Source organism: Pieris rapae, chromosome 3 (genome assembly GCF_905147795.1).
Source record: "Pieris rapae chromosome 3, ilPieRapa1.1, whole genome shotgun sequence".
Taxonomy (NCBI): domain Eukaryota; kingdom Metazoa; phylum Arthropoda; class Insecta; order Lepidoptera; family Pieridae; genus Pieris; species Pieris rapae.
In genome coordinates, this window is record NC_059511.1 from 5,274,912 (window position 1) to 5,344,179 (window position 69,268).

Here is a 69,268-nt window from a genome sequence, read left to right on the forward strand (position 1 = left end):
TGATTGTTGTAGAAATAGTATGTAGGTAAATGCTTTGTTCATAGCGATTGGAAATCATAGCAAATGTAATTATGATTGAACTCTGGTATAAAAATCCTCTATCATCTCTTTCTGTCAAATTGCGATTTCACTATGATTAAAGAGAGTACGCTAATAGCTTGATTTTTTAATATAAATAAGGGGTTTATCTATAACTGCTTCTTTAGTATTTTTTTATCTCAATATAAATAGTTATATTTATATAAGTAGTACTGGGCCTAAATTATCCCTTAAAAATAACCGAATAAATTAAAATACAAATCTAAACTACTCTTTACTTCTAAATTTATTCATATTAAAATTTAAATTCATTCGAATGACGTCACAGTGGTTGTTATCTAATTAGTGGTAAAACGAAATAGTAATATGCTCCCTTCCTTTTCTATGGCGGGAAAGAGTCAGTCGGAAATTAAATAAACTGCCGCAGCAGAGAGCAGCCGCGTTAGCCGCTATATTATATTGTTTTCGACTTTCAGCGCATGTGGACTGTGGAGTGTGAACTTTCTTTGAACGTGAAACGTCAGCGCAGTGCGCATGCGATAATTGTGTCAGTCGGCCGAGTGAAGTGTTTCACTCTTATACATTATAACCTAAAATTATAAACTAAAAATTGTTTTTCATTCATAAAATATGGCTCACTATGGCTATTTAGAAAAATTAGGACTTGCATTTGCAGTGGCATTATTATTTTATATCGTTAAATGTTTTGTAAATGTGGTGTATACTTATATTATTGGACCCGTAGTAAATAAGGTGGATTTTAAATCTAAAGGAAAATGGGCATGTAAGTACACTATTTTTTATACTTAGAACAAGCGTGTAAATTTGTACAATAGTTCAAGTGCAAATAGGTAATCATTTTATCAACCAAAGGTGATTGACCCTTAGCTGACCTACAATGTACACAATGCGTAATGCGACAAGAATATAAATTAAATATACATACATAAGCGTTGAATTTTTCAACAATTTAATTAATTTAAACAGCCTATGAGTATCTAGGTATATAGCTATACCTAGATACTTATAGGCTGCATTCATAAGTATTTTCATTATTATTTAAGTGAAAATATAAATTTTGTCTCGTATTTACACCATATATGTATTATTACGTATTCTTTCTTAAGTACTTTCACTTATAAATATTACGTTTACTATAGGTTGTTTACCTGCTTTTCTCTGGTAAAAGTGGACGGACCTACTTAGCCACATTCATTCACTTTCACTGCCCACAACTCGGAGAAAATGAATTATTATATAAATCATATTATGTTTCATTTAATTACCTACTTATAATGTCCTAGTTTAATTACTAGAGTAAGATAACAACAGGTGGTTGGGGTTATATTATTCTTGAACATACTAAAGTACTTTGGGAATTTTTATCACTATATATTATAGATGTAGGTATATATATTCATTAAACCCTTAATAACATTTCATACATAGATTATGCATTAGTACCTATAATATTTTGCTACCTATGACATATAATGTTTTGTGTAAGTGTATATATTACAAACCTAAAAAGAAATTTGTCCTTTTGATAATTTTATTTATTATAGAACATTTTATAATTGAATTTGGTAAGAATTGATTGTGATATTTTGGGGTAACTTGTAAGATTCCATATTATATTTTACATGTTAAAAACATTTAATTAGGGGCTAGTAATTTCAAAATAGTGGTAGTTGGCTACAAATGGTGAAATGTATATCTAATTAGAAACCTCATTATATTAACTATGTAAGAACAATTAAAATTAAATAAAGACAATGTATTTTTAAATTTCATATTAGTTTGATTGTAAAAAACAATGATTAAATCTCAAATGTATTTATTTCAAGATTAATTCTCAAATGACTATTATATATTTCTATTGAAATGCAGATTAATTATATAAGGAATTAGATCAATGCAGGAAAAACAAAGGTCCTTTGTATATGTACAAACTAGGTAGTTGGTATTAAAAGATTAGACCTAATATGTTATTAAGGTCTTGCTTTTGCTTCATGAATATGAATTAAAGGTCACCCTTCACTTGTATATTACATATATTTTTTTGTAATTAATTGTAATGAGTACATTTTAAATTACGCCTCTTAAACAAATAGTCGCATAGTAACTGCAGTTTTAATACCAAGTGTAATTAATGGTAAATGTTTGATATCAACAAACAAAAGGGAAGGTACCATCTACAACACAATTATGGTTTCGTTAGGAGTTAGGAAGCGTTAATAAAACTCCGGGTTTAAGGCACTACGCGGAACTAATCTATAGAAGCAGTGTATATTCTTGTAATTCTAAATTGAATTTATACTGTGATAACACATGTTTTTAAATTCTTAAACGGACTATAAATTTAAACAGTGATAATATAATTTCAAACTCTAAATATGGTGTTGAGTGTTATCACGAATTTGCGATAAGCCACGTTTATTGCATGTAAAGATTTCACTTGTACAGTTTATTTAACATATTGTATAATACTACACTGACCGAGTGAACAAAAATATTAATATAATATATTGCCTTTGCAACGGTACCGACGTCGATAAATTTTTCCATCCTCTTTGGGGAGATTCCATTTTTATGGTTGACAATGCACGCCCGCGTTGTTCCGGCAAGGTGGCAGCGTACATGCAAGAAGTTGGCATCCGTCGTTTAGATTGGCCAGCTCCCGACCTCCAATCCATATCCGGAATGTTCTAAAAAGATGAGTAAGATAGCACACTGCTCGAAAAACTATCAGTGGGCTCGAAAGAGTAATTCCAGAAAAGTGGGAACATATTTCTCAAATCGCTAAATTAGGCCTGTGATTTTGGCAAGAGCAGGCTACACTTCTTATTAGGGACATTATAAGTTTATTTTATTAAAAAAAGTCATCTTGCCCTTATGCCGACCACTTCTTTGTCTGTTCGTTCGTTGTTTGTACACAGCATAAATAGGTTTTTAAAAACTCATTAAAAAATTACAAATCGCCAGAATTCACTTTACGCGTATTAATTTTTCACGATTATATCATACACACATTCACCTGTACAGTCTGTTTCAAACAATTTAATTCTTTAATAATAAATATATCCTTCCGAGTACTATAATTTAAGTTAAATTAAATTTATGTTTAATACTAATACACGACCTACGATGGAGAAGGTGGTTGGCTGGTTTGATGGCCTCCAAATTCTTCCACTTCTCTCACTTCGCTACTATTTTTCCCCGCTATCTCTTTCATTTCATCATCCCAGGATTCTGGTGCGTGTCGTCTCCTTTTCCTGCCCAGTGGGTAATTTCAACAAGCTTTTGAATTAATACCTCTTTAAATTAGGTAGGTATCTTAATTTTTATCGGAAAGGGAGGGATAAAATATAATCGTTTCCACGGCATAGATCTAAAATAAACTGGGGTCACAATCTGATGATGTAATTTTGGATAGATTTTGACGTGATGCGATTTTGGTTTATTTGCAACTCGTCGGAGTCAAACTGTTGATAAAGACGATGATCGCTCATGAACTGCTGAGAATTGCTGCCTTTTCAGTCACAATAGCATTTTGAAGTCGGTTACCGATTTTTTGTGAAATTAAACACGCAAATATTCTTAAATTATATGTTTGGTTGTAGCTTGGTTAGTTGGTACGTAGTATGACTAGACAGGTTTTAAAAACTGGTCTTAGTTATTTGAATTAATCACTTAAATATTAATTATTTAACAAATAAATTTAATATTATTATCCTCGAAGATTAAACATAATATAAAATTGGCGTTTTGTATGGGAGAACAAAAATCTGTTTTTTAAACATACATTTATTTCATTAATCAAAGTACCATTGATATTTATCAGTTTTGTCATCTTATAAGTAGTTCATTGATCCCTTTACTGTAAAAAAATAATTCGGACAGGAATCAAGAAAATCTTTGAAGGCGGCTTCGGCTGCCCCCATCAGAATTGAATTTTTACGTTAGAAGTTAAAAGTTTCGAAAGAAATGGCAATCTGTTGGAACAAGCTGTCCACGGAGCTTGTTCTGCGAAATATCCAGAACGGAAACGTTGGAACCAAAAACGCATAGTGTTTTCATTTGTAATACTGCCGGTATACACATCAATTATCCTTTGAGCCGTTTCTGAAGCACTGGTACTCGAGCACGAACTAGTACTCGGAAATAATAACATAAAAAAATTTGAATTTAGAATTCCTAAACAAAGAGGAGATATTTGGGTCAAAGTGGCCAGTACGAAAAAACAGCAAATTCATATACTAAGGACCTAATATATTTCCTGATATGAACTTTTCTGGTTAAATCAATATACGATCGCAAAGTCTCATACGATCATCATACGTCTATTACAGTAATGAGCACTAATTCGTAATATATATTTCATATATTACGACAGAAAAGACTTTTTTATACTTAATCTCAGTAATTTTGTATGCTTGAATATCCTTGCTTATTGTAGAAAAAATGTCTAGTCTTATTCGACATGTAGTGTATGCATAGTGCGGAATATGAACAATAAACTAATTTATTACTGAATCTGTACTAAAATTAGAAATAATAGCATACCAATTATTTAATTCTCCACAAAAACTCAATCAGTGTTACGATCCTTTTAAATAATGTGCTCTTTTTTACAAATTTTGACACCTGAAACGCATTTATGAAGTTATTCCGGCTGCTTAGGGTGTTTACATATCGACCTGGGGCCACTGCCACTGGGGCTTTCCGGTCAGTCTGTGTTTAGACTGGACTGACTGTAGACTTTAAGTTGGAAGAACTGTTCACCATCCTTCCTCTAATCATCTTGTTGCAATATGTCCCAAGCTCATTCTCATCAAGCTAAAAAAATATGAATACCTTTGCAAGTATAAATTAGTCAAGGTTGCCCGACAAAAATATTCGTAATTTTAAATCCCTCAACTAATTGCTGTTTTAAATATTATTTCCTGCTGGCCTTTATGTTAAATTTATCTGCATTTATACTGTTTCCGTGAGCAAAATATTAATGGCAAAGCTTAATATTTTATTTATTGCCGCTTTCGAAAAACCTGTGGTGGTTAAATAACATGTCTTCGTATATGTATACGTATACATGTATAATTTCTAAAATTGTGTTAAATGTATTTCAGTACATAGTACAATCAACGCGAAACTGATTTTACTAAATTTAAATTGATAATTGATGATTTTAACTAATGGTTATTAAACTGTTTTCTTTAGGAAAGTTTGAACGGGGCAAGAAATTCCACATCTTTGTTGATTTCATAAGGAATGACGATATATACTTTAATGTGGGTTTATATACTAATTGTATTCAAATAATATGAAATTATAAAATTTAATTTCAATAATTTACTTACTTAAAAAATAAAAACAATAACTAACCTTAAAATAAAATATATTACTAAAATCCCTTTAGGCAAGGTAAACTACGTAAATTAACTACATTTTGTTTATCGAATAAAATACGAATTGAATTTATTCAACAATTATGAAACAGATTAAATCAGTGTTTTATTCCTTTATATTTATTAAGAATAAATTTACTTGTTTAGTAAAATCACTATGTTTTGAATGTGATGAATATCATTAACCTTAGTTTGATTCTACGTTTAAAATACTGAAAGGCTTTAGAGTTCTAGAAATCAATTATTTAACGGGTATTTTCAAATTAAACCACTTTTATGTCCAAGGATTTAGTCTAAACGGTTCCCTGAACAGTGGGTAGACAGTTTTAAACTTTATTAATGGTAATTTATCTAATACAATTTCGCTTCTGGAGAGCCCTATTAAAATTCCACTAAATTACAAAGCCCCGTAACACGGCTCGCTGGAGAAATTTAGAACATTTAATTACTTATTACATTTTAATATTTAAGATTTTTTTTCTTAAATTGAGTTTTTTAAATCCCGGTTTAAGAGTTTTTGAGCTTGACGGAGTTAAGCGGGTTTCGGAGTGTTTTAAACTGGGTGAATTGGTATCGATTAAAAGTTTCCTTCGAAGTACCTATTGGTTAACATTTTTTATTTGGTGCTAAACAATTCGTGAAGAGGCATCATAAAACGTGGATTATGAGCAGTGTTTGCAACTTAACTTGTTAATTGTGTTTCTTTAGTTTTAATTAAGAAATAAAGAATATTTAAGTCAAATAAGATTATTTTGTAAGAAGAAATATGTTTAACTAAGAAATACGCAGTACATACGTATTTACCCACTTGAAAACCGAGTTAAAATCTCTTAAGTCACTCGATCGTAACTTATGGCTTAAGAAATATATTATTATAAAAGTATACAATATTTTACTTATATAAATATAATATTTCCTATTTACATTTCATCTCATAAACGGAATGCAATGATATCCCGAGGTAAGAGCAATATTATGTAATGTTCCGTGAATGCAGAGCCCACGTGAATGTGTGCGGGGAATAATTCTATTTCCTCTAACGGCAAAGCAGATATAAGTGGTATTTTTGTATTATAGCTACCAATAAGTATTCGTAGTAATAGTTCGTGAATAAAGCTTTGCGATTGATGTATGTAAAAATCTATTGACAAATCTGGTAGAAAGTAAAGGTATGTAAAGTGTTATATTGCGTTTCTCTAGCAGTTATACGAGTGGTACTGTGAACGCTGGTAGTGGTAGTAAGAATATTTTGCAATACTTAGATGGGAAGTCAACTATAGGTGGACATCCTATATGTCATATTTGTATATGTAGTACACATCCAATCTACAGACGTTGTATATGTAGTTGTAAATTTAAACCATTATGAATTTAAAAAATAATAATTTAATCGCTTAAATCTAAATCTTATATATAAAATATTTATTCGGATACAAAAATGAAATTCACTCGTAATATTTTAGGAATTGTATTGAAGTATTGAAAGGTAAACTAATACATTGTCAACAAAAACAGGAATGACTCGAATGACACGTGGTCGAAACAAGCTAATCTCGTCACATTAAACATGATGACCGGATTTTTTTTGCATAATACGTATCTTTTTGCACCTTATTGCTATAAAAATACAACTCATTTTTGTTATTGGACCGATGTATACCCATGACTTTCACCGTTAAGAGAAACCAGCTTTTAGAGCTATCGATAAATGCATATTTTTGTAAATGTTTCATTGTTTATTGATATCAAGGCCTCTTTAACTATAGCGAACGTCTCAATAATGAGCTTTTATATGCGATTCCAAGGTTGCGACATAAGCGATACGGATATGGGGAGAACTACATACAAATACGTCAGAATCGGTATCGCTGACGGTATTGAAAGTTACAGAGTCAGGGCTCAGTAATGTTTACCTTACAAAAAACCGGTTGACGTTAATAAAAAATAAATATCACCAGCTCCATACATAATTTATTTGATTTTGTTTTGGTTGATGAGTTTAAATTAAATTTTCAATATGTTTAAAATATGGTATTGAGTAGTGTTAGATCCAATATAATTTTGACGTACGGGACTCAAATTTAGGGCAAAGCTTATTTCTAAATCTGAGAACAACATATTTGTATCGAACTTTTGATAGAAAGACGAATCCATCAAAACGATTGCTCCAACTTCGTATTATGTATATTTAATTTGGTCATAGCGTTAATATACATACTAAATCAATTATTACATGAAAAATAAATTAAATTCAAACCAGTAATTAGAGGGCATTCTACCACTTTCGCCTTATGATATTTCAAAAGATATTTCTTTTTTTTCATGAAGCTTACTTACTTAGTATGTTGTGGTTGATATTTAGTGTAAAATACTGTGTACAGATGTTTGGGTTTCAGATTTTCAAATGTTGTTTAGTGTGTAATAACTATATGTATCAAATCAATCTGTTTTCTGTTTCTGTACCTAAATGTAAAAATAAAATAAATACTCCACTGCATTCGTAGTTCCAATCCACGTGTCTTATCAATTATGAATTATGCAAACAACCTGATTTAAACGTTTTGTTTATGTTAGTTTATTTCGCTTCTGTAAATTAGTCAGCATTTATAGTTGTGTAAATGCATGCTCTGCATTTCTTTAATAAGCTGTGCTATGCATATGAAATTGATGTACGTAATATTTGGTATTTTAATGCGTCTAGCATCTACTTATAATGTCGCGTGTTATACTGGCCAATAAAAATAGTAAATGCCTTTATTTCCAAAATGTAAGTATGATATTAGTTTTATTTTTCTATGTGCGCAATATACGTGATAAAACGATTAGAATCATATTATATACTCTGAAATCCAGCCCGTAGAAGGGCAAAAATTTCGGACTTCAGCCTGATTGAAATAGGTATTTCGCACTCGCCTATAATTAAATAAAGGACTCATTTTTTGTTCTCTTTGAATTTAGTGCAGATATAATAATAAAATTCTTAAAACTAACATTATACATATAATATTACATTATTGAAATGATAATGATTCATCTGTTCCTTTTTTATTGTTCTATTCAATTATACATATTGTAGTTTTGAACTTCTTGCGCTCACGGATTTTTGGAAGTTGCCTGGAAGACATTGCTCGTAAGCGATTGTTGTTGACCTCCTTTTAATTTTTTTCTTGCAGCGAAGTGTTAATAAATAAACGACAGACAACATAGTTGAATAAATAAATCAGTGGCACTACAACCTCTTTAGGTCTTGGCCTCAGATTTCTGAATCTGTTTCATGATCATTTTAAATCTAATAGGCAAGTAGGTGATCAGCCTCCAGTGCCTACAACGTCGTCGACTTTTTGGATCTAAGACATGTCGGTTTCCTCACGATGTTTTCCTTCACCGTTCGAGAAAATGTTAAATGCGCACATAGAAAGGACCATTGGTGCACAGCCGGGGATCGAACCTGCGACCTCAGGTATGAGAGTCACACGCTGGAGCCACTAGGCCAACACTGCTCACATAGTTGATTAACGACGCAAAATTCAAGTCAAAACCGAAGTTTTCATATTAATATGTTAAGACGTTGTTGCTATTTCTCGTAAGATCGCTAATTGAAGTAAATATTTGAGTGGTTTAACTTTCTTTTGCATTAAGTATTGTACTTAGCAAAGATTAAGTATTAGGGCTTGTTAGGGCTAAACTTTGACGTGGTATTTAACAGAATCTTGAACTCGTCTGACATTACTAATCTCTATATAACATAAACCTTTTTAAAATTATTAACAAATTCACATTTTCACAAAAGGAATCAAAATTGAAGTTTTTGTATGAAAACACTCTCGACTTGTTTTTATATAAACGCGGACGCGTCTGTTGTAATGGTATAATATAATATTAATATTGTATTTCTTTGTTTTAGTGGTAACTGGAAGCACTGATGGCATTGGAAAGGAATACGCTAAAGAGGTAATTTATGCAAAATGCTAATTTGAAATTAAAACGTTAATCATCGCATTTTACAACGATTTTTTTCACTAATTACTATTAAAAAATATTACTTCCTTCTATCGCTTAGTTTGTCAATGTAGGAACAAGATAGGATTTAATTCCTAATACTTAATAATAATAATAATACCTAATTTAATACACTAATAAATAATATGTTATTTAATTTTGGTCGTTTGTGTGTCGAATCCCTGTTAAACCATAGAATAAATAATTAAAAATAAAAGGTTGACAACATGCTCCATGACGAAAGGTTCCATCTCGGAACTAACAAAAATAAAAAATCATTGCACTGCCTTCAATAGCCACACAAATAGGTTTTCATTTAAATTTCTCACTTAAATTAAATACGTACGTTTAATAAAATAATTATTGGTATTTTTAATTGACCTAAAAGATTAGTGAAAGCGAGCGAAAATATTCCCTGCTTCGAACTAATAATCTACTTTATATAAATGGTACCTAATAAATCCGGATCGCTTATGTCGTAAGAATTAATTTCGTATTTTGGCATAACAAATTTGTTACTTTAACTCCAGGTTATTACTATGAAATGGATAATTACACAAAACTTTATTAATATCTCTGTTAGGTTGACTAATAATTAAGATGATTAGTAAGTGTTCGGTAAACATACGCAGTAAGAGCGTACAAATTCTTAAAAGGCCGGCAACGCACTCGCGAGCCCTGTAGCATCGTGAGTGTCGTGTGCCCGTTTGCCCCCTGTTCTATAAAAAAAAAACAGTGGTGTAAACTTAGGATATAGGTATTTATGTCTCTGTTTCGTGAACATTTGTTTTCTTAACCACCTGGTGATTATCCGTCTGCCAGTGCCTGTTCTACGCCGGCGAGTTTTTGAGTCTCAGGAATTCCGGTTCCCTCACGACGTTCTTCAGCGTACGAGCGAGTGCTATATTCTCACATTGACAGAAAGTCCATTGGTGCAGAGTTGTATAACCATAAAAATGATTAATCATATAATATTAGGTTTGTTCTCTTGTATTAGGTTCCTACTTTCTTCAATAGCAGTGTTTTTCCGTGTCATTTAAAAAAATCTTTCTTGATCCTTTAATATTTTACTAGGAGTGAAATACCGCATGTTCTTTAAAAACTGCTGACTGAGTATGAAATTTTAATAGATTCTCTCGTGAGCATTTTTAAATTTTCTATAATATTTTATCATTCACAGTTGGCTGCCCGCGGCTGTGATATAGTTCTAGTCAGTCGTTCTTTGGATAAATTGAAAGCGACTGCTACGGAAATACGTGAGTAATACTTATTTAGACACTTATTTATAAATATGTATTAATAATGGCCCCCACAAATAAAGACTAAGATAGATGTGCATATTTCGGAGTAATAATTAAAAATTGCGATTTCTTTGCTTAATAACTAGCTGAGCCGTCATGCGCTAACTCAGAAAATGCAATCTGGAATCGAGAACGGTAATTCGAGATCTCGAAAGATAAAGAATTACAATTTCGCGTAATCGCGGTATTTTTGTAGAAAGCATATGGATATGTTTGTTAGGCAAATGGAATGAATAAAACAACACAAATTTTTCAATTATAACAACGATGCGGTTGCATTTATACAAGATCTCGTAATGTTGTGCTTGATATCGAAAAATGAGATCGCGGGATCGGGAATGCATTTCCTTGCTACAGCATTTTTGATGGATAATGTTTTATAATATGTAATGCTTTATTGAAGTAATGGGTGAGTCATAAAATTAAGTCCTATACGTTTTTCTAAATAATTAATCACCCTGCCTCAATATAAATTCACATAAAGTCTTGCTAAGCTTTTATATAATTCGGACTATGAAATTAAACCTAAAATGTTTGCTGTATCTCCAGTGCAGTCTTGAGTCTCTTGCTTGTCAATAACATACATATTAATGTGAAACTTTTATTAGATCGTCTCAAACTTAGTTAAATGATTAATAAAAAATTTAGTTAAATGTCTATAATGTAAAAAAAGTTTCACTTTTATTTACATAAACCACACAATATTTTTTATATACTCGCTTTGAAAACATACCAAAACTATAATTGTATATTTGGTTTAAAGTTTTATTTGTTGAATTAAAGCGGCCCTTGGTAATTTCTGGTTTGTAAAATCAAACCAACGCATTAACGGCTCGATAAGCAATGATTTTCTTTACAGAAAACGACTATAAAGTGAATACCAAAATTGTTCAAGCTGACTTCAGCGAAGAGGGAATTTACGACAAGATCTCCAAAGAAATAGCTGATCTAGAAATAGGAACCCTAGTCAATAACGTTGGTATCTCCTACAGTTATCCTGAATATTTCACGGATATTGCAGACTGGTAAGATGCACGTGTAATTTCAATACATTTCCTTACAAGTTACAACACATATTTTATTTAAATATTATTTCGCTTAACAGACTTATAGCTGACACTTATAGTCTATTCATAAGTGTAGTGTATATAGCTATAAGTGTAAGGAAGTTTATTTAAAGGTATAGGGATTAATAGCTTATTAATGTTTTTTTTATCGAAGCCTGCAACGGAGTTTTTCTCTGTGGAAAGAAGGTTTCATTTCCTTTGAGTATTTGAAGTTAATTTCAATTCGCTTTTATCCATACATCTTATCTAGAGAGTTAATAATCTGTTAAGAGATAAAAACATTTTGAATACCGTACTTTCTGCTTGTATCTATCGTGCTTAAATTATTATAATTAGCTTCAATCATCAGGTATTATTCAAGGTCGTAAGACAATATTTCTTTACCTCATAATTATTTTCACACAATTGATCATTATCTAATTATGAGAATATAAATGCATAAAAAAGTGGATAAAATTACTATCAATCGTGTGATTTTTATATAGAAAATCCTTTTCATTAGCGTAATCACTAATATGTTTTTTTGAAACCCGCATGACAAAGACTTTTTCGCTCTATCACGAAATTGTGAATAAGAAAAGAGCGTACAAATTCTTAAAAGGCCGGCAATGCACTCGCGAGCCCTCTAGTATCGAGAGTGTCCATGGGCGGCGATATCACTTAACATCAGGTGAGCCTCCTGCCCGTTTGCCCCCTGTTCTATAAAAAAATAATAATAATAAAACTTATGGAAATAGACGTTCCGTTTTATGTAGGTGTAACAATTCCTGCCTTATACCTCGTATATTGAAACCATTTCAATGGCGTTTCAGGATCTATAAGTTCGAAAATAACGTGAAAATTGAAAGTATAAAACCGCACTTGAAAACAATTTTCAAGTGAAGCAGGTGCACTATTGCCATATGAAATAAGTGCTTGAACTGAAATATTATATCGAGCAATCGTCGCTTTAGCTAGGATTATTTCTGGAACTGCATTCTTTTGTCGCTCTCGCAGTAAAGACATCGATTTTGTTAGCATATGCAAGTATGCCAGTGCTCTGAATCTATTGTATCTAGTTATCATTGAACGTGCAGGTAGAATGGTTTAAAACTCAGTTCCTAGTAGTATCTTGAAATTTCAGTAGCGTTTTAAACCTCACATTTGTATGAAATTAACGAGTTTTATAGCAAAGTTAAAAATTATTTCGCTTTAAGGAAAATATATCAGTGATTTAGTATTTATTACTGCCTTTTTTATATTTTGCTATAAGTGGCTATGCAGCGTGATGTTATATCACTTACTAAATTTAAAATATGTGTGTCAGGCACTGGAGGCTGATCACCTACCTACTTGCCTATTAGATTAAAAAAATATCATGAAACAGATTCAGAAATCTGATGATGAAAGACCTAAAAGAGGTTGTAGCGCCACTGATTATTATATTAAATTTAAAATAACATTATTAAATGACATGTATTTAGTGACTTCAACAGAATTCGTGCGTTCGAATCATGGCTGTGTATTGAATTTTCTTTCTGTGTGAACAAGCTCATCTCAGAACAGCTCTGACTCCTATTGTGAAGTCAAACATCGTGAGGAACTCGGCCTGTCTCAAATATCGATGATATGTGTCTCATACAGAAGGCTGATCACCAATATGTTCATCTTGAGATGAACGAAACAAATAAACTTTTTTTGTTAATATAGATTCCGCAAATTAGTATGAGAGCTGTCGGGGCACCCGTCCAAGTATTTTTTATTAAGCGCGTAGACGTTACCTTACTCTTTGAGCCGGGTTGTTATCTAATACGAATCTTTCTAAGGTGTAATTAAAACAGGCTCTAATTAGTGCAGCCCCAACGGTTTAGTCGTGCAAGTGAAAATTATACTTCACATAATTAAATATAAATAATTAAATATACTAATAACAATAGGATTGATTAGAGCGAGTATAGTAACGCAGTAAATATATTAGCTTCTGATTAGATCTATTGTGAACTTTTACTGCATAGTCTTACTAACGAATCTTTTATAAAAAATGAAATATAAAACCCTATTTTTAATTGAAATGTCAGGAACAATATTGTATTTACGGTGATAATAGGCTAGACAAAATGATTTTCATTCCATTTAATCTACAAATGGATTTTGTAAAACGATTAATATGTATGATCTAATTAATTATTATTCCGTAATTGTTTGATACGTGGTGCTGGAGTGAGGATTGCTAAATCGATTGGCCATTTGTTACCTGATTAACATCACTTTACGAACCGCCAAATTAATGATCTAGTAATCTTACACGTAGGTATGTAATCATAGAATATATCTTTAACCCTTAGCACCACACGCTACTTCTGGCCACGCAACTACACACGTGGGGGAGCGTGGTCCCCCAAAAAAAAAATTATATATCAGTGCCATTTTTATCACAAGACCAGTTTCTTTTTAACTAAATAAATAAAATGCATTTACTGAATAATATAAGAGTATTTATTTATAAATTTAAACAAAAAAATAGACATTTCTAGAGTCATACAAAACAAGTTACAAAAACTACTTAAAATTTTAAGAGGTAACTTTAGGAAGAAGTTGTGACTTAAAATTAGGGACAAAAAATAAATTGAGTCTTTTTATGTAGTTACTCTAATCTTATTTATTACAAAACAAGCATTTAAATCTTTGAAAATACTCAAACGTCTAAAATCACAAGAGGAATGCACGTAGTATCTAGCAAATATCAAAAGTCAGTCAAGTTGAGGAACATTATTTCAGTCTCCATATTTTCTATCAAAATAATAATAATAGCATAATTAATGTTTTTTTCTGACATTCGACAAGCCTCTAGCATCTTCTCTTGCAGATTTGAATATGCCTGTTAGAAACATCAACCCAATAAATGTTAAAATTTCGTCTCTATTGACGTGGTAAGTGTAGGCTGAGTCAGATGTATGATTTTCTGAATAATTTGTGATTTTTTCATTCGTATGTTCTAAAATCAAATCAATCATATTTTCAGTAAATAGACAAGACCATGCTTCCAATTATATACATATATCTATATCCTAGATATTTCATTCTTGGCTTGTGCAGGGCCTCTCAGACCAGGCAAATAAACAATAATGTTATGAGCTGGCACCCGTGATCGTGACTATGGTACTTTTTACCATTTATATTTGTTTTTGCCATAATAAGCATTGCTGTTTTGGCGTTGTTCATCGTTGTCACTTGAGTCTTCGTTTTCAGAGATACTTTCCGCTTCTTCTTCTCTTTCGGTATCGTGATCATTGATTTCAGACTACGCGTCACTCAAATCCGATGATGGTTCCGGAAAATGTCCTCCTTCTCATTTTCATCTAAGTCTAACTCATTTAAGAGATTTTCTATCTGCTGGGGATTCAAACTTTTATCCATATTGCGCAACTAACCTTAAAAGAGGCAAATAAATAAGAAAATGAAACTACAAATAAACTAACGTAATTACATTCGTGGGGGACTAGGCTCCCCCATCGACTCATACCTCTTAAACTAAGAACAGTAGCCAGGTGCGCATCAACTCCCCGCGAGACCTTGGGCGGCACTGAGAATACCCGAAAACTCAAGCGCATCGGGATTAAGACTCTAACATACGCCGATGACTTTGAGGATTTGACCTCTACTACGAACAATAATTTACTAACGCCATCTAGTCTAACAAAATAGTGAATAGTCTAACAAAACTACGTGAATACGAAACCAATTATTAGCTAAATATAAAAATTTATAAATAAATATTGGTCTAGAAAAAATGGTGGCTGCCAATTATTTAACTAGTACATACATGATTTTTTTACATGTTTAATTCGTTCTGAGGTTAAAACTTTTTAATGTCAGTATTGCTAAAATACCGAAACCGAGTCATCATCATCAGCTGACGATGGACTCTGATGGTTGGTACTGGATCTCGAGGATGGTAAGCAGTAGACATACCGTCATTGAGCTCGTTGTAATCAGCTCAGCGAAACGATACTAGAAATGTGACTATATGAACCTGATGATGGACTCCGAAGGTGAGTAGTGGATCTCGAGGATGGTAAGCAGCAGACATACCGTCATTGAGCTCGTTGTAATCAGCTCAGCGAAACGATACTAGAAATGGGACTATATGAACCTGATGATGGACTCCGAAGGTGAGTAGTGGATCTCGAGGATGGTAAGCAGCAGACATACCGTCATTGAGCTCGTTGTAATCAGCTCAGCGAGACGATACAAGAAATGTGACTATATGAACCTGATGATGGACTCCGAAGGTGAGTAGTGGATCTCGAGGATGGTAAGCAGCAGACATACCGTCATTGAGCTCGTTGTAATCAGCTCAGCGAAACGATACTAGAAATGGGACTATATGAACCTGATGATGGACTCCGAAGGTGAGTAGTGGATCTCGAGGATGGTAAGCAGCAGACATACCGTCATTGAGCTCGTTGTAATCAGCTCAGCGAGACGATACAAGAAATGTGACTATATGAACCTGATGATGGACTCCGAAGGTGAGTAGTGGATCTCGAGGATGGTAAGCAGCAGACATACCGTCATTGAGCTCGTTGTAATCAGCTCAGCGAGACGATACTAGAAATGTGTTATATGAACCTGATAATGGACTCCGAAGGTGGGTACTGGATCTCGAGGATGGTAAGCAGTAGACATACCATCATTGAGCTCGTTGTAATCAGCTTAGCGAGACGATACTAGAAATGTGTTATATGAACCTTATAATGGACTCCGAAGGTGGGTACTGGATCTCGAGGATGGTAAGCAGTAGACATACCATCATTGAGCTCGTTGTAATCAGCTCAGCGAGACGATACTAGAAATGTGACTATATGAACTTATTAATATTTAATATTAAATAAATATTAGGTAATATTTACTATAATACCACTATATTTCTTTGAGTTTATTGAAAAAATAATCAATTTCAACGATTCGTCTTCCAGTTGAAATTTTAAATATTTTTCTTGGTTCTGAAACCTACGAGTGCAGCATGTTATATCTAAGCCCGAAAATGAAATCAGAGTCAATCAGACCCAGTACCCACCTTCGGAGTCCACCATCAGGTTCATATAACACATTTCTAGTATCGTCTCGCTGAGCTGATTACAACGAGCTCAATGACGGCATGTCTACTGCTTACCATCCTCGAGATCCAGTCCCCACCTTCGGAGACCATTATCAGGTTCATATAGTCAAATTTCTTGTATCGTCTCGCTGAGCTGATTACAACGAGCTCAATGACGGTATGTCTACTGTTTACCATCCTCGAGATCCGGTCCCCACCTTCGGAGACCATTGTCAGATTCATATAGTAAAATTTCTTGTATCGTCTCGCTGAGCTGATTACAACGAGCTCAATGACGGTATGTCTACTGTTTACCATCCTCGAGACTCAGTATCCACCTTCGGAGTCCATCATCAGGTTCATATAGTCACATTTCTAGTATCGTTTCGCTAAGCTGATTACAACGAGCTCAATGACGGTATGTCTACTGCTTACCATCCTCGAGACCGAGTACCCACCTTCGGAGTCCATCATCAGGTTCATATACTCACATTTCTTGTATCGTCTCGCTGAGCTGATTACAACGAGCTCAATGACGGTATGTCTGCTGCTTACCATCCTCGAGATCCACTACTCACCTTCGGAGTCCATCATCAGGTTCATATAGTCACATTTCTTGTATCGTCTCGCTGAGCTGATTACAACGAGCTCAATGTCGGTATGTCTACTGTTTACCATCCTCGAGACTCAGTATCCACCTTCGGAGTCCATCATCAGGTTCATATAGTCACATTTCTAGTATCGTCTTGCTGAGCTGATTACAACGAGCTCAATGACGGCATGTCTACTGCTTACCATCCTCGAGATCCGGTCCCCACCTTCGGAGACCATTATCAGGTTCATATAGTCAAATTTCTTGTATCGTCTCGCTGAGCTGATTACAACGAGCTCAATGACGGTATGTCTACTGTTTACCATCCTCGAGACTCAGTATCCACCTTCGGAGTCCATCATCAGGTTTGTATAGTCACATTTCTAGTATCGTTTCGCTAAGCTGATTACAACGAGCTCAATGATGGTATGTCTAATGCTTATCATCCTCGAGACTCTGTACCCACCTTCGGAGTCCATCATCAGGTTCATATAGTCACATTTCTAGTATCGTCCCGCTGAGCTGATTACAACGAGCTCAATGACGGTATGTTTACTGCTTGCCATCCTCGAGACCCAGTACCCACCTTCGGAGTCCATCATCAGGTTCATTTAGTCACATTTCTAGTATCGTCTCGCTGAGCTGATTACAACGAGCTCAATGACGGTATGTCTACTGCTTACCATCCTCGAGATCCAGTACCCACTTTCAGATTCCATCAGGTATTAGGTTCAGCAACTTATTTTACTTGGTTGTACAAGTTGCACTTGAAACTTGACAACTCTAAATTTGAGTTTTGTTTGGGTAGGTACTTATATACATATACTTATAACATACAATAATTTCCGAAGTTCATGTCCTCGCCTCACTTGATATTTCTTTTTATATTTTGGCATTTCTAAAAAAATCCGCGGGTAAAAACTAAAATACGCAAATATTTAATTATTATTGGCTTCGACACACAAGCGTAGTCCTCCCGTCGCAAAGCGTTGAGGTGGACTGAAGACAAGCCGCATGCAGGGCTCGCGGGTGTGAAATTGCGGAGGGAAGCCCATTGCGCTTGAGTTTATTTACCTTTTATTACTTTACATGCCCAGGAAACGAATTAATACAAATTTTTTTTTATCAAAATAATAATATATGCTATATCTAATAATACGTGTAAGATTAAAATAAATCGCATAAACCGTTTTGGAGCGAATTTGTAATTTATGTCTAATCTACGGTTCGATGGTAAAATTTTTTTTGGGAAATTGGTATTGTTTTTATCTTTTTTGGTTTTATCAATCGATACAGTAGGCTTCACCCCACAATATGAATTTTTTTCAAATGCATATGAGCGACAGTTCTTCCAACAATTTAATTTAAACTAGGGCTAGTTGACCGATTTGAGCACTGTTCAAGCCTTAAAGTACTTAAAATATTTGCTACAATCGGTGCGGTGGGGGACCTAGGTCCCCCGCGTGTGGTGTTAAGGGTTAATAATTCTAATAGTCTTGTTCCTATGCCCTGATTAGAAATGAAATGTGAAATGTTACAATTTATTTCCGCTACAATGAAAATATTAGGTAAATTAATGTTCACTTATGAATATCATAATAAAAGGGTTCATTACTCCCAGTTCTCAAATGAAGGTAATGAACGAGAAGAACGGACAATAAACTCTCTGTCATTCTTATTGGCAATTGTTTGCAAGTAAAGTAATTAAAGTAATTGAATAATAATGAATAAAATAAATGAAAATCGAACCTCTTCTCAGCAAGGCGCGTTGAAGTAGTAGCATAAACTTACATTACTGTGAGGATATGTAGTATCCAGGTGAATCACAAATATATTACAGATTAATCCTGTTTGTCCCACTAATTTCCCCTTATGCGCCTAAAGAAGTTTCACTACAAAAGTAATGTTAAATCATAAAACAGTAGAGGATTCTACGGGTAAGATCAATCGTTATCTTCCCGTCTGACAGAAACGTATTGGATTTTGACATACGGGAGTCATCGCATGTTCGCGCTAAGTCTCGTTTCCTCTCCATTAATACTTAAATATGTAGATTTGAGTTTAGTGTTTCACGTATGCCAATAACTATTTTGACGTACATGAGTAATAACTCGTACTAAGTCTGATACTGCTAAAGTCCCTCCACGCGAATGTGCAGATTAGTTAATTGCAGACAGATTTAGATAAAAAAGTATTTCATTTTTAACTTTTAATAAACCTGCATCAATTCCCAGAATATTAGACGTTCTTCTCCTATCCGACTCTTCAAAGCATACGTTTTTTTAGGGAGAACAGCATAACAACAATGATAAGAGCGAACATGGTATCAGTGACACGGATGACTGGTATCATCCTACCTGATATGGTGAAACGAGGCAAGGGTGTGGTCATCAACATTGGATCTGGCTCTTCTCTCATACCCAGCCCCTTATTGACCGTCTACGCGGCTTGTAAGGTAAAAATAAGGCTATTTCCATTAAATATACGTGCATTGCTATTCTCTTAACCGATCCCTTCTTTATCTTTACTAATTAAAGTTATTTAGAAAGTTAGAACGAACAAGGTAGTAACATTTTTAATTTCTGATAAATATGATTGATTTTAGTAGCGTTTCGTTAATGCCTGATAAACTTGTTAAAAATGTAATTATAGAATTACATTTGAGTAAACTTTTTGTCTTCAGATTAAAGTAGCTGACCTTGAATTTTAATGTTTTAATTACATTTGAATTGAACACTCAATATCGCTAAAAACTGCTAAACAAGTCATTTTCCGTGAGGTTTGTTAATAAAAAACTTACTAACTTAATCATATGTTCACGCAATTTTATTATTTCCAGGCGTATGTAGACAAATTTTCTGAGGGAATTGACATGGAATACAATAAAAAGGGTATTATCGTTCAATGCGTCCTTCCGGGTTTTGTATGCTCGAACATGTCTGGTATTCGTCGCGCTTCGTTATTAGCACCCACTGCGAAGACCTTTGTAAAATCTGCCATCAGTCTCGTTGGCACCACGTCAAAAACAGTTGGTTACTTCCCCCATGCAATCTTCGTTAACACCATCAACTCAATTTACGGAATGTCGGGAAGGTTTGCTGTCTGGCTGATCACTAGGTCCATGGAGAACACTCGTCGAAAGGCGTTGAAAAAGTACAAAAACAAGTAATTGTATAGTAAACACTGATTATCTGTACCTTTAGCACGAATAGTATTTTTTGTACAAAACAGCGAAGTACACCATTCGTTTTCGAATAGTTTTCGAATTGTATGCCAAATAAATGGTGTCCAAATTGGCAATATCGTATTGTGTACAAATACTTCACACAGCTACCAAAATATTTGTGCTATAGGTACTTCTTAACGGTTCGAAAACGTAGCGTCATATTTAAATATACGAGAACTAAGACCGTTTAATTTGATTGTAATTTGTGTATTATTGACACCTATAAATATTACGCTAATCTTTTCGAATCGTCTGTTTTAAGTGTTGGTAGTATTCATACATTTTGAAGATAATCGAATGGCATACCTAATAGACCAAAAGACTTCCAAAGACTTAAAATCATCGCTTTTTGTTTCTCTATGAACTGTATTTCCTAGTGGTAATTTAGAATTTGTTTAAACGTAATTCGGAGTGGTGTTGCTATTTTCAAAATAATGAATATAACCTACTAAACTTAATACTATTCGACTAATTCCACTAAATATGTATTTTAAGAGCACGGTCAAAATTACCGTTCTATGTTTTATGTGAATAGTGAACAATTTGCTTTAGATACGGGATGCTGGTCTAAGTTAAGTCTTGTATAAAATAAATATTTTATGTTTTAACCAAAGATTTGAGGTGATTTGGGAAGGTCCCATTTTAGTTTTATCACTGCCTCTATATTTTTAATAGGCTGTGTATTGCATTTAGAATAAGTGGAACTATTGAGACGAACTAAAAACTGTACATTATTTGAATTGTATGTGGCCATCGCTATACAAGTCTTGATTTTCAAAATTTTAAAATCTACATATTTAAAATTAACATTTCAATAAATAAGAAATTTAATAGTTTTTATAGCGGTATTGAAGCAAGGTTATTGCGTACGTATAAAGATATTGGACGTTTTTCTTTGGCATGTGGCAACATCGCTTCAAAAACTTTAAGTCTCAATAAATCCAAAATGCCATTTGCTTCTAGTATGTTGGGATTGTTACCTATTTAAATAAATTGGTGGAAATTAAAACTTTGTATTATTTTCCCGGTGATGGTTTTAAATCTAACCCTTGACTTAGTTATTAAGGTGTCCTTAAAATTTTCAAGTATTCAGCTGTAAGAAAATGCTATTAGAAAAACTTAGATGTAAGCGAACTTTTCATATTTTAGAATTCGACCGGTGATGGCTTTGCTGTAATGGTAATCGTTATCAATCAATGATACAACAATATTGATCAATCAATATCCAATCGAATTTCTCGAGCCTTCTACTAATTTCTCTAACGACGTTAATTATACATATAACATGAGTAATTATTATTAAACAGAAATGTGGATGATATAGTTACACGTTTACTTGTTATTAATAATTCATAGTACGTATTCTATGTACATTATTATCACTGTCCAGGGAATAAGTTAATGAAGCATGAAACAACAGCGTGTTTAGTTGTGATTAGAATCAAAAACCAGGTACACGAAAAGCACTACTGATATTTTTTTCGTATTACAAGTTTCCACTACAGGATTGTGTATACTTTATACTTTTACCAATTAACACCAGTCGTTTAATATTATATTTCACTAGCTGCCCCCGCGAACGTTTCTCCTTAGTACATACCAACATGAAACATTTTGGTATGCTACCCCAGAGGGTTTTCAGTGATTTTTCTCTATATATACCTCAGAGTTCAAATGATAAGTTCTTAGCCAACCAATAAAAAATAAGGGGTTGATTTTAGTGGGTAGATGAAAATTAAGGGTTTGTATTATCTAGATAGTAGCCGATTCTCAGACTTACTGAATATGCATAAAAAATTTCATAAAAATCGTTCGAGCCATTTCGGAGGAGTATAGGAACGAACATTGTGACACGAGAATTTTATATATATAGAGATAATCATTTTTATATAAACGACTCAATAAACACAAGTATTGTTGAATAAAGAGGTATTAAAGTAGAAGTGAATGTAATTTCACGCAAATATTTGAATCACATATTTGAAGATCATAACGTATTCTTAATTCAAAATAGTAATAATCTTGCTTAAACACCTGTGTCGTTACTTCAGTTAGAAGTTCCTTAACCCTTCGATAGGATATTCCTACGTCTTTTGTTTCACGGGGTATCAACCCGAGACTTTGACTAAACTGGTATGAAGGCCCATCAGAAAACTGGTATTCGTATATTTTTAATGTGGCCTTGACGCCAGAGCGAAATTTATCGGACTTCGCTCTATGACCTCTATTGGTAAAACATTTTATAGATGCTTGGAGGAATTTCGTTTATAATTCGCATAATAATATAATACTGTGTACATTTACCCATTGGCGTCTAGAAACATATTCAAAATTCAATATCAAAATACTGCATAAAAAGTGAAATAATTATAGTTTGTCACACAGTTGGTTGCAATTCGCTATATTTTATATAACATGTATATAAGCTTTTATTATAAATACAGTTTAATCTGCCCTACATAAGGCGCTCTTCCCTGTTTCTTGATATAATTAAATATCCTTCGCTGAGACTCGTTTTTGACAAATCCTTGTAAAATTGAATGTGTTTCTATAAAAACGGTAACATAATTTTAGACGTCCTCGTTTCAGATGATAATATTAACTGTAAAAATGTAATCTCAGATGTTTTTTATCGTTTTCATGCACTTAGTTATCTAATGTATTATTCGGCCAGCGACTAACTTTATGCATCTAATAAAACCTTACCTAATACTCGTTTCTTACAAAAAAACGTTAGTTTTCTAGCTCTAAAAGAAAATTTCTTATCAAACTTATAAAATTTAATTTATTAAAATCCTTTAACTGTTGTCTTAATAAAATATATTTCTTTAATTTCAGGAGAGAGAAAAACATTGCATGAAATACTACATGCGTTTGGAATTAAATTATTTGACGTCATCGAAAAATATACCTCCTTGACAGGCGTTTTTGCTATGTACCAAACGTATTTAATAAGGTTTATAATGAATATTTATGAGGAACACATAATAGGTATATCTTTATTAAAAACGCGTCAGGAGTTATACAAATATGTTTTTTGGTACATCATTTCCTGATATAGTTTTTAAGCAGTATTTACTTTACTTTTATAGAATATTGAGTGAAGTGTTTTATACATGAATTATATTAGGTATATTATAACCTTTTAAAACTACTATACTCACTAATTAGTATCATTTTTTTATTACCTACGGGTTAACATTTTTAAGTTGTTGCTTAATTTGTAGTCTGTGATCTCATGGAGAAAAAAAATACATTCTGATATTTTTGTTAATTATTAAAACATATTTTAGAATAATAAATGTTATAATCTTTTCAATGAATAAAACTTTTTTTAACTATCTCTATTTTTTTCTCTAGTTTCCTTAATTATAAAAAAATATTGCCTTACCTAATCTATCCGTGTATCCTATATACTTTTACTGGCGCTGAGATATAATATATATATTAATAATAATACCTACATATATTATATAATATATTGCTACGCAGAATGATTTATCGTTATTACCTCTTTTCTCATTTCAAACTTTTTTCTAATTTGCCATAACAGTAATGACAACGGTCAAAACATCAAAATTTTCAGAGTAAAAAAATAGTAAAATGTTAAATTAAAAAGTGGATAACAACCAAATTATGTAAGAATTAAAAATGATAATACATACACACACTATGCCGTCTTAAAACATGTCAAAATCTCAGCCTGCTGGTTGTGGGCTAAGTTTTAATTTGAACCAACTTTTGATGATAATCGGCTCAATAGTAATCCTGGTACTGCTATTTCTGGTCGTCTGCCATATTGTGAATGGCCGATAGAGATGGGGAAAAGTTCAGTATGCTATGAGATTGATTTAGTGCAAATAATAGTGATTGCCTTAGCATTTGTGACTTTGCTCATTGTTATGAACTGGATGTGCAAGTACTACAGCTGCTCTTAGAAAGATGACGTGCCACACCCTTACCGTGTCGCTGACGCAAATTATCTTGATGGTGGGAACGCTTGTAGTTCTGGGCTTGTTATTCACGGTAATATGCAGTATTATTGAGGAAAAGGCGTAGACATGCCATTAAGTCAAAAAACGATTGAAAACGTCGAAATTGATGTGAGAAGTTTCATAATGGTGGGATTTGCATTTCTCATCTGGTTGATATCCATGCAATATATTTGTAAGTATGTGTGTAGTTTGCCGCCCTTATCGTGAAACAATGAGACATACATAAGACAGATAATATATGACCATCTGGTTTAGCATTAAAATTGCCGAAGTACCAGTAGTGGAAGCCAAATGTTCAATTTTTTAAAGATGCTGCAGCTATATAACATGATGGATTCTTCCATGGAGTGATTAAAAAGTTTCTGCTTGTATTTGAGGCTTAATATTTTATGCGTCAGTTCCATTTATTTCACTTCTAAATATTCCATTATATTGATTGAATACTAATAATCAATCAATGTCAATCTGTACCTAACGCTTAGCTCAATTCGTCCTCGATACAACCATCTGTATATCTATATATATAATCAATAAAGGAACAATACTTTTTTTAGGTTTTGTCAAATGTTTTCATAATATATATTTTATATCTTTCATGATTTTTTATTGCATTTACTGATTAATTAGATTTTTTATTACCAACATCTTACCAGTATTAGTTAAGTTATCCAACCGTGCTTTAACACGCTGATGAAAAATATCATGGAGTAATCAACAAATATTAGGATTGGATTCAGATTTCAGAGTACTTAACGCGAAATGCCGTATGTATGTATACAGTATGTAAAAACCATATTATGGGGTTCATACGTACATCCATAAAAATATCTATCAGGCAATGGAGAGTCAATAATCTATTTGTCTATAACGAAAACAGATAAGACACAATTGACAAATTCTTGACGCTGTCTCGCCTTTTCGAGATTTTGCCACACGAACTTGCATTTAGGCGCCTGCCAAAAATATAGCGATGTTTACCGTATTTTAAAAATAGTTGTGTCGCTAAAGATAATTACATGACTCTAAGATGGCCGCATGATACAATTCACTTTTAATGATTCTTTAAATACCAGTTTGACTATAAGCGGAACTAAACTTCAGAGACCTGTAGTCATGTATAAACAAAAATGAATGCGAAAATTTTCCGATGTTATTTCCCGTAAGAAACTTCTCTAAAGACATAAATTTCCAACGGCATCCATTGTAAACAGGAACTAAACGTATCTTTTACAAACTAGATTAAACTTTTCACCGTCCACCGGAAACTGAATTGGATTTTAATATTAATTAGAAATTGCTGTAGCTACGGCCTTTTTGTGCATTGTTTAGTTTCGTTGTTAAGAATTTACGTCAAGATCAACTTATAACAGATCCATCAATATCAAATATAATTTTTTTTTATAGAACAGGGGGCAAACGGGCAGGAAGCTAACCTGATGTTAAGTGATAGCGCCGCCCATGGGCACTCTCAGTGCCAGATAATATATAAATATCAATTATAATTAAAAACGATCGAGTAGTTGCAATATGTAATAAACGATGTGTCAGACAACTTTTGCGAGTTCACAATTACCATTTGTACTGATATGCTATCGATTAACAATACTAGAATTATTGGTATAAGGTATTCGAATAGTCAAGTATATTGTTGGTAGCCCCTTGTGGGACGATTTGTGTGGATTGTGTGGACGATTGTTGTTTGTGGGACGGAGTCTCTAGAAGCCGAAAAAGTTTTGAATTTGCAGAAACATACACAGTTTAATGTAAGACGACTTTTGATCAAATGGTTCATGAAATATGTACCTACTGTATTTTCAAACGAAACGTGTATCTACCAGACCTTTGAGCAAATAACGTATCTTCATTTATTAACTTAAAAGTTTTAGTTTTAAAAAACGTTATAAGAAGTAAGTACAAATTGTAAAAAATATAACTATATAATATAATCTATGCTGGATAAAAAATGGATGTTATTGTAACTAAATTATTTTTTTGAAAACAAATGTGACTACATACAGAAAAACAAAACAGACAGATAAATATTTTTTATCAGGAAAAAAATATTTGTTTATTTTTAAAATGCGAATATTCGAGATTTAATTCTTACCAATAAATTATTAGTACAGATAACATCGCTTATATAATGCGCTATTTGTCATAAATAATTCATATGAAGGCCCTCGTTTTCGACCTCTATATATTATTAATCTGTTCACTGGCTACGTTAAATATTTCACTTCAGGAATTATACAGTTAAGGCAATCAAAGCTTAATGCTTTGCACCACTACCATTTTAGATTCACGTCAAAAGCAAATATGATTTGCTTTGTAGACACGCTAATTAGACAGGCTTGTATTGAACCCACAATAGCGTGAATGGTTCAAGAGGAATACCACTGATTTTGACTTGTTTTGAAGTCTTATCACAAGCATGTCTGACAATGGTTATGTTATATGTATGTGTAAAACCTCCAATTAAATGTATGCTTACGAATACTCGTTTTCAGGCTATTTACAACATGTTTTGATGAATAAAGAATAATGAAGTTGACAATCCATTTCACTTTTACATATACAGAACACTATAATATAGATGTCTTAGTTTTCTGGTTTAATAACTTTTCGAACTATTTAGGGTCTGTTTCACAATGTCCGTATAAGTTCCAAATGAGCTATTTATTACTTATTAGGAGGATAAACATTATTGTTGCGTTTCACGACTGTTAGATAGCGCTATTCGACATGAAACCCGAAGTTTCTTATTCGGAACTTCCGAATAATTTATGTGTTGCATAGCTATTTGGTACTTTATCCATACATTGTGAAACAGACCCTAAGAGTTATCTATGTATGTATATTGCTCCGAATGACGATAAGTACTACTATGTGACTACATCGTACGCGTCTAGTTATTTGTATGCGTAAGCTATATATTCTTATCAAATACACGGTTGTTAATAGTAGTGAGACCGAAAAATATTATTTCGTGGGGAATATTCCAGTATTTCCCACGAAATAATATTTTTCGGTTGCGGTAGACACAGAACACATTGTTTAATTACGCGGACGGAAGCTTTATAAGATTGTGTGTAAGATTTCAAACAATATGCAGATAAACAGAAATTAAAATAAGGCATATATTAACTTCACATGCTAATTGTCAATGTTTAATGTTAGGTAATAAACGATGCGAATAAAAGAGACCTTTATCTTGTCTATAGAATTTTTTCATTTAATGTATAAACAATTTTTTTTAGTTTTATTGCTCGTTCCAAAGGTTTTGTAATTAATTTATTTGTGATTTTATTAATATTTATTGTCACCAACACCTTAGAGATAATTAAACTTGTAAAATTATTTTTATTATAATAATTCGTTTTGTCATTTTTAACATTTAAATGGGAATGAAATATATTTAATCAACACTTAAAACTCTAAATGAACCCGGCATTCCAGCATATTCATCATTAAACCTATCCTTTGGCCGTAGAGATTCATCAGTGCACATTTTACTTCTTTCTTCTAGATACTTCTTGAATTCTTCAGAAGACAGTTCATCTTGCCAGTCATCTGGAACGTAAGCAGATTTGAGAAGTGCTTATATATAGTTATAGATATAATAATTGATTAAGATCAAAATACAAAATTCAAGTTTTATAAAAATCAACAAAAAACCTTGTTAAGTTTAGTAATAAATTGAGATTAGAAAATATCTCGCTGATATAAAATTATAAAGACGATTAAAAAAATGTACTGAGAATCATCTTTCATATTCTGTTCCTTCAATGTACACGATATAATCTATATATAAATGGAACCAACCGTGAATTTCTCTAATAGATTTCTCATTTCCACCAAACTCAATTGGAATAACATCTTTACCAAGAACATCGTACAGTTCACTCCAAGTTCTATAAACGTGTATCCGGCTTATTAACTTCGGCGAGAGCACTTGCTTTAAAAGAGCTACAAAAGCGTCAACGTACTTTGATGTTGTTATACAATGTACACCTTTTACTCTCGTTCCATATCCTCCCTAGAACGTAATTGGCGGCTTTAAAAATAATCTGAAATCGACCTGATTGCATATTCAGTTATACACGCCGCATCTCAACATTTGTAATAGATAACATCTTTGCTTTCGATTCTTATACACTTCAAGCCACAGCGGCTGTCTATTCAGTCTTGCTGATTGAAATGATTGCCTGTACTGTCAGTATAGTATTAGCCTGTGCCAATGCCTATTACAGCCGTACTTCGAGGGGACGTCTGAGTCGTCGCTTTGTAGTACGTCGGCCCAGGAACTGCTTTACGTATTCATCTGCAGCATGGGCGTGTTCAAATAACTTCTAGACTAAACTACCCTTGAGATATTTATTGTATAAATGGCGCAATTTATATATCATCAGCCCATCCCGAGAATCGCATTTAAAGTTTAATAATACACATATTAGATCTCAATAAATAAATAAAAATACTATCGAATTGTCATACTTCTATTGTGAGATTTTTGATATGGATTAATTAGGCTTTCTTGAACTAATGACTAAGTTTCGTAAAAATTACAGTTTTATCATTTATGGTAGCTGAATTATTTTACCTTTATAACTAAAGAAAGATGCAACTCTGCTTTAGAATCTAATGGCTGACAACCTATCTCCTAATTAACGACTGATTTATTAAGGTTTTGGGTAAAAAAAATCAATTACTGACCATAGTTATTGTCGCAACATCCTTCAGTTCAAATGGATTTTGTTTGGATACTAGATCGAATACATTTATATTCAAAAGATCTATACACATATGCATAGAAGATACATTGTCTACTTGCATTATATATTCAATCATCTGAAACGTATAATATATTAATAAAATAAATAAATACTCCTGTTATTTTGAAATTCCACCAATTAGGGCGCAAAGTTACAACTTTTGTCTTCGACATAATCAACAAGATATGATTAGATTAATTTAAAGACCCTGTTTGCGGCGACTGCGTATTTGCTTCGTATGAAAAACTTAAAACGTCCTTGAAGACGCCAACACTAACTGGAACAAGTTGTTGGGACATGTGCACCGAATGGCGGATAACAGAAACCCAACCTTACTGAGTTCACAACCTGGTGGCAAGAGATAACCCGGTCGTTCGAGGCTGCGTTGGGATGAAGTTGACTACTTATTACGTCGACCTCAAAAAAATGGGTTTTGTAATTGGTTGCAAGAAGCACGAGACACAGGGATATGGCGATATAATGCGGAGACTAATGCCCACAAGGGGCTGTGTATTGATGATAATGATAATGAGGATCATTTCATAATCATCATCATCGATAAAATTTATGAATCAAAAATACCGTGTTTTCTGAATTTATTTCAGTGAAACTTTGTTAATAAATTTAATAATAAATATTACGAGCAGAGATAGCTCGCGTTTGTATAGAATTAAGAGATTTTGTTTTTAATACTGTCTCTCTGTCTGACATGGGGATCAATGATAAGAAAAGTACTTTGTAAGACACTTATTGCAAAAGTTAATTTATTGTATAAGCTTACTCGGATTGAATTTTTGTGCAATTCTGTTATTTGTGATGATTTCTTAATATCACTCCAGAATTTCATTATGAATATTCTTGCGTTGTCTTTTGAATAGTTGGGTAAAATAACAGGGGTCCTGAAAGATTTCATAAACAATATATACTATATATATTATGTACAACGGACATATTGAGCGTCTAAGTGCTGAAACAGAGTCCACTTACCTTACACTTTATATAGGAAGAAAGTAATGTACTTAATAATTGGATTTTAATTTTATAAATTCTTATTAAAATCTTTAATAAGAAAAATATCAAAGTTTTTAATAACTTTTTCTAGTGAAATACCATACTGGTTTAGCCACTGTAACTTTCATCTGTTGAGGCTACTTACATTAACAAACTTTTAAACTTTATTTACCTATATATAAATAAATTTTACTTAAAAGAACCTCATAAGCTATAGGTACATAACTGTTGGCGACTCATAAATAGAAATAGAAATATATTATAAGTTAGGTTTGAAAATTGTAACTCTATAAATAGAAATTAGGTGCGAGTGTTAAGAGTTATAAGTTAGACAAAATATGTATACAGATTTAAGTGAGAAATATGGTTCATTTATGAATGTAAATATATTAAATAAATAAATAGAATACTTCGCCGAATAAAAGGGTCACAGCTCTCGACGCGGTATACCGGCGCAAATGTATATAAGCGTAGCTCTCGTCGCGGTATACTCGTGGAATACTTAAGCTCGGCGCGGGCGAGTCTCGAGGTAGTCTCAGTTCAGACAGTGGCAGTCGCGGTTCAGACTTGACACGGTGCACACGCGCAGTCGCGGTTCAGACTTGACACGGTGCACACGCGCAGTCGCGGTTCAGACTTGACACGGTGCACACGCGCAGTCTCGGTTCAGACGTGACACGGTGCAGACGCGCGTAGAGACTCGGGCTCTTTCCTCTATCCCGTGACAACGAGCTGTGATCCACGAATAATCGGCGAAGCAATAAACAAGAACAAGGCGCAGTTTCATTTCAAGACAACATCTACAATTACGCACTAGCAGGGGTGCGTGGGTCGAGGCGGTACCAGCGTTACGTCGAGCCGTCTTGACAAACGAGTACGCAGTCAAACCCCACCGGTATACAAAGCCGCACCGAGGTTACTTAGGTTACCGCACGGGTGTTATCAAACGAACACGATTAAACGTACTATACCGTGCGGGCCTGAGTATATCTGCGAGTGTCGACGGTGGTGATTGGCTAACCTTACCAATAGTGGTCCTTCGAGCCGGATCCTGCAACGGTTGTCATCAAGAAGTGAATATTGCGAGAAGAAAATGCCAGTCACAAGATCACAGAATGGGATGCAGCGAGGAGAATCGACGTTGACTGTTACCTCCGCCACTAGGTCCGAAGTTCAGACCACAGGCGAAGAGAAAACGATCGAGCAGTCCACGTCGACGAGCGCAGCCAGCCAATCAGAGCAAGCATTGACTCTGATACCAGCGGGTTATACCCGGCGGGCCGCATCGAGAACCGTATCAAAAGCCAGCTCTAGAAGACTAGCCGAGGCCAGAGAAGAGTTGGCTCGCTGCGAGCTGCGGGAAGCACAGGCTGCAGCACACCTGGCCAGATTACGATTAGAAGCAGAAACGGAAGAGGACGACTCCGTTATAGAAGACGTCAACGATGACCATGAAGAAAAGGTAGCAAACTGGATGCGCTCATCGGAACAAAAGCCAGAAGAAATAGAAACAAAGAGCGACATTCGAGCAATAGCCGACGCAATAAAGGAAGTCATGACGAACCATGTAATGCCGCAACCGAAATACATTCAAGAGCTGCCCAGATTTGAAGGGGACAGCTCCGAATGGACTGCGTTCCGAGTTGTATACGAAGATACATCTCCCATGTTCTCGGACGTTCAGAACATGGCGCGGCTGCGTAAGGCGATTAAAGGCACGGCGAGAGAGAGTATTAAGAGCCTCTTGTACTCAGAAGCGAAGCCAGAAGAAGTTATTAACGCTTTACGCCGAAGATTTGGTAGACCTGACGCATTGGTGTTAGCCGAACTTGAGAGATTAAAAGCGCTGCACAGAACGACGGAAAATCCCAGCGACATATGCGTTTTCGCAAGCCAAATAAACAACAGTGTGGCCGCCATAAAAGGATTGAAGAAACCGCAATACCTGTACTCACCCGAAATCATGAAAATTATCATAGAGAAGATGCCCGCGATTCTGAGGTTCAGATGGTACGACTACACGGCTGCGAGGGGAGAGGAATCGTTCTCAGATATTCAAACAATAAGCGACTTCCTCAATTTAGAAGCGGATAAATGCGGCGCATTCGCGGTACTCGAAGGCAGCAAAAGTGTACAACCGAGCGCAACGATAAGAAGACCGGTGAAACAGGCTACTTTTAATATTGCTGAAAAGAGTAGACCAGAAGAAATCAAGTGCCCAGTTTGTCAAGGCAACCATAAGCTCAAAGACTGCCAAAGATTTCTAAATGCGGCAGTCAACGATCGATGGGAAACGGTTAAGAGGCTTAAGGTTTGCTTCAAGTGCCTCGTCGGAAAGCATCGGAAAGAAACATGCCGAAGACCACCGTGCAAGTTATGTCGAAGATGGCATCACAGCTTATTACATGTGACATCGGAGAGCGAACAGTGTCATGAAGAGGCAGCGACCGAGACAGCGACGGTCAATACAATTAGTACTCCAAAAGCTATTTTAAAGATGCTTAAAGTGGAGATCTACGGACCAACTGGGAGCAGACAAGTACTGGCGCTGCTAGATGAAGGCTCTACGGTGACACTGCTCGATGAAAATGTGGCTGCAAGCATCGGCATTAAAGGTCCTCGCGAAACCATAAATATAGAAACTATCGGTGGAGGACAAATGAAAAATCACGAATCAATGATTGTAGATATCAAAGTGAAAGGGATAAGACAATGCGAGAAGAGCACACTTAAGCGGGCAAGGACTATCAAAGAGCTGAAATTAGCCCCACAACTCATCGATAAAACCCGACTTAAGAAGTGTCAGCACTTGCGGGGTTTACTGCAAGACGTGTGCTACGAAGCTGAGGCGCCGAAGCTGCTCATTGGCCAAGACAATTGGGAACATATTGTCTCATTACAACTACGACGTGGAAAGCCAGGGCAGCCGGTGGCATCAAGAACAAAGTTAGGATGGGTTATCCATGGCTACGATAGCAACGGCGTGTCTCCGATGAATTATGTGAACACATGTGCACACGCAAGCGTCATCGAAGACAAAATAAATCAGCCAGTGAGAGAACATGTTAATATTGAGTCTTTGTGGGTTCAGCCGAAGAAGCCTTCAACCGATATAAAACAGCGCGCACTAGAAATATTGGAAAGAAATAGTCAACAATTGGAAGATGACAGATCCGAGGTCGGACTGTTGTGGAAAAGGAAAGACGTACAACTTCCAAACAATTTCTCAGCGGCCTTCAACAGATTTCAAAGAATAGAAAAATATCTGCCTGAGGACGCTAAGTTTAAAAATGAATATAGCACGCAAATAGATCTGTTGAAAAGCAACTACGCTGAAGAAGTAACAGTCGACTGCGCATCGAACAAAAAGTGGTACCTGCCTCACTTCCCAGTGAAGAAAAAGCTAAGAATTGTGTTCGACGGTGTAGCCAATCACAACAGAGTGAGCCTCAACGACATTCTGTCAATATTACGAGTGTCACTGCGAGTACGTCAAGAACTTGTATCGATAGCGGCCGATAAAAAAGAAATGTTTCTGCGGGTGAAAATATGTGAAGAAGACAGAAATAGTCTCAGGTTCCTTTGGCGAAGAGACAAGAAAGCGCTAGTGAAGGATAACAGAATGTTATCAATGATTTTAGGAGCTGCATCACCTTGTGCCACGATTAATATAAAAAACAAAAATGCAAAGGCCTTCGTACATAAATATCCAGAAGCAGTGCAAGCAATAGAGAAATATCGCTATATGGATGACTATTTGCAGAGTTTTCACTATGTCGACGATAACCAACGAGTTATACAGCCAGTGAACTTGATCCACATGAAGACGCACTTTGAGTTACGAGGATGGGCGTCGAACAAAAGAGTGATCATTGAAGACGACACCGAAGCTCGGAAAAGCTACCTAGAGCATATCGGTAGAATAAAAGATAATCGGCTGCCGCGATGTATGTCACTATTCTGTACTGAGGGGGAGCTGCACACTGTCGCAGACGCGAGTGAGACAGCGTATGCAGCCGCAACTGGAGGTAATGGAAAATACTTAGAAAACCTCGTTGATGCCAAGTCGAGAGTAAAGTCTCAGAAATCAATATCTACGCCGAGACTTGAACTGCAGACAACCTTGTTGGGGACAGAACACATAGACAATTCTAGACCAATCACGAACCTAGCTGACAATTCGAAAAAGGAGACGCTAAAACCAAACTACATTCTCATTGGACGATCCAGTGGAGCTGCGCGCATACTACATTTTCCTGATGCAAAGCTGGTGGTCAGAAAAGATTTGAAGTCCGTCCAACGACTCTCTGATCACTTTCGGAAGAGATCGCTACGGGAGTACTTGCCCAAACTACTGCCCAGGAAAACGAATAAACTACAGAAAGGCGAGCAGCTGCAACCAGGCGACGTGGTTTTTATCGTAAAACGCACGCTACCACGATGCACTTGGCCGAGGGGAATCATCGAAACTACATACCCCGGGCCCGACGGAATAACCAGAATCGTGGACGTCGCAACCACAGGGGGAGTGTTACGAAGACCATCGTCGAGGATCCTGATCTTGGTGCCTGCGGAGTCGCCGTGCAGAAACGACGGTGCTGCGCACGAGGGGGAGAATGTTGGCGACTCATAAATAGAAATAGAAATATATTATAAGTTAGGTTTGAAAATTGTAACTCTATAAATAGAAATTAGGTGCGAGTGTTAAGAGTTATAAGTTAGACAAAATATGTATACAGATTTAAGTGAAAAATATGGTTCATTTATGAATGTAAATATATTAAATAAATAAATAGAATACTTCGCCGAATAAAAGGGTCACAGCTCTCGACGCGGTATACCGGCGCAAATGTATATAAGCGTAGCTCTCGTCGCGGTATACTCGTGGAGTACTTAAGCTCGGCGCGGGCGAGTCTCGAGGTAGTCTCAGTTCAGACAGTGGCAGTCGCGGTTCAGACTTGACACGGTGCACACGCGCAGTCGCGGTTCAGACTTGACACGGTGCACACGCGCAGTCGCGGTTCAGACTTGACACGGTGCACACGCGCAGTCTCGGTTCAGACGTGACACGGTGCAGACGCGCGTAGAGACTCGGGCTCTTTCCTCTATCCCGTGACAACGAGCTGTGATCCACGAATAATCGGCGAAGCAATAAACAAGAACAAGGCGCAGTTTCATTTCAAGACAACATCTACAATTACGCACTAGCAGGGGTGCGTGGGTCGAGGCGGTACCAGCGTTACGTCGAGCCGTCTTGACAAACGAGTACGCAGTCAAACCCCACCGGTATACAAAGCCGCACCGAGGTTACTTAGGTTACCGCACGGGTGTTATCAAACGAACACGATTAAACGTACTATACCGTGCGGGCCTGAGTATATCTGCGAGTGTCGACGGTGGTGATTGGCTAACCCAATCAATAATAACTGTGTTCGCTGACTGCACTCTTTATATTAAAAGTCTTAAAATTTTAATTAAATTTAGTCCAATTAGACAGACATTTCATTGGTTCACAATGTATGGATAAAGTATCAAATAGCTATGCAACGCATAAATTATTTGGAAGATAAAAGTTCCGAATAAGATACTTCGCATTTCATGACGAATAGGGCTATCTGACAGTCGTGAAACGCAAACAAACACTAGTTTATCCTACCAATAAGTAATTAATAGCTTATTTGGAATTTATCCGGACATTGTGAAACAGGCCCTTAACATTTTGGTTCAATCCAAGCGTCAATAAAATAAGTAAGCGTTTTAATAAAAAAAATATTAATCGTTTCGACATCTTATTAAAAAATCTGTAAAAACTTACACGATCTCAAACAGTTCTTTTAAATCACTTTTCATATCCGAAAATTGAAAATAATGTGGTAGCAAAGTTCTTAAAGTGCAGGATTTGTCCAATAAACTTTTGACTCGCTCTATAGATCCTTTCGCCCCAAGAATGCTCATTTTTAGATAGTTTGTGCCTGGAATAAAATGAGCTTAAGTTTTGTGGATCATATAAACCTCACAAATTGAAACATACTTACTACTTAATAAGTAGTCAAATACTTTTAATAAACCTTTATTTTAGTAGTATAATAATGTTTTCTTCGCTTCAATTAAAGGTGGCCATTCGGTACTGATACTCTATTAATGAAATCATTTTTATTCATTGTATTAGTTGAATAAAGCGTACAAACTATTCTCTTTTTAAGTGAGTTCTGCACCGTATAAGATAGATATAAGTTTTCATTATTGTTTCGAATAATATAAAAGTAGCTCAAACGGACAAACGAAGATAACAAGGTCTGAAAGTTAATTTTTGACTTGCATTTTAACAAAATTTTATTTATATCAACAGTAGACGTATTATCTTAAACAAATATTTTGTACGAGTAGTTAATGCAAAATTTATATCACACCTACACTCACATTGACTTGAAAAAAGTCCTATTTTTTACTTCATTATAAAACCAGAAATAAAAATTATATAACTCACTGAAATTTTTGCTTTTGAAGTGTGGCTGTTTTTCAATCCATTGTCTTATAATTTCTATAATTTCTTCCATATCACCTTTTCCTAAATTTATATTTAGCATCCCAAGTTCTTCGCATTCACTTGAAAAGTGTAATATTGATTTCTTCGGTTTAAAATCCATTGTTTCACAATATATAATAAGACAAAGTACATTCGTACTCGTTGCAGTCGAAACTCAACTGGTTATCATAAACTCGTGAGTTGTTTTTATTATGTTTTTATGAAAACAGTCTCATTATCTCGGGGAAAAATAAGAATTGATTTGACTATCACATAGGAGAAATGATACAAAAACCAACATACAAAAATCTTTATTCACAATTTATATATTTTTTAAATGAAAGATATTATAGCTGGCACATTGCTTAGTACTAGCTTTACTACACATTTTAAATACACTTAAAAAGTTATGACGACCTTGTACATTTTTTATTGTATTGTCTGAGTATTTTGTTAAATATCTCGGCAATTTTAATAATATTACTGTAATACATAGATACGGTTAAGTATTCCGCGCGCGTTAGTTTTGAACATATATTTATATATTCTAACAATTAAGGAAACAAGGATTATGTCTATTGAAAAGTTATAGCTTTAATGATAGTTTCAGAGTACCGAAGACTAGAGGTCATTCAATGTTAAACAGGATAATTATTGTTTAAGGGTTTCGGCGGTGGAATGTCGTTTATATTCGAAGCACGAGGGTATTAAAGTAATTTCGCGCCAGCTTTGAGAGAAAAGTAGACCACACGTTCTCAGATTCAAATCTTGTCTGAATTTCGACTGAAATCGGGAACCTATAAGGAATTTCTAAGACATGTTTAGCTGCTTTCGGATAAGTACGAAATTAGTATGGCAGAAAGCCTTAAAACTATTACATTATAAAAAAATGTTCAGATGATTTTCAATGCTTCGAAATCAGACATCATACAACAAAGACAGTAAAATGTTATAAAAATTTAAGTATTTAACAATAAACTTACGATTAAATAGAATTTTCAAGAATTTCCAGAATGACCTTTGCCTTAATTACTCAAAAATACATCAACAATCTAAATAATTAATTATAAAATAAAACGTCTTCATTTTAATAAAAAAAAATATTATTACTTAAATGAATATTTATAATAAATTATTTAGTCTGCATAACATTGAATGCAATGCCCGAAGTTTCTTACTCATGCGAAATAATATTCAAAATTATTTTGTTTTGTTTGTAGTATGTTATTATTCGTATCGCGACCTTTAATTGCAAAGATTGGATGGATTCTTGTATGATATGGTAATAATACTTCTTTAACAGAGTAGTACATGTAACGTACGAAATAATTTAATTTAATTTTATAGATTTGTCTAATATAAAATTCAAGATTCATGATATTAGGGGGAAATAAATATAATGTTGTTTTCGCGTGTGAAATAATATTATATACTAACATGTTAATTATGGGGCAGAGGGCTTTAACAGTGTGCCTCCATCGCGTACTGTGTTAAACTTCGTATTTCATCTCAATCCAAGTCAATCCGGCTCTCTTTGATTTATTTGTACAACAGGTTTGCTTGGGAGTTGGGACGGTTACGCTTCCGCTATCCTTGTGGGTTCCAATACAGGCTTAGGTATATGATGAAATCTCTTTGAAGCGTCAGTTAAGTTACACTTGCGTCTCTTGATCTGATGGCCAATAGGAGTTTCTCGAAAGTGCTTCCAGAATTCCTCGTTGGAGAATTGTGCCAGTAAGAGGAGACAGTGGTGGTCGAAGACTTGGAGCCGGCGAGAGATGTCCTTCCACACACTCATATAGTTATACTCATATAGGTTTGACGTTGGATTGAAATATTTTAAAATAAAATAATTTTACTTTTATAATCTAACCCTTGTTTTAATATTGTAAAAATACAAAAAGTGTAAGAGTATTTCCAACATTAAAATGCCATATAATTTTAACTTGTATGGATCTATCTTTGTGAAATTATATTATATATAATATATACAATTGACGTTATAGTATACAATTATATCAAATCTTTGTTGCTATTAGTCACATTTATAAAAACGTTACCATTACACAAAATTATAAAATCTCTCGCCACCATTTAAGTTTTTGCTTAATCAACACTTAGAAGCCGGAATGTGCCGGGCAAACCAGCGTACTCCTCACTAAACATAAGATTAGGCCTGCAACTCTCAACAGTGCGCGCAGAGCTTATATCCCGAAAGTATTTCTTGAAACCCTCCTCGCTTAAAGCCTCGATCCAATCATCTAAAAATATCGGTCTTATTTATAAAAAAATACTAATGTAATAAGTTGTAAGAAGAAAGAAGTTTTCATATTGGTTTCAAATTATCAGATGTTAGTTGAAGTATGTTACATTTCTTATAAATTCGTGCGTTTGTAATGACATTTTTCTTTTTTCCGGCGAAAGGATGGTATCGTTTCAAATGGAGCCAAATACGTACGTTGGTTTACGTACATTTACGGTAAAGTACGGATTGCGATGCATGCCACTATTCAAAGAAACTTTGTTTCTATTAATTTCGAATTTTTATTATTTATTTTGTAATGTTTTTATAAAACATGGCAGAATCGGGCAGGCGGTTACCTAATGTTAAGAGAAACCGCTGCCCATAGACACCAACAAAAGGCTCGCAACTACGTCGTCGGCCTTTAGATACCATCTTTTCTTCAAGTTATATTATTAACTGACAATGGACGAAATTAGCGTTTTAGTTATTAGGAAATCTACCATTGCAAACTTTATTTTTTTTAACTTTTTAACTTTATTTTATAGTGTTTTAAATGTAACACATACCATGTATCTCTTTTTCCGTTTTCTCATAGCCACCAAAATCAGCTGGAATTATTTCTCTTCCAATTAAATCATAGATTTCTTCCCATGTTTTAAATACCTTTATTCGTTTTATTATCTTTGGTTTCAGTACTTGTTTCAATATACCGATCAATGTATCGATTACTTTAGATGTCGTTACAAAATATATTCCTTTGAGACGCATCCCGTGACCTTCCTTGGAATTTAAATAAAATTATCAATAACACGTATACACTCAAGTAAAAATTCCACTTATTCATACAAATTAAAACAATTGCTTCAAACTACCTATATCTTTCCATTACAGCGTAAACACAGTTTGAGAAAGAGTAACAAGACTTACTTTTATTGAAACTGTGTATTTAGACTTATTTAGTTTGTATGATGGGGTAGTGGTGGCATCTTGAAAAGCACTTAATTATTAGGCATGCACTAATTTCCAAGTAAGTGTATAATAAAAATAACAGAGTGTTAATATCTAAAACTAAAATACAAGTAATTATGATACAAAAACTTACAAACAAAACTGTTAATGTTTTTCGTAAATCCATAAGGTTCAAATTTTTTATCAATTCCACGATGCTTTTAACTTCAGTCAAGTCGAAAATTCCAATATATTCTCCTATACAGTCACATTGCTTCATGTATTCACCAATCTACAAATAATGAAATTATAAACAAATAATTAATTACACACTACAATAAATAATTAATACGTGATTACTATAAGATTATAAAAAGTCTTAGTCTTTAGTCTTTTAACTAGGCTAAATATCTGGGTCTACTGAACAAATACAAAATTTTTCACGCTATTGGAGCAATGTTGAGAAAAAAAGGTAATATATAAATCTTGTCTTTTAACAATATGATGTAGGTTGTAATGTTCTTACCAACATAGTATATTTCATGGCTTGCGTTATCTCTGCGGCCTGCAAACTATCGTAGACTTTCACTGTAAAAACTCGGAAGTGGTCTTTCGAAAGCTGAGGAAGGACGATCGGTCTTCTGCAAGATACATTTATTACACTCAAGTTTTAATAATACCCAAAATATATGAATACATACTTACATAACTTTAAATACATTTTCAAAATCCTTCTTCGCATCAAAACACTTAAAGTGATCAGGCATAAGAGTCCGTAAAGTACACATCTTATCAAGTCTCTGCTTAGTAACTTCTATCGATCCCTTCGATATAATAATGTTGGCTCGCAATAAATTGTGAGCTAAAAAGTTAGGAAATGGTCATTATCTATTTTCGTTTTATATAATATGTTACAATAATTAAGCTACCATAATAGATAAGAAGTAACCGCACCCCAACCTTATATTCCTATTTGCAGCGGCCTTAGGAGTTGGCGAACAGGGCAATCGCACGGCGCCTTGAACTTGCAAGAGTCTCGCGCAACAACTCAAGCAAATTAAAAAAAATAGAAATTTTTTAATTTCATTTCTTTCGTTTAAAACTTTTGTATTTGATCCTTAATTACTTATTAAGGTTATTACTTATCAGGTAAATTTGAATAACGTTAGTTAACTAATTCATTCAGCTAAAACATAATTGATAAATTAATTATGTAGTAATATGACAAATGTCTAAACCACAAAACCAGAGATACTTTCGCATCACATACTTTTATGACGACAAAGGGCTTCGTAAAGACCTGCCGCTCGGAGCCTCGCAATGGGTAAAGTCGTCTCTGCGTAGTTGTTTGATATATTATTTGCTTTTATTTATTTTAGCATACATTTAAATAATAATGATATACAAACATAAACCACTTCAGTAAAACTAGTCTTAATACCTGTGGTATTTTGCCTTGTTTTTCATCTATGTTTGTACGTAATAGTGACGTGAGTGCTACATATTTACTTTTTAATTCTCAAAGACAATTTAATTATGAACTCTTTACATTATGAAAGGCACATCCATATACTTTTTGCTTACCATTTTAAATTATGCATTCGAAACGTTAAATTAATGAAGAATTAGCTAAGTTTTCAAATTATTGTTAGTCAGAATTATGTCATTTAAATTGACATACCAAACAACGCGTAAACAATATTGTAAGTTCTTTGTGTTCAAATTATTTGAATTGCTTTATATGTATTTATCGAATGGATAAATAAAAATTAAGGGATGTTCCTAATGTCCAGTCGTAAATAAAAAATATATTTCTAGCGGAGCTGACAAAGGTACCCTTGAAACGCCAGCACATATTTTCATAGACATGTTCCGACAAAGTTTTATGAAAATATATTGATACAACACTCAGTAATTAACAGAAACTCGAGAGCGGAAAAATTAAACTAAAGATTGTCATTGAAATAAATTCAATATCTTTTTCTGTTTTTGTTGAGTAACAATCCATTATTATTAATACTAATACTCACTAAAGTCTTTTCTTCGGAAATGTGGCTGCTCTTCCAACCACTCTCTTACTAATTTAATGGCATCTTCCATTTCGCTTTCATCTTTAAAATTGATACTTTTATACACATACTGTAATGTGTCATATCTTAACTTTAAAAATTGCTTTATCGGTTTATATTCCATGTCTTTTTTACACCGTACTAAGAAAAGTACTGACAGTCAGAAGTGTTATACCATAAGTGAACAGCAAATATTAATATAAGCATATTTGATTAAGTGGATCAGTGGTAGGAGAAGTTATGTGTTATAGACTTTATATCACGTTATATACGAACAGTAAATATTTATTTATACTGACACTAAAACGCATGATTATTAAACTTACTCTTAATTCTGTACCACGTATCCACGGAGCTAGTAATTTTACTACGCTATATACCGATACATAGACGTTATGCGGGGAAAGCGCCAGTAAATTTAAAGATGGCCATAGACGGACCGCATGATGCAGTCGAGACCTGCAGAGAGGCTTGGAGTAGTTGTATTCGAACGCAAAAAATTAATGATTCGAGTTGATTTCAAGGTGGATTTCGATAATGGAACACCTTCTGCTGCTCCTTGTACTACTATTACGTAGCGTAAGCGTAGGCGTAGAACACACCGAAGGACGTGGGTGCGTCAAATACTGCAATCAATAGACAGCATGGAATTTTTATACTTTGTAGCTGAGAGACGATACTAAAAAGTTTCTCGAGCAGACGGTCTCGGCTGCAACATGCGGTCCGTCTATGGCTAGTGTTACTTTCAGCAGCAATAATGACAGGGATCCCGCTCAGTAAATAGTTTTTGTCAAAGTTCGATCCGAACAAAACTTAATCCCTATAGATATTGAGAGAACTAATATCGCTGTAACGATTGGAAGTTAGTAAGGATGCAGCTCACCACCAGATCAGATCACTGGTACCACTTAGTGTTAGCTTAAAACTTGTATCCAAGCTTTACAATACGACCGAGTATTTAGATTGCAGGTTTTGTAAGTGGAAAGCAAAATCCAATGGTAAAAAGGCGAGGTTCAAAGGAGTTGGGGTTGAGAATTTTACGAATTTTACTGTTTAATAATAATTAATACTCAAATAGATCATGAGATCCTATATATTTTTGTTAGTAATAAATAAATAAAACTAAAAAGTTCCATAACTATTAGTAATTACTTTGTAAAAAATACAGTTAATAGGCCCTATAAAGATCAAAATCAAAGAACAAGACGAAACCGACGAAAAATAATTATAAACTAATAGATATTAATTTTCATAAAACTTAATTCAATTAGAATATAAAGGATCTACATCTAATTAATCAAGGCCAATTCTAATTCCCAGAACGGTATAAAGACATCAAAGATTGTCCAAAACAGAAGTTTTCCTTTATTACAATTGCTTTGAAAGTAATTTGGGAAATTCTTGCAAATTTTATCGACAATTTACATTTTACTTGTGAGAGTTTAAATTTTTAAAGTTTGGTGCCGTCTCTGTTAAAGAGTTTTGCATAAACATAATTAAATTATTGGTAATTTTATAGGTTCCATAATTATTGAATTTTGTAGTTATGTATTAAAATCGTCAATGTTTTTGTCAAAGTCATCAGTCTAGGTTTAATATAGTTACGATTAGCGACGAAAATGAATGACATCATTTTAATATTTTAGTTAATACACAACTTTTGCCATGTAATACGATTTAAATAATATAATTAGGAACATACAGATTAGTCAGTTAGGTATTTACTAACATACTGTTGTATAGGTGCTTAAGTTTCGCATTGCATAATACCTGGGTAACACTGAAAAGGTTTAGAAAATGAAAATGACTTAATGTAGAAAGTTGACACTACTTTCATTGTTTTCCGTTCCTCTCTATCTATCGTCGCATTCAATGGATCCACTGAGAAAAGCAGTGGGCCTATTCTTCCTTTGGAGTCTCTTCTATGGCTTTTTAGTACGCTCTAACCGCATATTCAGGCCTCGTAAAGCGAATACCTCGAATTTTATGTACATTAGGTTACCCAAGAGTTCTAAAATTGTAATTCAAAAAAGTTTTCATTAGTAATTTTTCTAACTTGGCAGATCTAAACATTTCCAGTGTTACCCACGTACATATATTGTGTTTCATGTTTTCTAAATTTTGTATTTTCGTTTCGTTTTTTTAAATAAGTAGACAGTTACCAAAGAGTATTTGTTTAAAATGTTGTTCGAAATTTGAAGTGAAAATCTGGTGTCTTTACTTGTCTACTGGTACAAATAAATATTATTAATGGATTACAAGTGCCACTCTAACACTTTATTTGAATAAACGTCACCGTGTTCTGTTAATGGTGAAATATGTCTTTGTTTAAACAAAGTTTCTTCTTTGTTATTTAAAATGCTATTTTAAAAGTTAGAGTATAAATTCTATATTTTTTGCAATAAATTTAGTGAAAATGCATCTTTGTCTGAATAGAATAAAGCTCAATTTAGAATACCGATGATTTAATAAAAATCCTCAGGTAACGTTCTATATATCGATAAGTAATGTATGGAAAACGCCACCCACAACGTTTGTATGAAAATTATATTTGAATTTAAAGCTGGGATTACGGCGCAATGGAAGCATTGGCTTTGCAAAAATACTTTTAAGAACTGTATTTTTGTGAATAATTTAGTCATCAAATTTTACTGCACGATATATATACTAAGTAAATTTGAATGAAGATTTTTATTTTCGTTGCCAAAACCTTACTTGGTAGAAGGAATGATGCTTAGGTAATAAACTATAAGTCATTTTAAGGTAATCAATCAGTCTCGCCTGCCTAAACTATGCCTCTCTCTTCTCTTAGACAACGCCACCTTATAAGCCAGTGCGACTAAGAAACCACAGAAATGAAATGGATCATGCCAGCAATTCAAACTAAATTGAGGATGGAGCCGTGCGCCAAGTACAAAAGAACCTAAGTCTAACCTTTGATCTGGGCCTCAGATTGCTTTCTCCTTCGTGATCATTGTTTTTTTTTTTTTAAATATGCAGGTAGGTTTCAGCCTCATGTGCCTTGTTCCGTCAGGTTGTTGGGTCTAACGGTTTTTCTCGATTTTCGGCAAAACTAAACCGTTTAACTAACAACCGTTTTTATTTTTAAAGGCTTCTACCCTGGTCTATATTGTCAATTAATGTATTTAGAAATATTTTTATTGTTCATTTAATTTTAGACTTATTTTATTTATAAGTAATAAAGCTTAATAATCTAGGATTGTCTAGTTTCATAATGTTAGTATCGAATGGAATTTCTGTGAAAATATTTTAGTTTGGGATTATGCTAGAATCCCAACCAAACTAGATTTTAGTATATTTGGTTGAGTGGTTCAGCATCAATCATGCGGATGGACTAACAGCTTCGGGGACTAATTGGATTTTCACTATTATAATATAGCTTTTGTTTGCAACTTTGTCTGCGTCCAGTAAATCACGATTAACGAAATTGAATTTAGTATTGTCTTTTATTAATATAACTTTTACACATTTAAAAAAAAACACCGGTTTAACGGATTGAAGCTATGTACAATAATTTTAAATTTTTCCCGTTTCGTTCGACGTTCGCGTGCTTTACAGAATGCGTGGTCAATGTGACTGAATGTCGTTATCAACTCCGTGGAAATAAATTCAGATAATCTAACTTTTACACATCTGTGATACTTTAGACATTCAATAATATTATTAAATTATACATTGTAACAATTGCTGTCTTCCGCGCTGCACCCGTGGGTGGCGCCGGGAGCCCCGTTACGCCCGTGGGCTTGCGGGGGGTATCAGTTTCGCGCCCCGCTCAAGGGCGGGGTGGTCGTTGTGGCGGGCCTGGAGCGGCCCTGGGTCTTTTAGTTGCTATGTAGCGTCTTGGCTGCAATGTTGTTGTGTGTCAGCGGGGGTGGAGAATGCGTAGGTACTTCTTTAGGAATCGGAGTCCTCCTCGCGCACTAGCTCGCGCGGGAAGGATCGGCGGTGGTCGGGAGGCCTGGTGTGGAGCGGGGCGAGATTCTGGAGGTGCTGGAAGCCGGAGGCGTCCGCACGCTCGAACATGCGTCTCGCCAGCGCGCTGATAAAGTCATCCAGGCTCTCCTGTTTGAGGTCACGTTGAATGGTGGTATTCCTTACGTAGCGCGGCGCGTCGACTATACGCCGCAGTGTGGTACTCTGCACGGCCCGCAACCGACGTCGGTGCGTCTCGGCCGCAAGCGCATACCACGCGGGCGCCGCGTACGTAAGGTGCGGTCTGAGGTATTGCTTGTAGAGCGCCAGTTTGCGCTTTATAGGCAGCGACGACTGGAGCACAGGGCGTAGTTTCACGGCAACCGCCTTTGCGCGGCCCGTGGCTGCAGCGATGTGGTGGCGCATTGTGAGGCCTCGGTCCAATGTGACGCCTAGGTAGGTTGCTTTGGGGCGCCACTGGATCTCGACCCCTTGTAGCTGGAGCGGTGGCGGGAGGTGTCGCCGGCCAAAGACTATGGCCTGGGTCTTGGCGGCATTTGCGGTCAGGCGCCGCTCAGCCAACCAGGCGGGAAGGGCATCCAGCGACCTCTGCAGCTTGACGCCTGCGTAGCGCGCGTTGAATGCCGTTGCGATGTAGGCGGTGTCGTCCGCAAACAATGACACCGCACACCCCGCAGCGACTGGAACATCATCGGTATAAATAGAGTACAGGCTCGGTGACAAGCAGCTGCCCTGCGGGACCCCCGCGGTGATCGGCCGGCAGCTCGACTTCACCCCCTCGACGGAGACGTGGAACCGCCGGTCGAGAAGGAAGGAGCGGATGATAGCCACCACGCGCCGCGGGATGTCGGAAGCGAGGAGCCTGTGCACAAGTCCCGCGTGCCAGACCCGGTCAAAGGCTTTCTCCATGTCTAGAAATACTGCAGCCGCCGCCTCTTTCTTGTTAAGAGCGGCGGTGATGTCGTGCAGTACTCTCGACAGCTGGAGGGTGGTGGAATGTTCACTTCGGAATCCAAACTGTTCGGGCCTCGGAGTAAAATGTCGCCTGATTGTCGGCAGCAACATGGCCTCGAACAGCTTGGATTGCGTGGCGAGTAATGAGATAGGGCGATAACTCGCCGGGTCGAAGATATACATTGTATTTAAACCAATCAGATAGTGTCTCGAGTCTCCACCAGATGTCGCCATTTGTATCTGTCCCTTGTTGTTCTATACCATTCTACTCCGTTTATCCTTACGTCGTCCTCTCAACACCCCACCTGTTTTTTTCAATATGTATTGCGTGGCAAATAAATATTGTTATATTATTATTGGCTAAGTGCAGGTTGGCGTATTTCTGTTTGAATCTATCAATTGACGTTTCCACTGAAGAGCGTTTGACAAATATTCATAAATCCTAGAAGTATCGTGTGACCGGTTGGCGTGTAGTGTACGGCGAATCAATATGGCCGGTCATACTGAAATATTTCATACTTTAATTAAGTAAATTCTAATGATATTGCTAAATGGATTCCAATATCTAGTATACATATATTTCATAAAATAAAAAACAATATTTTACATACGGTTTGTGTTTGTAAGCAATAAACGTAGAAAATTAACGTGTCTTATTCACGTCTTTTACTATGTTACATGTATTGTTTTATTTTCTTTCATTATTTATATAAGTTAATTATCTAAATATTTTCGATGTCCTGGTGGACAGGAAAACTGTGTCCAGTTTGTGTTTCCACCACACCAACTTCTTCTATTTAAGATTATGTATACAATAAATAAATAAATAAAATTGAAGCAATATTCAAAGTCAACTAATGGATATCAAAGTATAAGCCACAAAAATATTCAATAATTTAACAATACAAAAAGCACCTTTTTAGTAGCGCGATTTAATCTTATGAAATTTTGCATTTTTTGAGCTACAGTTTTAAAACAGGGACTTTATGACATGACTCCGGGCGAACCTTTTAGTCAAATACCTTACTATAAAAATTGCGACAAAGTTAAGACATGTCGTAAATTTTAAATGTTTTCAAAGGGTTGGTCTCACCGCTCGAATTCGGGGATGTTTTGCTTAGATATTGTATTAAAAGATAAAGAGTTTAACCAAATACTAGAAATATACACATGTACGAACTTAGTAGCCATCTAATCCTTAATAATTTTTAGATTTTTAATTGGAAGTGAAGCAAGATATATTACGCTGCTATGTAAATTAATATTTTTTTATTATGGTAGCGGGTATTATTATATTCGGGTACGTTGGACCGCGGGACCCCCAAATTCGCGAGGCCCATAGCATTTGCTACTCTTGCTACGTAGCTAATCAGGCACTGAATCAAATCATTTATATGAGCTTGTACGGTTTTTCGGCCAATTATGGCACATAGTTCGGATCCAAAAAGGCCTCAGATAAGTCTTATAATAACCTTTAAACCATATTAAAAAAACAGAAGCTAAATCTATTTCTAATAATTGTCTTTTTTAGACGAGAATTCTAATTCATTAAATTTTATATAAATATTAAATTGACCACAAGTACGTAATGTTGTACTGGTCTGGTTCATAGTTGACTTTAAGACCAACGTCTACAGTTGAAGAAAGTTGGTCTAGCGGTCTAATTATGTCTATATAGAAATTTCGTAATTCCATTTGTAATTATGTCTATGTATCGTTATTTCGTAATTCTATTTGGCATGTGGATCAGGTCAATCGCCCTAAAACTGCAATGTAATACAGTGCTTACAAACGCTTACATCGTCTATAAATACGGTTCCTAATCATTCACGTGAAATTGACATATTTCGCCTTTTTTGAAGTACCTATCTAGAAATCGAAAAGATTCGAAAACATTTGATATTTTTCTTTTACAAAGGCACATGGATAGACGCAGCACAATACAAAAACATTTATATTTATAAGTTCGATACTAAGAAATTCAATAAGAATCTCGTCTTCCATCCAATTGACTTGATATAATGGGGAGTCTATTCGATTTGTCGGACCGTGAGGCAGCTATTTGTGGCCGCGTGCAAAACTGTTCACTGGCCATTAACAATGGGTAATACATTGCCTTTCGTCGGGCTCCAGTGGTGACTCCTTTACGGCAGACAAATGGACTGAATATACGTGATTTACTTGACGTAAAGGATATAGTACCTTTTCGGGGTTTTATAAATATGTTTCTGGGCTGGCCTCAATTTTAATATTGCTTCTTTACTGTAGTACTTAGCATGCTGGAAAACTTATGGGTTCTAACATTGGTTAGTGACGAAATTGTTTCTTTATAAAACGATAGTTATGCAATTCAGAGTGGACTTGTTTACCTAACCAAGCCTGTACTCTATATAATCTCCAGCGTACGTGAGAAGTCTCAATAAAAATGTATTTTGTCTGCAGTTTTTGTCACTAGTACTTTTAAAGCTAAACATAACTAAAGCTGATTACGTTCAAATAAAACAAAATAGTACAGCTTTGTAAATTTATTTTCTTCAAAACGTTCTTCGAAACTTCTCGACATCAAAGGTCTAAATTTTCATTGTGTCAATTTAAGTGTAAATTTAAGGGTTCATAGGTTTCTTTGAATCACTTCCCAAACTTTTACTTTACACAACTTTATAATAGAAAATTAATTACAATCTTTTCGTTGGCTCATGATAATGACACAATCATCTTAGCTGTAGCGGCTTAGCCGTGTTGCAATCTTTTTAGTAAATACGGCATAAAAGATATGGGATTGATTTGCTCCAGTTCAAACAATTTGTATTAAAAACTTGGCGATTGAAAAGAGTGGCGGAAATTTTCTTGCCAGTTCTTCTTACCCGCTCTACGCCCTTGACTTGCGAACTGGTGGTAAATGTAAATTTACGATAAATTTAATTTGTTTTTCTTGACGTTCATAAGTGTACATGTTTACCTAAATGAATAAAGATATTTTGATTTGATTTGACTTGAATATCATACCTTTGAAAACCTGACTGATTGTAGTATATTTGCGGGTGTCTCAATACGTGCTTCAAAACCGTGGATCTGCTTACATAATGCATGAAAGATCCTTTATTCAAATGCTAGATATTAAACAAAGATTTGTTATAGAGGCTCCCAAGCTTTGTTTTCAAAATTTTGAAAGTGGTGTATGAGAAACGCTAATCCTTTTTTATGGTATATAACCTATTATTTAAATTTATAAAACCTCATTTTCTACTACAACAATAGTGATATTAGTTAGATTATTTTAACAGACTACTGATATTACTGAGATTACTGTAATAAATGTTATATTGTAAAACAACCTTTCCAGATCAGTTAGTCATTTCATACAGGTCACAAAAAAATACTCTGATAGGCGTACAAAGAAAAGTAGTATTTCTCTATTCGATATTAGAATTTTATGAATATATTGCAGTATTGTGCAGTTTGGGCTCATTTAGAACAGTTGAACGTTTGTTTAATTATTGTACAAAATATTAGAGTTAACTCAAATGTACAATTATAAAATATGAAAACTAAATGAAAACTCCATTTTCACGACTGCAGGACGGAGATAACGAATTTCTAACTAGAGCGTATACAGCTGGTTCTGAAATTATTATTTTTTTTAAGTTAAAATAATAGACTTAATAAAAATTCAATTTAAAATTTTCAACCTCGATATGTATTATTCTTATATAATATATTATTATTAAGTTTCTATGGAATTTTCTATTTTTAATTGTGTTTTGAAAATAAAGCGGGAAGCTTTTATATTTAAAAAATGTTAAGATTTATTGGAGACAAATTGTTTTATATGAGTAAAATATCGTAGATTTTATTTGGTTTGAAATAACAATACTTCGATAGATGTTCACAGATTCTCTCAGGCAAGAGACACTCCACCTTCACTAGTATTTATGCGTAGGAAATAAACTTAAACAGATTATATAGTATATTGTTGTCCAGTTTGCTACACCGCTATTTCTGAAAAAAATATTTAATTGCTTTATAACAATCGTGAAGTTATTTTAAGTGTAGTTAAAATTCATTAAATATGTTTAGGCTAGATAAATTAAATTTAGTCTCTATAATATACATATATGAACTGAATTAAATTAACCTTTAAAATAAACAAATCTTTATAGAAATCAACTTTTAAATAACCAAAAGTTTAAAATAATAATATTTGTTAAGTTCATTGTGTGATTGCTTAAGTTCTCTATAACGGCATGAACCTCTATAGATGATTGTAGTTAAGCCCTGTATATAATAATATCCAAATCATAGTCGAATCGGGCACCTGATAAACGATTCTCAAAAGAAGGTGCTATCCGAGTAATCACGTAAATATATTACATAGATAAAATCTACGGATGATATCGTACGTTTTAATCCTCATCCTTTATAAAATAAAGTTAAAACTTCGAATCTCTTTATAAAAGAGTGATTGTATTATTTACTATTTTCACCGGAACACATTGTTTTAAAATAAATTCAGTGACGGTTTTAAGACGAGCACATTCTTTCAAACGGAGATATTGGATTGCATCTGGCGTGAAAATTTAATTCCCTGAAAATACAGTTCCTCTAAAAATCCACTATGCGAGGAACATTACTGTTGCATTACTAAGAGTGGTATTGTAGCTTACTCGGAATGTGCTTTTGACTCCTGAATTGCAGTGACTGGTAAATATTTTTAGTTAGAGCCAAATTAGGATACGGTTTCTTTTCTTCGGTTATATATTTATTATAAACCTTTATTTTGTTTAGCTTAAAAATGGCATTGAATGTGCACGAAATATTTATACGGAAACCTGAGATGAACTCTTGGAATTCCGCTGATTTCTTTTATTCTATTCTTAGAAGGCATTGTGTCACTACGGGTCATTGGCGTGCAGACTACATCATCTGATGTCGGGACTGCAGTAATCAAAAGAAAAACATATGTATAAGCATTCTTACAGTCATACAGTCTGGCGTATTTAAACGTTATAATATCAATGACAATTAATTAATTTAAAAAGATAATTGCTTTGGTGACTCGAGACAACTCACTCTTTCCAAACTAAAACAGATACAGCGAGATAAATCAAATCAAAACAAAAATAATTTATTCATGTAGGTAACATTAATGTACACTTATGAACTTTAAAAAAAGAAAAATATATTAAATGCTTCTAATTTACATTTACTGCCAGTTCTCAAATCAAGGGCGTAGAACGGAAGAGAATTGGCAATAAACTCTCGATAGTCGATAGTCGATATAACTTTAAATATTTTGTAAAATATTCACTGAGATAAGTGATATGTTTATTTCCGCCACTATATTAGACTTGTCTAGAAATAATTTTGTTTATGCGAATGAACATTTAAATATTTTTTAAAGCGAATTTACTACCTTATTTACATGAAAACGACTATTTCTATAACAGAGATTTTACCTCAAGCGATGAGGGCAATAAAAGCCTAATTTCTTAAGACAAATAAAACAGCATAATTGATTGATAACAGAGTGACTTAACGGAATGAAAATAGCTAACATAGCTCCGAAAATCTGCTGACACACGTTATTTGAACATAGAAAAACCAGAAGTAGTATTTAAAAAATAAAATACGTTTATTTTGGAACATAAGATCATCAAGGTATCACTTATTTCAAGTCATCCCTACTCATCGGCAAAGAAGACAGAGGGTGTAGGCCGAGAGAAAAAGCCGGCGTAAAAAACTCTCGGTACTCTTTTAAAAAAGCAAATCATCAAACAATACTAAAATATTTAATTTTTTTTTTCAATTTGTTAAGAATGTAACGAAATTATATGCAAAATTAATAGAATATAGTGATAGTGATGTCTTATATACTGCGCGTCATCTCCTATATTAGCATGGGCCAGATTCATTTCTATATCTCGTTAAAAACGAATGTTTTTTTAAATATTTTAACTAACCTCTTCAAAATCACTCTAAGTAAAACAATATAATTATGGATAACATGGGCATGGATGGCGAGGACTGATTTAATGAAATGCATACATATTATTATAAATATTTTTAGATTTTTATTCAGATACAGAAAAACTAGTAACCGACTCTATAGTTTTCTTTATTCTGATCGAAATATGCGTTTGCCCTAACGAATATGCCGTCATTACTCAAAGCTACGTCCATCTTTGGGTTTTTATTAGCTTTTTCTGATTTAGAAAGAAATAGATAAATTACCAGAAATCGTTTATGGTGTTCACTGAAGAAACTTCTGGAAATGTCTTTGATATTTTCTACATATACAAAAAAATCTTTAATGTTAACAAAACGTCTAACATACTTTTATTTAACCAACAATAAAAGATTCAAGTATTCGATACATTTTGCAGTAATAAAACAAAATACTGTACTTTTAGAACAAGAGTTCAATAAAATACATGACCTTCTCTTATTACTCTAATATAATATATATATCGCAGCTTACAAGCTTAATAAGCCGTTCAATTAACCGCCTAGCGACTTAACTAAACATAGCCGTTTAATTAGCGGTCTGAAAGATATTCAGCCAGTTGATCAAACAGCTAGGCATTGATTTGATGGATTAATGACGTTTCGTAGCCTTTTGACTCTCAAATAAATTTAGTTCCACTTTCTGCTGCTCTCGAAACTTTTGAATCCGTCGATATGACGTCGGCAAACCACAACTTTGATGGTATTTTTCAGAGATTAATGAAAAACATCAAGTATAATGAAAACTGTTTTGACAATAATAATGTAGTTAGCTGAACGACTCAAGTATTTAAATTTTTATTTCTTTAAAAAAATTTGGTGTCAGATGTTTCATCACTTTTATTTCCTTTAGATGATCACTAATCATAGGAATGGTTAAAGCATAAGCCAGCCAATTTATCAAATGTTGCTACAAACGCTACGGCTGAAGATCTTTCAGGCCGCTTGTTAAACTGCGCTGTTTGAAATGGCTTATTAAACTAGTTGGCTGCGGTATATACAATAAATATAGCATATACTTATGTTGTTTTCCAAGCTGTGGTTCCTCGCTCAATGAATAAGTATTTCTTGTCTGTATTGCTAATACAGACATGAAATTCTGCAACCTTGACAGTGCACTACCACAGGGAACTTCTTAAATTCATATTTGTTATCGATTTATCCATTTATCCATTTTTAAGAATAATAAATTACTATGTAGGTTTAAAATTATAAATACTCTATATTTGTGTGTTATTTAATATATTTTCAATATAAAACAAATATTTAAATAAAATGTTTTTTATAACCAAACACTACTACTAGGAAACAAGGCCTAGGCCGTCTACGCCCTTGTGAGTCCTCTGGCATTCAAAGTGTTCATATGCGGCGGTATTACATAACATCAGATGAGCCTTCTGCCTGTATGCCCCCTGTTCTATATGGAAAAAAAATGCCCTGTTTTTTAAATAGCGAACAATTTTAATAATTTTTTTTAAGTAACAAATAAAAATTGTTTTTAAAAACCTGAGCTTATAACCTATAAAATCTACTTGAAATAGTGAGCGTACACATTCATATTCAATTCTTTCGTGTTTCCTGATATAGAGCTGGTATAATTTTCCTCCTGACCTGGGCTCTCCCAAAGGAACAGTAAATTTATAAAATAATTGAACAAACCACAGGTTATGAGAAAGGTCGGTCTAGTATTCGCATTCAAACAATTACATATGTATTTATATATTTCATAATATGTATTTATATTATCATTGCGTCTATATATAATCTGGGTACAGTAATTATTATATATTTGATAGCAAAACATTATAAAAGTAAATTTATATACAACACACAAATATACAGTAGTTACAATAGTCTTTACCTACATTGTGATAATTAAAAATGTATAATTAGAAAATTAAAACAAATTGATTCGCTTGGCTTTTTTTTTTGTTCTTTTAGTTATCTTTTTCGACCAAAATATTTTAGGTAACTTTAGATTTAACCATTTTATTTTCTTTCATATGGGAACAATACTTCAGGTAAATATATAACATTGTAGTCGTTCTCAAATAATCACAAATCGTATATGCAACAACCTAAAAATAACCAATTATAAGAAAATGAAATTAAAAGATTTGGTCAAAAAAATTTTGTTTGACATATTATATAGACACCCAGCCTCGATTTGACTGCATTAAAATAAGTAATATCACTACATAGTATAAAACAAAGTCGCTTTCTCTGTCCCTATGTCCCTTCGTATGCTTAAATCTTTGAAAGCACGCAACGGATTTTGATGCGGTTTTTTTTAATAACATCCATTAAATAGTGGAGAAGTACTGTTATTTTTGAGGTTTCTAATGTGATGTCGTAAATAATTACATTTTTTCCGCTTACATTGCAAACGCAGGCTGAACCCTACGAGTTTTATCAAAATAATGTACTAAGTATTGTACACATTGAAAAGGTCTACAGAAAAGTCCATGATGGTATATGTCTATCTCTTATGGATAACCCACAATAACTTTTTCTTGTCATTTACTTTTTACGACAAATAATGGCTAATTTTCGAAGCGATTTTAACCAATACAGCATTAATCCTTAACCAATTAAATACCTTAAATACATTGTTCATTTAATATAGATCTATACAGCCCATTACAGCTTATTTAGCCCATTACAGCGATCGAACGCGTATATTATCAGAGAGCTTTCAGCGACGGAAATAACAATACATAATAAAAACCTGCTTTTCATCAGCATTGCACCCGTGCGAAGCTGGGGCGGGTCACTAGTATTTCATATTTGTGGGTAGTATTATACAGGTGTGCGCCTTCGTAAGTAAACATTTTTTTGCCGTAGTTCGTGCGTTTTTAGGTAGTACAAGGTAGCTCGTTCGACGCATACTTCTATGACTCTAGATACATCGCATTATTTTATCGGCTTACGATCAACGTTACTAATGTTTTTTATTTAATATTTGTATAATCTCTTCGAGTATGTTATGTTTGCCTGTGTCACATTAAAAATTGTATTTTGTGGATGTACCAGTGTGTTGATCGTTGGCAAGCTTTTATCAATAAAAAAACTTAAATAGACCTGTTGTAAGATTTTAGTGGCAGCAAACAAGCGTTTCTAGCGAGAATTGATTCCAAATATTTGAGCCTCCCAAACTATCAGCCCTGTCGCTGAGAGTGGTTTATTGAAGAAGGCGCCCTCGACTTCCGTACACAGTATAAATCAAAGGTTCGACAGGACACACCTTACACATCTCTATTTTATTTATTGCGGTAATATTACCTTGATATTTTCTAGACATTTTTTGCCAGGGTGATGTGATTTTATGATGCACAATATGAACTTTGACTTAGCATTTTGATAAAGTAGCAAATAACTACAAAAACAAAGATTTGCAAACAGCTTTATAACGATTATATTATTAATAATATATTATTTACAAATTTTATCATTACAAATTTTGTTTTGTTGTATCTGCACAATCATTAAAAATAAAATTTACGTCATTCGTCAAAAAAGTATTGCGGGTATACTTCTTATACAAGAAGATAAGAAAATAAACCAAAGCAGTATTAATTTTGTTATATTTGCGTCGTGTTAAGTAAAGCCTCGTCAAAAATCTATAAGATAAGGCTTGCACTGAATAACATTTCCGTGTTTTTAAGTAGAAAATTACACTGTATTTTATTGTATTGCCATTCAACTTGCCTACATATAGAGGAGCGTTATGCAAATGAATCAGTTTGGCGTCTGGACATTTTCTGAATAATCGCTTAGAACCATTCCTGACCAAGCTGTTGTGTGCGATATATTTCACTCTGCTTTTGAAGTGCAGTCAGCATCATTTATCTGCCTGTGTCACTGACCACATAACCAATATATATAACTTTAGCTTTTATAAACTTATATCCATTTCTACAGCTGTGATACTTTTGGACATTTACCACCTTTTGTCTTCAGTCACCGTGACCACGCACGCCGTAAAACACGCAAAACGTAGGAAAAAAAATATGTAAAATAATTATAAGTTTATGTACTCAGTTTTCTTTAAATACATTTACCATGCGTAATTCTTAGAAAATTACATTAAATTCACACACCAGCTTATTGTTTATTTTTTTTTATTTTTTTTATTCGTTATACTCAGTAATAAATATTGCGGTGTAGTAAATAGATTGCGGAGTTTTACGTAAGTGACATTACTAGGTTGTTTTAGACGTTACTATGTTACAATGAATCTTTCATAGCATCATAATACTCATGTAAATACGTGACCATTACTGTAAATAATTGTATGAAAATAAATTCCACGTAAGAGAGATATAATTTATTAAGCTTGAACTTGTACTTAAATCTCAGTTCAATGAACGATAAAGTATTGTTTTGTCTAGTAGACGTTTAATTGGGCAATTTATATTAATCTTAATTGTTTAAATATTTCGACATTAAAGTGCTTTTGAAGCGTAACAATTTGATAATTATTTTCGTAAAACTGTTTCTCGGAGATGCTTAAATTCGATTCTGGGTATTTATTTTGCTAAAATATAACATCATTAAGTTTTTTGTCGCGTTTGAGTAGGCGAGTTATAGACGGTCGCCGTGTTTTGGGTTCTCAAGTGTGAGACGCAAAAGTTGTATATTACATATTAATAAATTATGCCCATTAATTTAATTACAGTATAGTATTATACAACCATACATGTATGAAATAAAAGCTATATAAAATGGCGTCTTTCCTACAACTTCGATTTTGTTCCCTTTGGAGATTGTTCCTTTTGTGCCTTGGGGTTTAAGTGCAGTGGGGCTAAATAAGTTGGCACCTAGTTAGATAGTATCGCTGACACCAGAGGTGGTGCTTTCCTCGATCAACGAATGAGTATCGCAATACATATAGTGATACACTGCCATAGGGACCCAACCTATGTAAGTAATATGTAGGTTAAATTGTAAATGCTTTAATACATAAATTTTATTATAATACTAGCGGATCCGACAGACGTTGTCCTGTCTACACGTCTTTAATTTCAAAATTTCAATTTTTAATAAGCCATTTTGATGAAAATTATTATTCAAATGTTATGACAATATCTAACGATCCAGCACATGGTCACACACGATATAACACAATGATAACAAAACTTTTTTTAAATTTCGGGATAGACTAAAATTAAAATTCGAATAATATTTAAAATTTGACACTGCGATGGTAGCGCCGTCTGTCGGATCCAATGTAAAACATTCCAAAATCAACAACAACTAATAAATTGAAAATTAATTAAAAAAACATTGTCCAGCGGACAAAATTGTGAATCTAAACCATTCCCAGATCCCCTTGAACACACACAAAAAATTTCGTCTAAATCGGTCCAGTCGTTTAGGAGGAGTTCAGTCACATACACACGCACACGGGAAATATATATATTAAGATTTAGTTACTAAAAGTATATATATTAGTAAGTTTGTATATATAGATTGTTATACCGTTGACCGGACTAGATACACAATGCTTCCTTTTTAAAGGTTCCATTAGTATACAAACATAAAACACGATTTGTGTAATTACACGTATATTATACATTACATATATATTACACAATTATTAATTAATAATTAAAGTAGTAATATTTGCGTACGTTTAATATGTAGCCTCCATTGACTTAGTATACAATTATAACCCATTTTATTTGTTTAATAGTCTCATATTCATATTAAATTATGAATAACATTTGTAAACTTAATTTTCAAGTATTAATGGATATTAACAGACAACAACATCGATCGCCGAACTTCAATGCACATCTGATTTATGACGTGTCATAGACTACAATTTATTGAATACAGAAGCGACATGTAGCGTTATTGGTAATTTGACATATCCCCGTTAGGATGTGATAGGGGTGCCTATTTGTGATAATTTAAACCCCTGAAATATGCAAACATGAAATTGTTGGATTATATAAGCCAAAATGCAACATCAAAAATTAATATGAATTTAAATCGCTTGGTTACATTAGATTTCCTTTTAAAAACGCAGTATGGCCTATACAGGATAATTATCTAGTAGTACTCTCATTTATATTGATCCCAGATTACATCTGTTTTATGATACCATTTTTTGTGGGCAATTTAATGCTTTTTTACAATTCATATTCATGTTTGTCTAAAATATTCATCGCCGTCTGGAATTCTCAAGATGCTATATACAGCTGAAGATATAAGATGCTGTATATAATAATAATAATATATTATTGTTTTTGTTTAGCAACTGATAGCCACAGAAACCGCGGAAGTTGTTAAGATCCGAGAGAATATTACGAGTATGTTACTTTGAAACCACAACAAAATATTTACATTAAACGATGTCTTACCTAGAAATGCGAGCCAATTTCTAGGTTGGGGAACTGATCGAAATCACAGATAATCAATAGATAAACAGTGTTGTAAGTGAGTAAACTATACAAAATGTTGAAAAAAACTCTATATTTAAATTTGGAATGCTCATCAACCCTTACGTGCAGGAAAAGTAAACTTAGCGCGAGAATAATAAACTAAAAGAAGCATCTACAAATTCTAACAATCTTTGCCGTCACAGTTCATTGGAGAAATCGGCAAATAAATCAAATTTAGCTAAACTGTCGGCCTCGGAGTTGATGTACACTCCGCAATATGACACTCCATAAATCCACGACAACAAACGAACGGTGCATAGATCTTTGTTTTTATTACTGCCAACCCTATAAATACTAGTTTTTGGCTATGACGTCACTTTGGACTATGGTGTATATTATTCATCGAAACCCTTACAAAAATTTGTACGCTTTTTTATTGAAGGGCCCTAAGTCGAAGTGGTTCGGAAATGCTACAGTGGGCAGTGGTTCCATATAGTGGTTGTGCGCGGCATTAACTGCCTTAAAAACGCTCAGTTGTGGAACGACGGTCGTCGAGGTGACACGGGTTGAATTTCGTATTTTGCCTCGACGTCCGATAATGAAACTCAGCTGCGGTTATTAATACGAACTACTCTGAACACTCTCCATGGTAAATGCTGTAGAAGATGATGAGAGACCCCACATCTCTACGCAACGCTAAGAGATCGAGCCAACAACGCCATGTTATTATTTATTTTTTTATATCGCTACATTGTAACTGGGAAGTCATAAGAACTGAAATACAGTTCTTAATACATCAGGAGCCTGAGATAAACATTTTTAAGTAACCTATGTTTTTGTCAATAATAATTATTATTATGAGGCAGAAAAGTCTGTTTAAATATTTTTTTTATTTAAAAATTTATTGCAATCATTACTAAAATTATATGTATATTGTGAATAATTAAAAAATATATGTATATTGTAAATAATAATTTTAAGGACGTCCACGGGAGTCCTCACCACTTTCTAGAAATCCAGACAATTTTGTAAATAACATCTAAGTAGAGGGAACATAATTGCTTTGAGCACATACTGATTCTAGCTTACAGTCTATGAAAAAAAATATTACTGGATGAAAACACTTATTAAAATGCGTCCGAAGATAAATCTAATAACAACAGATACGGAATATTCCATATTTGAAAACACCTCAAAACAAATTTCCCTTTGAAAAAAGTAAAATTCGTTAATATAACATTTTTAATCTGAAACTTTTAAGCCGTAAATAAAAGTCAACTTTTCGACATGGTTTTACACTGTTCGAGCCACTGTTTTAATTGAGAAGGAAAATGTTTGCAGTTTGCCTATATTTGATTATTTTGTTGTTAATTCTCGATTTTTATTAACTTAAGGTTTTGTAAATAAATATTTTTGAAACCGCGTACGAGCATGTATTAATTGCACGCTCTCTCAGAAAAATCATTTATTGGTATTTGGTACCTCGGGTACCGCGATTACTTCTTCGGAGTTTGAACGCACCGTAAAGCATTGTTTTTCTCCTAACCTGGAAAACATGGAATAATAAAAAAAAACAAAAAAAATCAGTCGCAGACAATTTCAAAATGTATACTAAGTATTACTTAAAAGGGTTCGACGAACTGGCCGACAATATAGCATCAATACAGGCTCCTTCTGAGTCTTTTCAAGTATATATCACCATCGCAATCTATCTCGTGTTTCTTCAAATTTCGAACAGACGAGGTTGACAACTGTTTTTTTCTGGTTGTCTGACTTGCCACCAGGTTGCGAGTTCAGAAGGACCTTGTGGAAGCCATCCTAGTGTGGTGATACATTAACCTTTAGAAAAAGGCTAAAGTTAATTTCTTGAAATAAATTGTAATTACTCTTACGCAAAGCCCTCGTTAAACGAAAGTTAATCAATCAAGCTATTTATACACTTGACGAATACCTAAATGATCCTAATCCATGGGATTGATTTGCAGTCCAAACAATTTGTATGACTCTAAACATAGCGATTAAAAAGAGTAGCAGTAAGTCCCTTGCCAGTTCTTCTTGCCCGCTCTACGCCCTTGACTTGCGAACTGGTTGTAAATGTAAATTTACAATTAGTTTAATTTTTTGATGTTCATAAATGTACTTGTTTATCTATATGAGTTTATTTTGAGTTTCAGTTTGAGTTTGCATGGAATTAAACGAGTTAAACGAATACAGGAAACATACCTACCCAATTAATATAATAGTTTAGGTATCAAAGTACATTCAATCCAAGTAAACGTCCGATCTTGGAAGCTTCAGGTAAGATATTGAACACTATATTGTACAATAGCAGCTGGAGACAGGAGACTATTAATACCCGCTTGCAACGGATAGATAGAGGAAAGTGCATCGCTTTGATGTTCTAAGCTATTGACCGCTTAGCATTTCATGGAGATATAGCGACCTATCCGTAGAACAGAGTTCCATCTGCAGGATTGATAGTTTTCAGTAGAGGCTAGAGAAGTTGTTGACTTGTGTAATTCTTAAACAGTGAGACTTGAGATTTTGATTTTTTGGTATGATATGACAACACCCCAGCCTAGTTAAATGCTATGTAGTGTATATTTATTATCCTCTTATTTACCGAGATAGTGAGTTTTATATAAACATAGGACGTTTTATGGCGGAAGAGCGGGTGCCCGTAGTGAACATTGTACGTTTTTTTACGGAGATGTATGAATTAAGTGACGTTCTATATTAACATGGGTATTTTTTTGTTGGAATTACCCATCCCTTAGGAGTCCTATGTAAATAAACATCTTAAATTTTTTAAACATAATGTTCGCCATATGATCCCATGTAACTAAATAAAAATTAAGAATATTATTAAAAATAGTTTATTAGTTATAAAATCTTAAAATAGATATGTTAACTATTAGAAGGCACCACTTTGAACATAGTCTAAAACTACAGATAGGTACATAGAATAGAAATTTAAACTTCGCATTAGTTATATAATCAACAATATTATGTTCAAACAAAAATACTTAATAACAATAAAATTTTACAATAAATAAAAATAAATATAGCTAAGACTATTTTTTTGGCGCAAAAGTTAAAACTTAAATAGCATTTCGTATCACAGACACTGTCCCTTTCATTTTGAGTGTGTCCTTTCTGTAAGAAGCAGTGTATTATGCATTTATTGAACTTTTCTGCTGCGTAAACGTACATTGAAAATACAAAGCGGTTACGATTTTGGCCAGCATTGTCAATTGTCTGACCAATAGCGAAACTCTTTGACCCACGGTCAACATTAGCCTGAATAAAATCTAAGAGACAACTCCTGATCTCATTTGAGCCACGTTTTGCCACAGATTCATCCCAAATATAGCAAACGGCCTCCCTTTTACCCATGCCAAAAACTGTGAAGTTAAATGAAGAAAACTTTCTGTTATAGTAAAATAAGTTTATATTGCCATGAGGACGCTGCAATACATTTTAAAAATCAAACACAGCAGCAACCATGTTTCCATTTGACTCCTCAGCGTCTTTCTTATCTTGGCCTTTTAAGTTACTTTCGATCTTCTTATTAGTCTGGTGCTGTTGAAAAGTTTCTTTTTCTTGGTCTGTTGGATTATTTTTCAATCGAAAAACGTGAAATTCGTCGCACTAATCCCTTTTGGAAATATGAAAAGCTAGATAGAAGTTTAAGTTGACAATGTCACGATATTGGCGTTTCTTTGTAGCCTTAGAGATGTATTTCTCGGGTTCAATCCATTCAAGATACAATTTGAACATTTTGGCGATACTTGTCTCCTTGTAGGTAGAGCTTTTGGCTATTCTTGCGTATTCGATACGATGGACGATGGACTGGGACATTTGTCCCAGTTGCTTAATTAAAAAAGTTGCTGAATCGCTTGCATGTGACCATGTTCGGGCAAATGCCTACAATGCAAATGCGACCATGGTCACAAACACTTTGTTTCATTGCATCATCTATAACAATCTTATGATTATCGTGGCGACTCCGTCTTTCCTCTTCTAAAATAGCACTTTCATCGTACTTCTTCCATGCATTTTTTTATCTCATATTTATCTCGGCAAGAGTATTAATAAGCAATGTTTGGCATACTTCGATTTCTCGCAGTAAGATTCGCTAGAACCTGTGATCAGCGCCAGATAATAGTTAAAAGTATGCTTTCTATTACTAGGAGTGTCTTGACTCAGGCATCTTTTCTTCTTCATTTTATCGGAATATTTGATGATGAAATTCCACTGCTTGATATCCCAGTTGGCAAAATTTTGTGAAACATTCCAACCGCTGTTGTTGAGATATTTTATTAGGACATTTGTAACGGTATACCTGACGGCCACATCGTTTTTTCGTCTACGGCTTTTCCTTTTATCGTGACATATTTCTTACCTAAGTTCTTAAGGCATTTGCGTTTAAGGTCTGTCCATTCTTTTGGGCACCTCTTACGTTTTCTAGTCGTTTTAGGATTCACGGTGGGATAGCTTACGTGCGAAAAAGGTGAATTCGTGGTGCTAAAAGACGACGAAGAAATTACAGATAATAAGTCTGCATTATTAGGGCAGAATGAGCTATCGCAAATCGAATGAATATAAGTAGGAGATGGCATAGAAGTTGGCAGTTCTCGAAACTAGAAGGTACTTGCAAAGAAAATGTGCTAGGTTGATTTCTGTAAGCATCTTTGGCAGACGGATCAGACACATTGGATATGAAGCTATCACAAGTAATATCTTCGGTCAGGTAATATCTTCATGCAGAACTTCTTCCCATATATCAGCTAGTTCTTGACTGATTTTTTTTTTCACCGGAGGGCAAAGGTGAGCTCTGTTGTCTAATGTCGTTGTCATCAGCGTTCAGAGCTGTAGTATAAAAAATACTGTATAGTATTATTATAGCTATTCATAAAACATTATAAATAAATTAAGTTAACAGACCGTAAATAAAAAATCGTTATAATATTATTATTTAACGATTTTTTTAAATGAACAACGTCCTAACTGATGACATTATCCCAGTAACAACGTCCTATCTTAATATCAAACCAAGAAATCATATTACAGATTACGTAGAAAAACGTCTTAAATTCATATGATACGCTTAAAATACCAAAAATGTTCATATAAAATCGTCCTTATGCTTCATAAGACTTCTACTTTTTACTATTTATTATTATAGAAAAAATGAATACTCTGTGACTTAGCATTATGCTAATTGCTTTTTCGCATGATTTTCGCACTACAAATGCTTTTCTATACCTCTCCGGCAAGAAACGTCCTATATTAAAATCAATCACCCACAATGCTTTAATGAGTCAAAAATGCAATATTAAAGCAATACAGATATGATGTTTGTTAATATAAGAATTTATTAGTGTGTATCGCGAAATAATACAGCTGAAATCGTCAATATACCAGTAATTACACTTTTTTTCGAAAATTTGAAAATGGTGCACTAAGTTCCGGCCTTTCTGCATCAGTTTTTTGTAGCATATCTAATATTTTCTTTGAACGTGACATCTTTAAAAATATGTGTTTACATGCAAAGCAGTTAATTTATTTTGTACATCAAAACAAAAAAAAAATCTGAGCGCATAACACAAATACACCCTCTCTCCACCGAACAACGGCCGGAGTGACAAGCGGACGGGGCGTCTGCGCAGCCGTCACTTACCGCGTGCCGTCGCTTGATCACGTCGTGCGTTTTTATACGGAATTAATGTCAGATAGTACGTTATTCGATTCTGTATCTCCGAAACTAAACAAGATACGAAAATTTTAAAAACGCACGTCTGTAGAGTTCGTATTCCTTATCTCGTTTAGCTATTAAACTCATTTTTGCTCAATGATCACATCGGACTCTGTTCTACGGATAGGTCGATAGGTACATTGAAGTATTGCTAACACAAGTTGGGTACACCTTGGTAAAGTTTTGGGTTTTTAAATGTTGCTGTCAGACAACAATACGACTTATAAAAGAGTGTACCAAATCCTAAAAGGCCGGAAACACACTCGCCAGCTGGCATGAGAGTGTCCATCAGCGGCGATATCACTTAACATCAGATGAGCCAAATATTTGTTTGGGAGCGGCGAGAACGACCTGCGCTACCAACTCTATATGCTAAACACTGTATACAAAATGTGTGGTATACACACACCCCTTTGGTTTCTTTTTTATATTATTAGTGTTTTCTAGATAATTCCCCGACTATGTAGACGTCGGAGGTATTAAGTAGTTAACGTATATAGTAACCTGGATGACATAACAGTATTACCGATTTCTTTTAACTACTTTTTCTATGGCCTTTACAGCAAATCAAAAAAAAATTCACCTCTGTTACTGTTTATGCCCATAGATTTCTCCTACAGGTTAAATATTAAGCAAATTTTTTCGTTTACAAATCACTCCTCTACGTTCCTGAGACCTAAACAAATTTGTTCCTTTCCATTTCATCTATATTCACAAATGTTTGTTGTTTTTTATCATAATTTGCTAGATTTATATTAATTTTCTTTGTATCAGCAACACTACATCAAAATGTTCATACATAAACTTCGGGATGGTTATTGCTTTTTGAAGTTAAAGAGTAAGAGCGCTGTTTCACTTCTCTCAAACTTACTATGCATGTATAAAAAATACATCTTATAAATACTATGTATTAAAAATAAAATCCTCGGCTATTAACAAAACTCCTGGCACCATTATTACACTTATCGTTTCAAGTTAAGTATGTACACATACATTATTTTATAAATCTGCTTTGCTTCATGTCTTATTGTAAAATTCGGTGATACTTTAAGTTAACCGAATTAAAGTTTTTGAAATGAGAATGAGAAAATGATAAAAAAATCTTGTTTTTAATTTAATGTTGCCAGCGTTAAAAGCACACTGCCACAGGGTGTTTTTTTTTATTATATTTTACTAATAACTGTGTAGGTTAAGATTGTAAATACTGTTTATTTGATTGTTATATTTAGGTTTTAATAAAAGTATTTTTTGAAACAAATTCTATTTAGTTTAGTCTTCCGCATCATCTACTTGAAAGAATAAACAGCTTACGGTCCTACACTGAGTTATAAAATCCAATAGTAATCATGTCACAATTTATTACATTTCAAATACATATTATTAAACTGTAATATCCACAATTTTCTTATCTATTGCAGGTTAATAAAACCATTATTATTTTTTTATAGATATATTATTTTATAACAATTTTTACCTTACATTTTTATATACGCAGTCGGTAGGTACATTTCAATTTATATATTTTGTGAAGGGAATGCGTAAAGCGAAATGGAAATTCTTGTTCTGCTTTCTTTCAAGAAAATAAGAGTAAAGTTTGTTACGTGAATTCAATGCTGGTGTCTAATTTTATGTGTTGGAATGGGAAGTTTTAAGAGCTTTTTTATTGTAGGAGGTGGTTATCTTTTTATAAAAACATTATTGACCTTATTTTGAAAAAATACAAATCTTCCATTGCTTCAACAACAACTATAATGAGGTATTACAGTTTTTAACAATCTAAGAGTGAATTATATTTTAACTGTAATATCGTCTAAAATGTTAGTACATCATTATAATGTCGCCGCTTCTAAATTAAGCTAAATAAATAAAGCTGTATATTATGTTGCCCTTAATTTGTACCTTATGCTGACATTTACCTGGATACAAAGATACTGGATTTGTATCCAGTTTGGATTGCCTCTTTCGTATTTATTCCTTTCGGATTGGATATTACCATTAAAAACGCAGTTAATTTGGAAGCTTATATTATGCGGTAATTGATCGTAAGCCTCAGAAGCACCTATCAACCTGTAAACCGCCTCATTGTAATTGTATGTATTCATTATTGAATTTGTTTAATTGTTAAAACACTGAATTTAATCAACTCGATTACTTAATTTCAATATAAAATTTATTAGTTTTATGGACAAAAATGGTTTCTTATTTTTTTATTTAAAATACTTGGAAAATAGACTTAAGGTTGTAAAAGGAATAAAGTGACATCTAGAAATTCCACATCTTGGTGAAAATGGCCGTAAATCCATATAATTGGAGGGGTCCGATCCAGGTGAGGTGGTGTGGTGCTTATGATTTTTTATGACCAACTTTATTGCTTCTTTCGTATTTATTCCTTTCAGATGCCATTGTTTTCTGACTTACATTTAGATGATATGGTTGATGCGAGTGGAAGTTGGATGAAGAATAAAAACTAAGAAGTATTTTTATTTATTGTTTACATTGTTTCTGTTATTATGAATAATTGTTACAGACTCAAAAAAGCACTATAAAATCTCTCATACATTTTCCATCAAATGAGGTTTCACATTATGACAGAGTGTTCTCAAGAATTCAGCAGTGTCGGAGTAGTGGTTAAGCGTGCCACTCTCATCCGGAGGTCGTAGATACAAACCCCGTGAACCAATGGTCTATTTGCGTATTGTACACTCGCTCGTATGGAGAATTAAAATATCAAACCCATTCAAAATTTATTTGAAAATATTGGTGTAATTATTAATAATTTATTAAGAATAAGGTTTAAATTTTGATTTACTACCACTACCCAAATCAAGTAGTTGAAAAAGCAAAACGCTATCCGCAACTCTTTATCATTCGCCAAGTTTTGATAGACAAAGAAACTGTAACGATGACACCTAGATCTTGACATATTGAAACAAAATGGCATCGAGGAAAAGAACATGCCTTTAACTCAAGAAGCCGACGAAGTGTGTTAGGCACAGATCATTTTTATTACCAAACCTAAAGTTTTACTACGTCAATGACTGGAAATCTTCAACAGTCCGCATCAATAGGCATTTCCTTTTGCTTAGTGGAGGTCTTATAGGAGACACAACCTATTCAAAAAAAGAGACCCGTCAAAGGCCGGAAACGCAACCAATAACATGGTCGTCCGTTACTTTTTTGCTTTTCTTTGCCTTTTATGGAAGTCCTGTAAGCTTGTTTGCTGTTCCTGTTTATAAAAACAAGCATATACAACCGCTATGTTCCTGCGTAAAAAGCAATAAAACAATTGATTTTTTCAATCTAAATAGTGGTTCATATAAAATAAAATATATCTATAGATCTATCGAAGCATGAACCGCAAATAGTAAACGACAGGCTACACAGGGAGAAAATAGCCCATCCCTAAAATCCCGAGACTGACAGGCAGTACATTATTTTTAATGACAGAGCTTAATGTTTAGTGTCATTTGAAAGATTTTTTTATTTATAAAAACTAATTCCACTGTCACTAATAATGTCATTCTTATTCAATTGAATTATATACAAAAAATAATATAAACCTCCTTGTATTCATCAATATCAACTTCTTACAATAAAAAAGCTTTTAAAACTTTCCATCTAACACATTTAAAATTAGACACCAGCTTTCACGACACAAACTTTCCCCTTATTTTCTTAAAAGAAAGCAGACTAAGAATTTTCATTTAGCATTGTAGACAATATATTTTATTAAATCTTACCTAGCCGACGTCTATACGTATATTTGGTCAAATTTATTAAGAAAGTAATAAAAATATCTAGTTTGTTATCTCTTAAAAAAGGTGTTTAATAATCTTTTTATTTAATATATATTTCGTATTCACCGTATATATAGTGAACTATTGCTAGACAAATAACAACTAAAACAACTAGCCAATCGAAACAATCGTCAA

General features: G+C 33.9%; 3 protein-coding genes across 5 annotated transcripts; 1 reads left to right on the plus strand and 2 right to left on the minus strand.

Moving 5' to 3' along the window:
• The first annotated feature begins 452 nt into the window (after positions 1–452).
• On the plus strand, positions 453–24,053 carry LOC110993240 (very-long-chain 3-oxoacyl-CoA reductase). The gene is made up of 7 exons (XM_022259416.2): positions 453–823; positions 9,352–9,398; positions 10,627–10,702; positions 11,607–11,772; positions 19,773–19,941; positions 20,326–20,639; positions 23,551–24,053. The coding sequence occupies exons 1-7, from the start codon at positions 670–672 to the stop codon at positions 23,570–23,572; spliced, it is 948 nt and encodes a 315-aa protein (XP_022115108.1). The 5' UTR covers positions 453–669; the 3' UTR covers positions 23,573–24,053.
• Positions 24,054–27,503: 3,450 nt separating this feature from the next.
• LOC110993280 lies at positions 27,504–37,210 on the minus strand. Its single transcript, XM_022259477.2, has 6 exons — positions 36,978–37,210; positions 36,306–36,462; positions 30,261–30,378; positions 29,421–29,555; positions 28,530–28,743; positions 27,504–28,277 (listed from the first exon to the last, which is right to left on the minus strand). The coding sequence occupies exons 1-6, from the start codon at positions 37,135–37,137 to the stop codon at positions 28,123–28,125; spliced, it is 939 nt and encodes a 312-aa protein (XP_022115169.2). The 5' UTR covers positions 37,138–37,210; the 3' UTR covers positions 27,504–28,122.
• Positions 37,211–37,311: 101 nt separating this feature from the next.
• LOC110993265 lies at positions 37,312–42,440 on the minus strand. Of its 3 annotated transcripts, none has more exons than XM_022259455.2 (6): positions 42,240–42,440; positions 40,915–41,071; positions 40,736–40,850; positions 40,364–40,501; positions 39,828–40,041; positions 37,312–39,277 (listed from the first exon to the last, which is right to left on the minus strand). In XM_022259455.2, exons 1-6 carry the CDS (start codon positions 42,400–42,402, stop codon positions 39,123–39,125), a joined length of 942 nt encoding a protein of 313 aa, XP_022115147.1. In that variant the 5' UTR covers positions 42,403–42,440; the 3' UTR covers positions 37,312–39,122. The 3 variants fall into 3 exon arrangements, with proteins under 3 accessions (XP_022115147.1, XP_045490621.1, XP_045490622.1); XM_045634665.1 differs by lacking the exon at positions 42,240–42,440 and adding an exon at positions 41,170–41,561; XM_045634666.1 differs by lacking the exon at positions 42,240–42,440 and adding an exon at positions 41,164–41,561.
• Between the last annotated feature and the right edge of the window lie 26,828 nt (positions 42,441–69,268).

Bases quoted from the DNA above. Each gene is read 5' to 3' on its own strand.
- LOC110993240 (XM_022259416.2), top strand. From the start codon at position 670: ATGGCTCACTATGGCTATTTAGAAAAATTAGGACTTGCATTTGCAGTG. The intron at 9,399-10,626 runs GTAATTTATGCA...TATCATTCACAG, and splicing joins GAAAGGAATACGCTAAAGAG to TTGGCTGCCCGCGGCTGTGA. The intron at 10,703-11,606 runs GTGAGTAATACT...TTTTCTTTACAG, and splicing joins AGCGACTGCTACGGAAATAC to AAAACGACTATAAAGTGAAT.
- LOC110993280 (XM_022259477.2), bottom strand. From the start codon at position 37,137: ATGGATTTTAAACCGAAGAAATCAATATTACACTTTTCAAGTGAATGC. The intron at 29,556-30,260 runs GTAAGCTTATAC...TATACGTTTCAG, and splicing joins TGCACAAAAATTCAATCCGA to ATGATTGAATATATAATGCA. The intron at 28,278-28,529 runs GTTGGTTCCATT...CTTACGTTCCAG, and splicing joins ATCTATTAGAGAAATTCACG to ATGACTGGCAAGATGAACTG.
- LOC110993265 (XM_022259455.2), bottom strand. From the start codon at position 42,402: ATGGAATATAAACCGATAAAGCAATTTTTAAAGTTAAGATATGACACA. The intron at 41,072-42,239 runs GTGAGTATTAGT...CTAACTTTTTAG, and splicing joins TTTCCGAAGAAAAGACTTTA to CTCACAATTTATTGCGAGCC. The intron at 40,502-40,735 runs GTAAGAACATTA...CATTATTTGTAG, and splicing joins CCATGAAATATACTATGTTG to ATTGGTGAATACATGAAGCA.